Source organism: Ischnura elegans, assembly GCF_921293095.1.
Source record: "Ischnura elegans chromosome 13 unlocalized genomic scaffold, ioIscEleg1.1 SUPER_13_unloc_1, whole genome shotgun sequence".
NCBI classification, from domain to species: Eukaryota; Metazoa; Arthropoda; class Insecta; order Odonata; family Coenagrionidae; genus Ischnura; species Ischnura elegans.
In genome coordinates this window covers 17338788-17410876 of record NW_025791657.1, presented here as the reverse complement: position 1 = coordinate 17410876, position 72089 = coordinate 17338788, and the positions used below count along the sequence as shown (strand labels likewise).

General features: G+C 38.3%; 1 protein-coding gene and 1 long non-coding RNA gene across 2 annotated transcripts; one reads left to right on the top strand and one right to left on the bottom strand.

The window, feature by feature from the left end:
• Positions 1–13664: 13664 nt before the first annotated feature.
• Positions 13665–20988, bottom strand: LOC124172210. The gene is made up of 3 exons (XR_006868079.1): positions 20717–20988; positions 18598–18768; positions 13665–13774 (listed from the first exon to the last, which is right to left on the bottom strand). It is a non-coding gene; the product is annotated as an uncharacterized LOC124172210 (long non-coding RNA).
• A 26522-nt stretch (positions 20989–47510) lies between these two features.
• Positions 47511–58743, top strand: LOC124172202 (zinc finger protein OZF-like). The gene is made up of 3 exons (XM_046551623.1): positions 47511–47548; positions 53282–53345; positions 56687–58743. Exon 3 carries the CDS (start codon positions 56974–56976, stop codon positions 58360–58362), a length of 1389 nt encoding a protein of 462 aa, XP_046407579.1. The 5' UTR covers positions 47511–47548; positions 53282–53345; positions 56687–56973; the 3' UTR covers positions 58363–58743.
• The last annotated feature ends 13346 nt before the right edge of the window (positions 58744–72089 follow it).

Genomic DNA, 72089 nt, shown 5'->3' with positions numbered 1-72089 from the left:
TTTGTTCAACTTTGGGGCTATGTATTTTATATAAAAAATTAGCCTATGAAAAACATTTTGCGCCACAAAATGCACTAATGTGTTGGCAACAACTGTGCAAAGTTTCAACTTCCATACTCAAAAAAACCATTTTCGAGGTTTTGTCCAGCTTTTTTCGATTTCAGCCCACTGTGCGCCAGTGGTTTGATTGGGTGGGTTCCTTTTAGGGGAACCCACAGAGGTGGAATTATTTTTAGCAGCCGGTTTAGATGCCTTGTCGTGTTTAGCAGGTTCTATGGTGTTATTATCATTCTTGGGAATAGTCTCAGTTTGTGTCCCAATTGAGGCCTTAGGGGCCGTTGATTCGTCAGCCTTAGCAAACGATTTCGAGAAGGTTGGGGCAGTTATTGATCTATCCTTCTTCCTAGCGTCGATATATGTTATTTTCTCTGTTGTTTTAATTTCCATTATTTTTCGCTCTTCTAACATCTTAGGACATTTGCGGGAGTAAGCGGGGTGTGCGCCCTCGCAGTTCACACATTGCGGACCCTTGGGACAGCTGGAGTCAGCGTGCGCGTCCAGGCCGCAGCGTGGACACATGGCCTTGCCCTCACATCGAGTTGCGATGTGGCCGAAGCGTTGGCACTGGAAACAGCGCACCGGGGCTGGTATGAATGGTCGCACGGGCACTGATTCATACCCTATGAAAACTTTGTCGGGGAGCTGGTCACACGTAAATGTAAGCAATACGGAGGTGGTGTTTACTATTTCTCCATTTCGTTTCGTTGTCAGCCGACGAACGTCGCACACTCCCCGGGATGCCATCTCATGTTTGATTTCGTCAACTTCCACGTATAGTAGGTCGAAATGGCTTATAAATCCCCGACAAGTGTTCAGGGATCGGTGGACCTCCACTGTCACTGGGATGTCGTGCATCAGTTTCATACTAAGAATCTTATCACTTTGCGCCTGATTTGCCGTTTCGGTCAATAGGGACGCATCCCGTAACCTTTTGGCCGATTTTATATCACCTGGCACCGTATCAGAGAGGACTTTACGAATTAAGAATGGGGACACTTTTTTTAGTGTTTCCTCTTCCTTCTGACATTTCATTATAAGAAATTTATTGTTTCTCATTTCTCCCCCATTCGTTTCCGGACGGGATCTTATCCATACACACATACAAAATTCATCCCCTGGGCTCCCCACCCAACACGGAGCCACACATTCGGGACGCCACACCGAGATCCGGTGTGGTCACCAGAGCTACCCAAGCGATATAGGAACCTTCGATAGGGGGTTTCGTTTGGGTTAGAACCTCCAGCGTGGGGGCCCTCCGAACCCACACGCCTCCGGCCGCCCTACGGAGACCCCCATATCTCCAGCACTAACCCGTCCTGTCGTACGCTCGTAAGGAGCCGCCAAGCTCCCCAGCCGCCAGGAGCCGATTGACCGAGCTGGGCTCTTCCCGGCCACCCGTTTTGCAGGAAATCCAGGGCCGAAGTGGGGTATTGAACTCCGGCCCATACCGGGTTTTCGACGCCCAGCTAGGTGCCGGAGAACTCACCCACCAGGATCCCTTTCTCCCCCATGTACGGGTCTCCACGCACGGCAAACACGTGGGTGATTCTGGACGCCATATGTTACGACTACTCAGAACAGCAGAGTCTCACAAGCTGTCTGGACACTATCCGAGCGAGCGACGGGTTTTTTTTAACGAGGTTGTCTCCTCGGTGGGCTCGGGTCCGTGGGGGCGCGGCTCACTATAGAAAGGGATCACCCTCTTCCCCCCGTGCGGGGACCTTAGGACCGCTAAGAACTTTTTGCGCAAAGTTCTGCGAGTAAGTTCGAAGGAATTTCTGGGGGTACCAGAAGTTTTGGGGAGGGGGTACACTAAAAATTGCCACACAGGTATGTATTTATGTGTTCCAAGACCTGGATGGAGAGAGCCACCACGTTGGATGCGATCATGTAACGTCTAGGTTGGAAGGTGAAGACTTACCCACTTCCACTGTGGCTAGCAAATGGAGAAGTAGTACACACCAAGGTGTACCGAATAAACTGGTCGTGTGAGCCATTTAATAGTAGTTGGTTGCTAAAATCTTGTGCTAACATGCTTTTGGCTCTCACGTGTCCTGATCCAGAGGAGGAGAGGGCTGGGTGGGGGCCTCATCTGGGCCAGGTAAAAGAAATAAATGGAATCAAATGTGAAAGAGGTTTCATAGTAATTATTTATATGCATTTGCATTACTATTATCATGTTTTATTATTATTTGACTTTTTTGATTGGCACTCTGCATAACCTTCTAGTTTACTCTGAAAGAGGAGAATGAAGATGACCTATGAGTGAAGGGAACTCTCCTGTGCTCTACACGTCAGATCCAGCCGGAATTTCAAGTGATGCCTCAGACCCATTGGCCACTGATGACCTGGTGAGTGTAGGCACTTCTGCTTTCTTTTGCGCAGTTTTGCTACCACACAAATTCAGTCCTCCATGGATTATTCCAATATCATTAAATCATGAATCACACGATCATTTTTTGTCAATTGTGAGTGATCACTTCAGCAATCACTCCGTGTATCAAATCAAGTGATGACTCTATGGTGAGAATGGTGCGCAATTGTTTTTTGCGATCACTCCAGTGAAGAGAATTCCCATCACCTTTTTTATCACTCGTTTGGTGCTTTTTCCGTTGTTGTAACCGTCACTGAAACCTTATATCAGCCAATCGGAATGCATGCTCATATGGAGCCATGACAGTGCAATGTTTGACAATCATGGGAACGACATAGAGCTGTGACAATGGAGATGATGCGAAAAGTGACAGCAGGAGGGAATTTGTAAAGAATTAATATAACACAAAATATAAGAGGGGGGTATACAAGTGATACCACTCATATACCCCCTTCCCCTCTAGGAAGTGGTATAAAGATCAGTCAAAAAAATCTGAATACAAATCAGATTTCTCAAAATATTATTGTAACAGCGTTTGGGGGCTCATTATTTGACTTCGTTGTCCTCCTTACTTTTCAAGTAAGAGCTGAGACCTTTCCATTAAATACATTGGAAAACGTTGGGAAATACATTGTAAATACATTGGGAAAAATTGGGAAATACACAGCAAAAGTTATTCACTACATGTTTTGATACGCGTGGACACGTTTTAAAGTGTCTTGGCTGTCGCACTTGATAATGTTCATTTATTAAATAAATCAGTGGTCTATTCAGTACGTCACACTCTTTCCTGCCTGTCGGGTTATAAACTTCCAAGTTCTTTCTTTATTTTTCTAGCATGTGTTCGATTTAGCATTGGTCTATTGCAGGAAAACATAGAGTCCATTAGGAAATAAACTTTAATTCTGGGCTATGCACGATACAACACATGGCGTATTTCCGCCAACAACTGCCGGGCGTGCCCCGTCCTCACATGTCTTATCCTTGCGACAGGGCTACCACCCTGGATACAACAACTCCCCTCCACAAAGAATAACCCTTTACAAACATGAAAATTAAATACATGAAAACATAAGATACATTAGATAAGAAAATCTTTCAAAAATTTTGGTGGCTGTCTTTTCCGTGATGGGCGACTCAAGGGAGTAGAACAAGGCTTAGCCAATACAGGGCTTCTAGACAAGGGTTCATGAGTATTCTCATGGGTAGCAGCTCCTGGACTGTCTGACTCGGAAATATCATTTTGGGGAAGTGGGACTTCAGCAACCTCCTCGGTATTGACATTAGCAGGTGGGGTAAACTCATTTATCTTATCTTCACAGGACACAATTCTCGGACGAAGGAATTTAAGGGAGACATTTTTTTAGTTTCCCATCACACAAGATATCAAAGGACTTGGCACTCACTTGCTTTACTATTGTCGCAGGTTTCCATTGTTTTACGTTGTGTTTAACATCCCGTGTCCACACCGTATCACCCTCTTTCAATTCCGGTAGTTTAGTGTTATGTTTGGAGACCACCTTCTCATTACAGAAAGTCACCCGGTCTTCCACAATGCTCATTGGATTTAATAGGGACAACTTTGTTCTAAGCTTCCTCCCCAGGAATAACTCCGCAGGTTCTAACTTAGTTACAGAGTGTCGCCTTGTACGATAAGCCATTAGGAATTTGTAAATACTACGCTGCAAGGACAGTGCTTCACACAATTTGTCAAGAACAGATTTCTTAGAGCCTCTTTTACATGCTGCACAGTTTCTCTGCCTGACCATTTGCTCTTGGTAAGTATGGGGGGGGAACAGATTGAATAGTAAAAAGTTATGGTACTTTTCCACACGATTTAATTAATACGACCGGTTTCGTCGCAGAGGCGACATCATCAGGTACAGAAACCGTTATAATAACAGTTAATTTGGACATGATGTCTACAACATGATGTCTTAAATTTGTTGCACGATCAACACCTAGGAATGAGTAAAATGAAAGCACTTGCTCGTCATTATGTCTATTGGCCCACTCTTCACCAGGACATTGAAATTATGGTAGCTTCTTGTGAGCCATGCCAACAGGCCCAAAACTCACTTCCTCAAATACCATTTTCTACTTGGACATGGCCAAAAAAAGTGGGAGAGAGTTCATGCCGACTTTTGTTATGTAGAAAATAAGACATTGCTTATTGTTAGTTGACTCCACAAATGGGAGATTTCTGCCGCTTAAACGATGTGTAGGAGGTATGTGGACGCCTCCGACGCGGTGGAAGTGAACGCATTCGGTTTTCTCAGATGAAAATCGAAAACCGCTACTATGGGTCCATTGGTCTAATTTGTTCAACGTGAGCTGGATCAATCTCGATATGTTAGCCACTCTTGATGACCTGCAGAAAATCGCTATGTCATCTACGAATAGAGTGGCCATTATCGGCGTTTGGATTTACTCAGCTACGTCTTTGATCGCAATAGCGAAAAGCTCAAGACGGACCCCTTGGGGACTCCGTTGTCAAGAGGGCAAGGACGCGTTAGGAACTGCCCCGTCCTTACTTTAAAAATACGGTTTGTTGAAAAAATTTTAATAAATGTCGGTAGGTTGCCCCTAAAACCCCAATCATGCAGAGTGCGTAAGATTTTTCTGCGCCAAACCCGGTCATAGGCCTTCTCTAAGTCGAAGAATAAACCGTGTAAACCATGTTTCAAATCTCAATATTGTAACCATGGAGGCACCAATGCGCTATATGAAAAACAATACATTCCATGCAGTCTGTCAGTAATACTGCCTACTTCCATGCACTTTTAATTTTGTTGCTGAGTAAGTCTATGTATGAATATTCATGTTTAAATAGATTTATATAGTTTTAAACAGCCTCTTGCCTTTCTTAATGGAAATGTTTAAATTATATTTAGCATAACCACGACGGCTGCGTGTAAGATACCCACAAAAAATAAAGGTGATTGGTAACATTACAGTACATTCATTGCAGAGGCTGTACTTATGAACCAACATGACTTGAGAGCTTGACCGGCGTATCAGTCCAAATAGTGCCACAGTCCACTTGTCCACCGTGGCTTCCGCTCCCACGGCTAGCCCAGCTCCCAATTAAATCCCTACCACCTTTCCCCCTTCGACTACAGCTACATGTAATGATGGACCACAAAATCTGGTCTCAAATCCAAGTGACGAGGAGGGCTACACGACCGTCCGCGGCAAGCGTCGTAAGAGGAAACCTTTCGTCGTTGGTACGGCTGTACCTAACTCCGGTTGCTCGCTCAAGGCAGCAAAATCTTTTTCGTTCATACATTTGTGAAGTCTTGATCCCAAAACAACAAAGGAGCAAGTATCCCAATATATTTCTAAATTTGACGAAAACGTTGAAGTTTTCCCCCTGATTCCTAAAGGCAACTATGCCTCTTTCACAGTGAAGGTTCTATCAGATTTAACTAGCGTGGTTATTCATTCAACGATCTGGCCTACGAAGGTTAAAGTGAAAAAATATGTATTTCCATGGAATACATATTTTTTGGAAGCTCCTCGAAGCGAGATTCGACCAGAAAACGGTCGACCTCTTCCAACATGTCCTCTCTTACTTACTTACGTACTTCCTGTATCAGGGGAAGTTCTACGAGCAGAAAGGAGTACCCCTGGGTTCCCCGCTGTCACCGGTTATCACCCATCTATTCATGGAGGACTTTGAGGAACGAGCACTTGAGTCGGCCCCTCTCCACCCGAAGCACTTTTTTAGATATGTAGATGACACTTTCATAGTCTGGCCACATGGATCCGAGTCACTGACGGACTTCCTAGCGCACATGAACAGCGTCCATCCAACATCAAGTTCACCACGGAGACCGAAAAGGACAACCGGCTACCCTTCCTAGACATCCTGATTGAACGAAGGGCTGACGGCAGCCTAGGACACAGAGTGTATCGGAAACCCACGCATACGGACCTGTACCTCAATGGAAGGAGCCACCACCACCCAACGCAGAAAAATGGAGTGTTGAGAACTCTCATCCACCTAGCCAAAGCTGTCTCTGACGCGGAACACCTAAAGTCGGAAATTGATCACCTGAGGACTACCTTCCGGACAAACGGATTTACGGAGGGAGACATCAAAATGGCCCTTAAAAGGTCCTTAAGGAAAAAAGCAGAAGACGATAAACCTGACGTAAAACCAACAGCGAGAGCCTGCCTGCCATATGTCTCAACAATATCCAACAAAATTACTAGGATATTAAGAAGGCACAATGTGGAGACAATCCAAAACCACTGGGAAAACTCGAGGCCCTTCTCGAAACCACCAAGGATAAATTGGGATTGAAGACATCAGGAGTCTATCGCATACCGTGCAAGTGCGGCCAAGTATACATCGGGGACACCGGACGCACCATTGAAAAACGCTTGAAGGAGCACGAAAGATGCATCAGTCTTTACTATCCCAATAAGTCTGCGGTGGCCGAGCACAGCCTTGAAAACGGTCATCGAATAAATTTTCAAGATACAAAACTATTATGCCAGGCCAAAAATTACTGGGACCGTGTCGTGAAGGAGGCAGTAGAAATCAGGCTCGAGGGGAAAAACATGAACCGAGACTCCGGCTTCCACCTGAGCTATGCGTGGAAACCAGCTCTGAAAAAGCTGAAGGGGGAGAGGACGCGCATCGGCCCGACCGTCGACCAATCAGAGTCCACCTGCAACCAACGCGACGGTATATAGGAAGGACACAACTTGGCTAATCCATTCACCCTGAAGACGATGGCTGACTTAGCCTTCGAAACGTCGGTGCTGACAAACCCTTGGACCCGGCTGGAAACCCGAGATTTCTTCCTCCAACAATCCCTCTCTGTTTCCACTAAGTTCCACCATTCATCAGCACTCCACTCGCTCCAAGAACCACATTCATCTGCACAGTTACAACCTGACTGCTGCTCAACATGGACCGCATCACTCTGCTTCCCTTATATGCAATAAATTGCCCCAATCAATAAGTTAATTATATCTCCCCACACATTCAAATGTCAATTAAAGAAAATGTTGCTCAATAAAGCTTACTACTGTGTTGAGGAATACTCTTGTGACCAACTCTAATGCTATGATTAGAGTATCCTGAAATATAATATGTGTCTATATTGTGTAAAGTGTATATTTTTATGTTTTCATGGCCATGTTCTATGTCAAATTTCCTTGACCAACGGAACAATAAATATTATTAATATTAACTGTTAAAGGATGCCTCAAAGAAGTACATCGAGCTGGCCATCCCTGTGTTGCACCGTCACCCTTTTAGTCGCCTTCTGCGACAAGCAGGGATACTTGTTGGACTCTCTAGTCCCCCATTCCCAGCAAATGCTCTCCTAATGAAAATGACCAAGAACTTGCAACAATAAAAACTTAGTCTATTGTGCTCTCATCATGTTTGATTATTCGCAATCCATGCAATCCAACATCAATGTTCTTTCACAAAGTGGCATACTGAATACCAAATTGCTTTGTCACAGGTCAGTGCAGTGTAAAAGACTGATGTTTCTATAGGAGGGCATGAGAGCAGTGTAAACCCAATAGCTATTTAATTAAAAATTCAACCATTACATGGTATATTCCATTGCTGTGCCACTAAGTTGTAATGGTAGTTCAACCATTACTACAGCATCCACCACACAGCATAGATGACCCATCTTCAAAGCACTAGATCCAATCATTTAACTCAATTGTGTCACCCAATGCAACGCCTCAGTAATGCATATTCCCTCAAAAATCAACCACTATCAGCACTCCACTTGAACTAAGAATATTCACCTTCACCACTATAATATCTTACTACTGCCTACGATAAATTCTCAATCAGTGATGGCATTGATTGTAATGATATAGATATTAATCAGTGATTCTTGGTTTTATTTCCTCAAGAGGGATGATATTTAATTTCATAATGTAAAAAATGCTATTACCTTGAGTTTTCCCATTTGATGCCAAGATGTTCAGATTTTGCTCTAGCCCACACCTTCAGCCCATAAAGCAGACCAAACTCTTGCTACCAGGCACCTAGAAGGTACTACGAGCAATCTATTTTCATTTAACTTGCCGAAGGACTTCCGTAATTGAATAACAATGGTTTGAAATTGCAAACAGGTCTGAACTTCTGTGGTTGGATATCAGGATGGCGATATTGATGCGTAAGGCAATAAGTTCATGCAAAAGATATACAGGAACACTTAACTTTAGCAAATGATTTTGACTTATAGGTTGTACATTCATGCCATGACAAAATGATGCAACATTTAATTTTTGTTTTATTTCTTTCCTCATGAGCCAGCACAAAAAATGTGGGGTGCTTAGGACACGCTAGGACCTGGCTTACTCAAGTATATACTATCTATCTCTTCATATTGTAATTCAGTTCTACACTGCATGTGTTAGCTGTGTGTTGAATAGTTAACTGTTTTTTTTTGTACTTTCTGTTTTCTTGTCTATGATCCGTTTCAATTTTTTTTACTTTTAAAATTCAGAAGGAGACGTTGAGATCTATGCTTAATGATAAGTTCAGGAGCCATAGCCGACCCCTTTTTAAAAAGTAAGAATTGCTTACTGCACCATGTATTTACATTTTATGCACATGGGTTTTTACAATGGAAACTTCATATTTGTTTCTGAAAAACATGTGCTACCAAGAACATAATACTACTGACAGGTTACTGATCCATATCTTCCACAAAATTGTGAATTCTCTTCTAGGAGGGAACCAAAGTTGTGTATTAAATTGCGCAATTCCCTTTCGGTGCATCTAAAAACACTTCAACAATGTCTGCGTTTTCATGCCAGCTAAGGTCATTCCTATTGTTAAAGTTTTTTTGCAGTATGGAGGATAACTTCTTTTAGTTTTAATCTGACCTGTTAATTGCATTCTTGTAAAGCCTACAGGATATAATAAAATATTATTTCCAATTTTTATTACTAAGGAACCGTAACTTTCATAGTTATTGCGATTCCAACCCTTTTAGTCGCCTCTTACGACAAGCAGGGATACTGCGGAGGTATTCTCGAATCCCCTCTCCACAGGGAATGCTTTCCTAAAATCTACCATGAAATTCTTGTCACACTGAAGAGTAATTCTGATGTTTTTTCACGAATAATGTACAAGCAGCCTACGTCTGATTGTGAAACTCCAAGAAAAGAATAAAATCAAGCTGATAATTCACTATCAAAATTTATATTACAACTGAAAGCAATGTTGCACATGAAATGCGTACATTCTCTTCCAAAGTTAGGAGAAGAAGTGTGACTGCAATTTATAAGTAAAGGTATTCCAGTATAGGTAGATTGTACTAAAATTAACGTTTTAAGGAAACTGATTTGATGGCCCACTGTGGTGCAAGTGTGGCTAAGGTGATTGTCATTCTTGGATGCCTACAAATCCATAATTTCTATCTTTCCTCCGCTTCTTATCAGCGTAAGAATGGTAGACCGCTGACGCCCGGACCGCCCGCAGGCATTCCCCCTAGCGCTTGCCGGCCCGTGAGTGAGGGGCCCCTCGCCTCAAAAAGGGTGGCCGGCGCGCAACTTTGAATGCAGATATCTCGGGCCACAGGGCTTAAGGGCACGGGAAATTTTGCAAATTTCCATTAATTACGGAACACTACCATCCTACCAAATTTGAACGAAATCGGCGGAGGACACTTCGTGAATAGTCTCCGAAATTTTGAGTCGAAGGGCGTTTGCGCGAAAAACCTTACGACCGCTAAGGACTTTTTTCGCACAGTTCTGCGGATAAGTTCGGAAGATATTCTGGGGGAGGCGTTCCAGAAATTTTTGGGGGTACAATAACAAATGCCATACAGGTGTGTTTTCAAAGACCTGGATAGGGAAACCACCAAGTTTGGATGCGATCATGTAACGTCTAGGTTGGAAGGTGAAGATTTTACCCACTTCCGCTGTGGCTAGCAAATGGAGAAGCATTACACACCAAGGTGTGCCGAATAAACTGGTCGTGTCAGTCATTTTATAGTAGTTAGTCGCTAAAATCTTGTGCCAACATGCTTTTAGCTCTCACGTGTCCTGGTCCAGAGGAAGAGGGGGCCGGATTGTGGCATCACATGGGCCAGGTAAAAGAAATAAATCAAAGGTGAAAGAGGAAGTTTAATGTAATTATTTATATGCATTTGCATTACTATTATCATGTTTTATTATTATTTGACCTTTTTTGATTGGCACTCAGCATAGCCTTCTTGTTTACTCTGAAAGAGGAGAATGAAGACAATTATCTGTGAAGGTAATTATCCTTTGCTCTACACGTCAGATCCAGCTGGAATAACAAATCATGCCTCAGACCCATTGGCTACTGATAACCTGGTGAAAGTAGGTACCTCTGCTTTGTTTTGCGCAGTTTTGCTACGACACAAATTCAGTCCTCCGTGGATTATTCCAATGTGATTTAATCATGAATCACACGATAATTTTTCGTTAATTGTGAGTATTCACTTCAGCAATCACTCCGTGTATCAAATCAAGTGATGACTCTGTACATTCATTGCGGAGGCTGTATATAGGAACCAAATATTAAAGGATGCCTCAGAGAAAGACATCGAGCAGGCCATCTCTTTGTTGCACTGTCACTCTTTTAGTCGCCTTCTGCGACAAGGAGGGATACTGTTGGACCCTCTAGTCCCCCATTCCCAGGCACTGCTTTCCTAATGAGAACGAACAAGGATTGGCAACAATCGGAACTAAGTCTATTGCGCATTCATGTATGTATTGTGTATCATGTATGCTTATTCGCAATCCAATGTCAAAATTCTTTCACAAAGTGGCATACTGGATACCAAATTGCTTTGTCACAGGTAGGTGCAGTGTAAAAGACTGATGTTCCTATAGGAGGGCATGAGAGCAGTGTAAACCCAATAGCTATTTAATTAAAAATTCAACCATTACATGGTATATTCCATTGCTGTGCCACTAAGTTGTAATGGTAGTTCAACCATTACTACAGCATCCACCACACAGCATAGATGACCCATCTTCAAAGCACTAGATCCAATCATTTAACTCAATTGTGTCACCCAATGCAACGCCTCAGTAATGCATATTCCCTCAAAAATCAACCACTATCAGCACTCCACTTGAACTAAGAATATTCACCTTCACCACTATAATATCTTACTACTGCCCACGATATATTCTGAATCAGTGATGGCATTGATTGTTATGATATAGATATTTATCAGTGATTCTTGGTTTTATTTCCTCAAGAGGGATGATATTTGATTTCATAATGTAAAAAATGCTATCGCCTTGAGTTTTCCCATTTGATACCAAGATGTTCAGATTTTGCCCTTGCCCACACCATCAGCTCATTAAACACACCTAACTACTGCTTTCAGGCATCTAGAAGGTATGAAGAGCAATCTGTTTTCATTTAATTTGCCGAAGGACTTCCGTAATTGAATAACAATGGATTGAAATTGCAAACAGGTCTGAACTTCTGTGGTTGGATATCAGGATGGCGATATTGATGCGTAAGGTAATAAGTTCATGCAAAAGATATACAGGAACACTTAACTTTAGCAAATGATTTTGACTTATAGGTTGTACATTCATGCCATGACAAAATGATGCAACATTTAATTTTTATTTCCTTCCTCATGAGCCAGCACAAAAAATGTGGGGTGCTTAGGACAGGCGAGGACCTGGCTTACTCAAGTATGTACTTTCTATCTCTTCATATTGTAATTCAGTTCTACACTGCATGTGTTAGCTGTGTGTTGAATAGTTAACTGTTTTTTTGTACTTTCTGTTTTCTTGTCTATGATCCGTTTCAATTTTTTTTTACTTTTAAAATTCAGAAGGAGACGTTGAGATCTATGCTTAATGATAAGTTCAGCAGCCATGGCCGCCCAATTTTTAATAAGTTAAGAATTGTTTATTTTACCATGTATTCATATTTTATGTGCAAGGGTTTTTACAAGGGAAAATTTATCTTTGTTTCTGAAAAACATGTGCTACCAAGAACTAGACAGGTAACTGATCCATATCTTCAAAAAAATTGTGAAGTTTCTTCTAGGAGGGACCCAGAGTAGTGTATTAAATTGTGCAATGCCCTTCCGGTGCATCTAAAAACACTCCAACAATGTCTGTATTTAAATGCCAGCTATTGTCGAAGTGTTTTTGTGTGTGTAGGATGACTTCTTTTAGTTTTAATCTGACCTGTAAATTGCATTCTTGTAATGCCCTCAGGATGGAATAACTTATTTTTCCAATTTTTGTTACTAAGGAACCATAGCTTTCATAGTTATTGGGACACCAACCCTTTTAGTCGCCTCTTACGACAAGCAGGGATACTGCGGAGGTATTCTCGAATCCCCTCTCCGCAGGGAATGCTTTCCTAAACATCTACTATAAAATACTTGTTACAATGAATGTTTTTTTTTTAAGAATAATGTAGAAGCAGCCTAGGTCTTTGATTGTGAAACTTTGAAGAAAATATAATGTGAAGTTGCTAATTCTCAATCAGCATTTTTAGTACAACTGAAAGTAACGTTGCACATGAATTGCATATATTCTCTTCCAGAGTTAGGAGAAGTGTGACTGCAATGTAAAGGTAAATTTACTGTATTCCAGTACATGCAGATTGTACAAAAATTAAAGATTTAAGGAAACTCACTTGATGGCTCACTGTGGTCAAGTATAGAGAATATACACTTTCACAATCGAAGACCATGATATGATCACATCAACAACCTAATTTAAATGACATTCTACAAATTAATAAAATTCTAAACTGTATACCTTGAAATTTCTGGGGTAATACTTACTGAAAGTTACTTTGGTAAAAGTCATCAAGTAAAATCAAGTAGTTGATATACATGTAAATATTACAACACAGTTACAAGCAATTTAAGGTTAGTAAAATTCTTTTGCATGAGCAGAAACAAAGGAGAGATTTATATTTATTTACAATAATCAATCGAAATTTTGTCAGCAACATTTACCAATGGTTGTTTCACATTTTTTAGTGATTCAGGTAAAGTAGTTCAAATTCAGGCCACTTTTTTTCTTTCAACAGCTATTTCATTCGTTGCTTTCCTATTCCCGAGGTGAGATTTGTTAGGTAAGACACTTTAACAGTGAAATGCACAGGTAGACACCATGGGTTTCACCTCTTGATGCTTATTGTGTGCAAGGCAGATCCGGACTGCTTTCTTGCCAATAAATCCAGTCTCTCCTGTGCCTGGATTAAGATGAATTGAGGCATGGCTCTCTTCAGAGTATCCAAATGTTGTTTGGATAGACAGAGGGAAGAGATTTCCTGTTGTCCTAGTTCGCCTCTGCTCTGCCCTTTACATATCTTAAGAAATCCATCTGGAACAGTCAAGTAAAGAATATCTACATGAGAATAATTGGAAAAACAAACTGGATAAACTTAAAAACTGCTGCATAAAATTATATGTATTGGAAATGAAGATTAAGATAATAATACCAATTAAGCATATTAGGAAATAAAATATTTTTATAATGTGGGTATACCACAGTTTTAAGAAGTTAAGACCCTAGAGGCAATTCCACAGCTGGCATGGATGAGACTACATAACCACTAACCACTTCTAGCCATTGCCTAGAGATGTTACAGTATTTTGCAGCCTCTTATGAATGGGAGCGGTAGGAAGGGAAGTGGATGAACAAGAGACTGTTCAGGCTTACTGAGGGTAGAGATTATACCAGAGGTTACATAGGTTAAATTCCAATGCAGCAACACCACTTCAGTATATACCATATATGTATTCTCCAGTACATCTGTGGAGCATTGCAGAAAACGAGAACATACTACTTATGACCAAAGCCCTGGTACACCAATGCAGCCGCCAAAAAACTATAAACCAAAGTAAATCTTTAAAGCACCATGTTGTGCTGAAGGATATGCATCAAATTTGCAGATAAAAGTGGTGACTTGCAAAAAAAATACCACCTTAGAATATGAAGCCAATGCTGAGAGAATCATTGCATCTACAAGATGGTTGGGGGGAATAGGGCAGCTGCAGGATGGAGAATGAAATGTGCTGACATAGAGATTCAATTTTTATGTACATAGTACCTTACTACCATGCATACATTATTGATGAATTAAAACAGAGAAATATTAAGAGAGACTATCCCTACTTAAGTGAGAGACAATACTATGAATTACCAACCAGTCATGAAAAAACAAATGCATAAAATTCAACAAAAATTTAATTCATTAGATAAAAAATTTTGGTGGGTTATGCATACAACACGTAAACATATTAGTGTTAAAAATAAGGAGATGAATTTACCACTTGAAGCTTTTGATAATGAGTGCATTATATTTAAAAATCCAATTGAACTGGGCACATGCCAGCAGATCCCTTCAGTTTCACCAACTGGCAGGATCCCCAATCATGGATGCCCTAATGTCACCATAACTCAAGACCCCTTCTAAAAAGGCCCCACTCCCCTAAAAAATACTTTTCCCGTTAACATTCACGATAACACAGAAACCTGAAATCTAAAATTGAAGGAGAATCTTCCACCCCTCCATGGGACAACAGAGTTCCACATTCCTGTGTAAAAAATTGCTTAGATACGCTACACTAGTGTAATCCAACAAACCTCCTTCAAGAGCCCATGCACTGATACATGACGCAATATGCTTCTTATTAGAGCACTCACTGGCAGCATGTCATGTAATGATATATTTGCTAAGCTAAAATTAAAAAAATATGTTTCTTGCTGTTATGGTTTTTAATTTTTTTATTACATGCATTAGGTACTAATGATTTATAGTCCTGAACAGAACATTCCCCACCAGCCATACAGAACTGCCACGAATTTCAACTCAATTAACCCTTATCCCGGCAAGGAGGGTCCAACGGACCCTACAGCCTATATTTCAGGTTATAACATGAGAACAAAATATCCCAGTGCTGTGAACTTCTGTGACTTTGTTCATACGGATAAATGGAATAAGAAAAATATATTTTTAAATTTAAAAAAATATTTCTTTTTTGTTTATGGTGAATTTAAACTTTTCCTAACGTAACCGGGCAAGCTGGGTCTGATGGACCCTTCACATACGCGATCAGTTGCACATCATTAGATGGTTAATATAAAAGGTATTATGTTGCCATTTTTCAAGTATTATTTGGGAATGTTCACATATACATCTAAATAACCCTTAACTCTGTGGCGTAAGGCAGGAGGTGAGTGTTCACCAGTTATGCAACACGCTGCACTTGGATGCTTACGAGCATATATATCCAGTTTGTGTAAGCTTCAATCACGAAGTTTATTTTTGCTATCAAGGCAGGAAAATGTAATAAGTGTAATTAAATAACTAGATTATGTACGCAGAATGTTATTCTAGGTAGCATGGGTGGTAAGATAGGGGCAGATATAGGGGAAGGTGAAAAGGGAATATAGAGTAGGCTGGAGAGTCACTGGTGCATTACGGTTGGAAAATCCTGGTAAAGAAGAATGAGCTGGGAGAGGAATGAACAATACGCAACAAACATCATTATCTCTATCCATACATGAAGGATGGAGACAGTTTTTTTCATTCTTTCGCTTATTGCTATTGTACCGTGGCGGTCGCGGAAGGGCATATGCTAAGAGAAATTTTCCTTCCGTTGGATTGAGTCACCGGAAAACCCCTAGAGAATGATCACTAAGAGGATCCAGTTGTTTCCAAAAAAAAACACTGCTCCTCGGAATTTATTTGTAGCGTCCATTCAAGGGATAAAGGAAAGGATATATCCTGTCATAAAGAAAGCATGCAGGTGATTTAGCTTCGAATTTGAACGCTCCTGTTCATTATAAGTCTCCTAAAAATCCTCCACCTGTATTTCAAACCCTACCGCATTGATGACAGTCCATCCTTGCCTGTTTCCTCCTTCTCCTGCACTCCCCGCCTATCTTTCCACCATCTTTCACCTCTACATCCTCCATCCTTGTTTCCCATATAAACTACGGCATGTATGAAAAAAGAGTAGAGTGCTAGCAAAGTGCTACTGGGTAACGTAGATGAAGGCATATAAGATGTTGCACATAACTGATTCCAAAAATATGGGCTTTTATACGGAACTACCGCCTAAATATGCAATTCTTTTTGTGTAAAAGTAACACAGTCATCGGAGTGACGGCAAGTATTTACAAGTTTCCTTCACGAAGACATCACATGCCCATGTAAGTTCTAATAGATGAGTACTGAGGAAGTAATTCGTATTTTTAGAGAAATTCTATGAAAAAACATATTTTTTTATAATTATTAGATCATGGCTAGACAAAAGTTTTGTCTCAAGATGGCACACAAAAACTACTGAACATTGAATAAACAAGTGACGATGATTTGGATGACCAGCCAATCGAAGAGGAGAGTTCCAATGAAGAGCAATGCCTGCTTTGGATTGAAGAGTTGCACAGCACCTCACTGAACCATACCAAAATAAGAACAGAAATGAAACGAGTGACAAAAATTTCTCTGTTATAAAGTTTGCATAGAGCCTTCTGAGTTACGTTGGAACTATGGGAAAGTATTAGCGATTTATTCCAGGAAATGTTCTAGCCAATAAAAGTGGTAAAGTCGTTTCTTCATTGTTTGGTTTCACCAAAAATGGTATGTTTTTGTCATTGCCCAAGATGAAAAGTTGGCTGGTAGTTCTTCAATGATTCATGCATCATAATGAAATTATTGAAGACGTCAATGATAAACCTGAAATTATCAGTCACTACAACTGCACCAATGGTGAAGTCGATTTCCTTGACCAGTTGATAAATACGCACATGAGTAAAAGACGAACAAATAGTTGGCATTTTGAGTTTTTCATGAGTGACTTGCATGTGAGCAGAGTAGCAGTGTACGTGGTGTGGATGAATACCGATCTAAATTGAAATGTTCGTAAACATTATTGAAGAAGACTATTAATTCAAACTTCCTCCAATAATCTTGTTAAGGTCCACGTTGAAGGACGATCCAACTTGGGTTTGTCTGGGAACACAGGCTAAGGACTTTTTGATGAAGGAATTTCTGAGCCAAGACATTCATCAAATTATACTATGACAAAAAATTAGATAATATATATGCCCATAATAGAAACAATATGAAGAAAAACAAATGTGTAACAACTGTGAGCAATCGGTATGCAATGAACATAGTGAGGTAAAACGTTTATATCAAAAGTGAAAAAAGCTTTGAGGGGTAGCCTATCCTGGACTCGTATATAAAATTTTGTTTTCTTCCCTCAAACAATAAGTTTTGATGCTCTACAGTGTCTCGTTTCATAATTAAACAATATTTAATCATCCCTTATGTTAATTAATTCTAAAATAAAATTATTTCCACCAGATATAAATTTTATGAAGGATGAATAATAATTTTTTTAGATTTCAAATTTTTGTTACTAATTAACATGTAAAATTTTCATTTATGAACATTCAAAAATATTTTGAAATCATTGATTTTGTATTAATTTGCACTATTTGACAATAAACAATGATATTTATGCTAGCAGGTTGGTCCACTTGAGCAAAAAGAAAAAATTAACGAGGAGGGTCCATTGGGCCCTGCTTGCCCGGTTACGTTAGATATTTGAGGTGCCCGGATAAGGGTTAAACTGCTGCTGCGTGCAAATTAAATTATAATTTAGAGACTTCTACAATGCTTTCAATGCCATTTACTCATTAAAGCCTATATGTTTTCACTGTCTCTGATAAAGAAACAACTATGGTGACATTGACCAAAAACGAAACACCATGGAGATGGAAAATGTTCTTAAGAATCGTAATGGACAGTAATATCCATCACATCCTGAGTTAAAATAACCACATAAGGAAATGTAAATGCTTAGTTGGTATAACGATGTGTTATGGAATGACAATAAAATCATTAAAATGTAAGCTTTCACATTTGGTATGAAAATAATAGTTATGGTGTACAGGTCACTTACAATTAGTGACGCAATTTTTTGAAGCACCCTTACATGGCTGAATAAAGGAATATATTGTGTTCCTGAATCAATGTATCAAAATGAAATTAGTCTAAATGATTTTGATTCCAAATACAACAAACACATTGATGCCAAAATGTTTCCTCTAGACTCGAAGGAAATCAGCAGTTCATTTAATGGTAAAAAAGTTTCAAAAATATTGTGAAAACTGCCTTTGTTGTGTACCTGAGAACTGGAAATTACTCATCAGCTGATGAAATCTAACGTCCCTCCCCAAGTCATTGGATCCTAATGATAATATCATTAGAGAATAAAAGCATCCAACATCCAGCAAAACTCTCTGCAATTCCGTCATGCTCTGGCCGGATACGCAAAGTCCAATGGGAGCTGGATAACCTATGAGCAAAGGAAGCATTAAGTACAGAAAATAAAATGCATTAAAGATTTGTTGAAAAGAAAAAAAACTTCCCCTGCCTCTCACAAGGTGGTACCCCAGAGAAGACACCAACCACACAAAATGGCTGTCTCCCAGCAGTATGTTCCCATAAATCTCGGGTCTATCCATGGAGAATCAAAATCAATCACACGTGGAACACTAGCGATTGACTATGAAAAGGCAAGTGTGGCCACGATAGGCAGGGTGAAGATCAGCCAAACGACTCCTTCCACGCCTCATAAAAAACACACAGCAACAATGCACTCGGTTGAAAATCAGGAGGACCTCTGTCTCTCATCTCCCAATTGGCATATTTAGCTACTCTCAAGTTCAAACAGGCGACCGGGAAAAAAATGTTGGTGACCTCTGCATTATTTCCAATACCGCAAACATATTGATAACAAAATGCTCAATTTGAATTCACCTATGGTGACAATGTAAAATGAGCACAGTGAACATGTGTAAAATGTTTAAAATAATCAAGGAATCCTATAATATGCCCATAAGCCACATTGAGTAACAAATTGAAGAAATATTTAAATCACAGGAAGGAAACATGGAATAGCAAGATGGCAATTCATTGAACACATTGCTAATTTGTAAAATAACAATAAAATCCATGAAAAACAGAACTATTATAGTAAGTACATAAATAAGGTTAAGTAACACTGTTTGCAGCAAAGCACCTTTACATAATTGAAAGTAAACAACAAATTTGCGTGACTAATTAAATATAATAAAAAGATATTGCTTTCAGTGCATTTAACCTTTTCTCAACTAAAGACGACAATATATGTGTGGACATTTCTTGACCCGGGAGACGAATGCTGCATATTTTTGTCGGGGGTTTTCTTATGCAATAAATGAATGCCGAATACATACGATTCCTAGCTTTCCCCTTTTTACATGGGGGTTCCTGGAGAGGGCATAAGCCCTCAGATGTGAAGCCATGCCCAACGGCTCTTTGAGCATTTAGCCATCAAGTCGTCCCCAGCTTCGTCAATTTACCATAAGGCTGCATGTTACGAAAATATTGAGTTTTTCTGAAACCAGTGGCTTCACCTTGCATTATTTAGACAAATGAATCCTTTACACATATTAAATGCAAAAACAATGACTTTCGACCTGTGATTTAAAGGACATTTTAGGGTTGCCACTCTGCCTACATACTGCAGTTCACCGTTTTTTCCAGGTTTCCACGGTCTCAATGTCACCAAATTGACAGTCTGTTAATAAACCAACAATAAAGCAATCACCAGCCGTACAACAACTAAAAATTAACATATGCGACAGATACTGTGAATGTAAACGCGGCGATGAAAGTGATATCTGTTATGAAATCGCCTATTGTTTGCAAAATTCAGGAAGGCCCAACCCAACTGCGCTCTTGCCCGGACACTGAATACCAAAGCCTCTTTTAATATGCTAATACCATTAGGACCTTCTTCCGTTTGGACACTGGAAGTTCTTTTTTAATTCCTGGCCAAGAGATTGTTTTTGGACCACGCTGTTATTACCACACAGTAACCAAATTTCCCTTACCCATTTCAAATTCAAAAGGGAATTGAACATGTAACTTATTTTAACATAAGTATAAATTATTGTGAGTTGTAAATAATATTTCTATTGAAAACAGTGCCTAGAAATACAATAATTTGATGGTGGACTCATAGGCTAGTGGGTCTAGTACAGCGCCTGGGGTAATAGCCCGGCACCCCATTGAGTTGAGTCCCAAATCAGAGGGAAGCAGACACAAGAGAAGTGTACTCCTCTCAAAATTACACCTCAATAGAGAGAGATTAAAATATTCTAATGCTATGCGTAGAATGGAAAACATTTATCTTTGGCAGAAAGAGTTAAGTATGCCATCTTCAACATGGAGTTTGCCTTAATCAATAACTCACTGACCAGAGGATCTTGCTCAACTCCAGCATCAAGCAGCTGTTTTTCCGTGGCCTTTACCCTCCAATCATAACTATAGCTGGAAGGTGGAGCGTTACTCAAGACACTGGGGATTCTGAAAACACAGTAGTCCTCAAAGCCACTGTTTTACCTCAGCTTGTCCAGACAGACAGAACAGACGCATCTCAGGAAGCCATCTGACTGCACAACTTACAAATCAAGAGGAGGGAAATTTTTCATACTAATAATAGGTCCAATGAAATCATTTCTTCAAATTCTCCTCAGTCGAAATTGCGATCGTTGAACAATGATGCCGAGTCATGAAAGTCAATCGATAGTCAAAGTATGGCTTGATTAGGGCTGACGTACAAGAAAAATTCCTTTAAGTTTAGGGCCCCACAGCGACAATATCTCTAGTTCTGTTTAACAATTACACCTCAACAATTACCATGATTCTAAATGCATTATAGAAATAAACAAGAAAACTACTTACTTCAATTTGAAATAAGTCACATATCACTCAAGAAGATTTTCAAGGATGCCCAAGACAGTGGAGCAATAAACATATCCCTCTTGTTAGTTTTTGACCTCCGATGAATACGTAGGGGTCAAATGTCACAGAATCTTTCACGGGAATATCAGGACAACTACCATGACAGACAAAAGATTTTAAAAGTTGTTCCAAGGTATGGTGCTGTCCACATATCATAAGGTTACCCTACATAAATTACAAAGTTACACATTGACCTTATTGGGGGTCTCAAAAGCTGTTTGATGTATTTTCAAGTATTTTCAAGCACCCTTACCTCAGCAACAATGTTACCCATTTGGGAAACTCTTCAGCTGCATGTCTCTTTGGCATTAGTTTGTCGTTAGTCATAGTGGAAAGAACCACCATGAAGAGCCTTACTCCCGCAATCAGGGCGGATATAATCGAGACTTACATGTAAAACGGAAAGTCAGCTATGAAAACGAATCGTAAAATTTTCTTTGAGCATTGGCGTTTGCCTTAGAAGAATAGAGGACCACAGGTTATATGAAAAATTTAGGAAGAGAAATTGTTTCACCATGGAACATCTTAAGATGAGGAATTGTAAAGGACAACCAACAATGTTATCAAAGCACAGAAACACAGTTGTGGCTTCAGTCTTTGCATCTCCATCAAGATCCATCCACCATCGCACACTTTTATTGGACATTTCCAGTCCTGTGTTACAACACACTTTAAAAATTCTAAACTTGAAGCCTTATAAAATGAGAATGGTGCAGGAGCTTCGTGAAGGAGATCATGGCTATCGAAACCATTTCAGCAACTGGATGAATGACAAGCTTAATGAAAACCCTATGTTCACATTTCAGGTTAGTATCTTATTCATTCTGTTGTTTTGTTATTTTTCTTTGTTCTTAATGTCTTTTGATAATATTATATCAACTTGTATGATGTGTCTAAATTAAAAATGAAATTCATCCACCGCCTTTATGTTTCAGCTTATGCCTTCGGACGAAGCAATATTTTTTTAAAATGGTGCTGTCTTTTCAACATACACACAATATTGAGTGACAAATAATCCCAAGGCGAATCATGAGCGGTCATTTAACTGAAATGGTGTTCATGGCCATTACAGCTGGCCATGTTTTTGGGACAAACTTTTTTGAAAAGAACGTGAGGACAGACACCTATCAGGCTATGCTGGAGGAAAGCCTTCTCTGGGATATGGAGCGTGAAAACTTTGGAAATGCTGAGGAAGTGTGGTTGCAGCAGGATGGAGCTCCTGCACACAGGTCTAAGGCAATCCTAAATGTGCTAAAAGAGAAGTTTGAAAATTGGCTGGTGTCCATGTGGACAGAAGTTGAGTGGCCACCAAAAAACCCCAACCTCAATCCGTGCGATTTCTTTTTATGGGGATTTTTAAAGCAGATAGTGTATAAAAAAACATTTAATAATGTTGAAGAACAGAAAAGAGAGAGAATAAGATGTGCAGAGTTTATTACCCTGCTTTGGCTTGAGGACATTTTTACTGGATTATTTGTCAAGTGAATTCAATTATGCCTAGCACGGGAGGGAGGGCACATTGAATAATGGGTACTTTATATTTATTTTTATTATTATTTATACATATGACTATGACTTACTCATTAATACAAACCAATATTTTACTTTCATTTTAATGCACAGTTAAGTTTGAAATTGGCTCAACTCAACCCAACATCCCTTTCTTAACCACTAATTTAGTAACATTGGAATGGGAATGGCACCACCCATTAGAACACATTTTAAATCTTTAATTTAGTATGGTGTTTAGCGCTCCATTGTTTTGGGGCAACCTTGAAAACCTTCCGGCTAGCGAGTTAATTTCCTGGATACTTTTGTGCAAACCTCCGTGAATGTTGACCGCCTTATGGCCTCAGGAGGGTAACAACTTAACAAAATGGGTACAATGTGTACCACGCAACTCACTTGATCACCCTTTGGTTGGCGACATTAGTTTCCTTGATATATCAAATCATGCCTTTATGACCTTTGACACCCATTATGACCTATGGAGGTCAACAAATCAACTATACAGATAAATGAACTGCAAAACTGTCGTAAGCACCCTTAAAAACCCATGGTTCGACATGCTGGTTGTCACGATGGCCCGACGTTTACCTCTAAGACCTTTGACCCCCATTGTGACCTCCTAAGGGCAACAAATCAACAATATTGATAAATGAACTGCAAAAATGACTTAAGCACCCTTTAAAACCTGTGGTTCAACACGTTGGTTGTCACGATGGCCCGATGTTTCCTCTATGACCTTTGACCTGAGTATTAGCCTTGGAGGTCAAATACTAGAAAATACAAGCATTAGGACAATACCAATGACTTGGGCACCTTTTAAAACCCATGGATAGACACCTTTAATGGTATGCTATTCTTTTTGCCACCCTTATGTCCTTGAGTGTAACCTTACTGGGTCATTATTTGAATTTTCGTGATCAAAAGTGTTATTTTCCGTTTCCTCATGTTCGAAAACCTAGGAATTGACATTTTGATCAATGAAATTAAGACTCTTTTCAATCTCGATTTTTTTGAAATTGAAACCCCATGAAGCGAACTCAAAATTTTGGTTTTGGCCCACAATGTGAGGTCAAAGGATCAAAATTCTTAAATTTTCCTTGCATTCAACAAAACTTAGGACCTTTCCCCATAAGTATGCCAATATATGCCAATTTTCATGAATATTGCTGGAGTGGAAGTTACTATAATTAGAGGTCAAAAATGACACACAACCGTTGGGACAGTCTGTTCAATAATATAAATCTAAGAAGCAAGATGTATAGATCAAAATTCCTGCAAAAAAATTTGAGGGAGTTGATAGTCATTTATAAGGAGAAGATCAGAAATAAAATAATCTCAAATGAGCTGAAAAGAAAGACCACTTATTTCACTGATTTATCAACACGTGAAAGCGCTACGAAGCAAAGTAAAGAAAGAAGTAGTAGATGTATTGTATGTCTGCAGAATAAAGACATTAAAAAACAATTGTTCTGTTTCTCGTGCAATAATTGGATGTGCGTGAGCAATATGAGTTATGTTTCCAAGGACTGTAAGAAAAATTCTATGGATCACTGACCAGGAAAATAAAGTGTAATAATATCAATATGTGTTTATCTTCATTAGGAACCTAGACTACGAAACTTTGATAAGTTAAGGAAATATGAGTCAATGCGCGGCAAAAAAGGACTACCATGCTAATGCCATGATAATATTATTCACAGTGCATATTGAAGATTCAGAGGAAGTAAATTTTGTCCAAGACAAATGAGGATTAGGTTATAAATTTTGGGGGGTACACCACCCCCAAGCATAATCTCAGGATAATCGAAGTATTATCATGTACATATTGGAAGTGTGAACAAAAATTTCCCAGATGGAACATCGGGTCACAGTGGTCATTGTTTCAGACATGCCAACACTATAATCCAGCATCGTTTTTCTGGGAAAATGTGAGTCACGTCTACCGTGAGGATGACACTCTACCTTCAAATTAAAACTGCAAGTAAATCTTGATTTAAATCATAATAAGTACTTTCAGATGATTAAATGCTAAACTCAAGCAAACTTTTCCCTTCTAATAGATTCCTTCACTATAAAATGTAATTCCATTTGTTCATCTTTATTGTACTGCATTTGGGCACTGATAATAACCATAACTAAATTGTTCACTCTTTTATGCAATGACCCATTGTAGATTCAATGCTGCTATACTTAAAAATACATTAATCCAAGTAATTTTTTTCAAATAAAATATTGTCTAACCCATTTTTTCCAATGTTCTATGTGGTGTCAGGAGCACCCCACTTGAGTAACCTAGAACGGGAATCTCGTATGACCCTGGGTTATTAACGTTATAATGAGCTAAAACTAAAGCCAGACAAAACTGTCCGTGATAACTCAAAGAATATAGTATTCAAGACATTTGTTTCATTCAATTCAAACATCAAATTTACGGGTTATATTTGCAAAAATTAATCCATTCATGTATTTCGTTGAACGCTGCACATTTTTCACTGCTCCGTCAATCATTGTCAAGGCCCTTTCATAACATTTAATATTATTAATTACCAACTTTAATGCTCCATTAAGTTTTGATCTCTAATTGATTGCTTTTTCGTAAATTTGGCACCTAATACTTTGTTGGAGTCACTAAGCATTATACATTGCCCTTTGTGGCAAGTGATTCATCAAATACAAGATTTAGTTACTTTTTCAATCTTTTGCTATAGTCTGTTGAGCCCAAAAATACAAACAATTTGCTAAATTTTTCATTCTCGATGATATGAACTTGAAACTATTAAGGCCGGGCTACACGGAACATCAACACGAACAAGTTAACATCTGCTTGCGTGAATGATTTCACAGGGCTTATAATGAAAAAAGAATTAATCACGCTGAAGAAATTTCCACAGAAAATTTTGCAAAATTTTCCAGACAACATACTGTGTCCAAAATATGACAAATATATCTGAAATCATTGAATTTGATGAGCTTTTTCAAGCACAGTGGGCATAAAGTGGCAGGTAGGCCATCTCCAAAAGCAACCTACGAAAGGAATAAAAACATATGCAAGAGATTTCAGACTTATCATGGAAAGCATGCCCATAGAATGGAATAAAACAATAACTAAGAAATCAATAAAATGTAACCCCTCACTTACTCTGAAGTAGACAAAATCATACACTTGCTTTTAAGTCGAAAAAAATCATATAAGTCATCCTCTACAGTTATCTGGCCTGCCACATTTGAAGTGAATATGTTGTAATAATAATCATTTTCTTCGCGCTAAGTCTGCACAGGGGTATCCTCGGAATGGGGAATTCTACTGAAAATGAATGATTATGCGATAAAAAAATAACCTTCCTCCTGTAAATTAAAGTGAAAGCAGTTCTTCTCTAAGCTGCGTATATTTTGTAGAATTTCACTTTGAAAATTATACATTAATCTTGCGCTCAAAACGACCCATTGCCATGTTGGCTGAGCGTGACATCAGAGGCCAGTAAACAATAGGTTTAAGTGGTGCCAGTAGACTATTTGTCCAAGTTTTAGAAAAACCTATGTATCTCTCTTTACAATTAATTTTTTATACGTTAATTCCATCATCAGTCATGTGATATATTTATCCTGAATAATTGACAGGTTTAAAGAATGTATGCAAACTGGAAGATGCAGCACAATCTTGACAAATAGCGCTTATTACTTTCTCATCCTCCTCATCCACGGCAATTTCCACAGTATAAGCTTATTGTTGTCACTTAATGTTCTGGTGTCACCTTAGCCCCAACAGTGCAAAGGCTCAAAGCTATTAACACTGGAACCTAACGAACTGCTGAAACACGGTATGTCTCTCTTATAGACCTTAGGAATGCTAAGTAAATCGGCGTAAAATATGATGTTGTATTTATCCAAAACGTTAACATCACCAATATTGCACCAAGACCACATTTAAAGCAATGAGTAAATGACAGTAGTTTAATGAGAGAAAAACCAATCTTTACATTACTAGCAAACGAGATTATTGATCTAATTTATGTTAAATTTCAACTTCGCGGCTTCTCAAGTCTGCACCAAGAAATCTTCATTTCTGGAGAAGAAATTAGTGGCCATGAATTAATCTACCTTCAGAATGTTCCGAAGATGCGTCTTTACGAAGTCACAGTCAACCATTGCACAATATAAGCACCATAAAAACTTTAAAACAATTCACATATGTTTTCACGGTGACAGTATACTTTTATCGAATCTGCTATTATCGTCCAATCTTCACCAAATTTTGGATATATAACTTATTTCACGTTGTGAACAAACCTAGAGGTGGGCGGAAGCGCTACGATGACAATACAAATAAAAATAACACCATACATAACTTGATTTCAGAGTTGTAACTTTCACGGTCAGGCAGCCATCTTGGATGACAAAAGAGAATCGAAAGCAATTTACATACGAATCTAATACGAAAGACATGGCGGCATATTGACTTTCTCAACTAGAAAAAAATATCCCTCGAGCTGGTCCAATTCATAACAAAGTGGGATGTAGAAGAGGGTAAATCACTTTCTGGGCACATGTACGGGCTGGTCAACTGGAAAAAAATATCCTTCGAGCTGGTCCAATACATAACAAAGTGGGATGTAGAAGTAGGTAAATCACTTTCTGGGCACATTTACGGGCTGGTCAACTGGAAAAAAATATCCTTCGAGCTGGTCCAATACATAACAAAGTGGGATGTAGAAGTGGGTAAATCACTTTCTGGGCACATGTACGGGCTGGTCAACTGGAAAAAAATATCCTTCGAGCTGGTCCAATACATAACAAAGTGGGATGTAGAAGTGGGGAAATCACTTTCCGGGCACATGTATGGGCTGGTCAACTAGGAAAAAATATATTCATGTTTTTTTTTTAATTTTCAAATATTTTTTAATGTGGCTAGATATAAATTAAATGAACATGTAACAAAATATAACATTAGAAAATAAAAGGTTTATAAAAAATAGAACTACAAAGGGTATCTTTCCCTCAGGTGAAGTAAAAAATTTTGATACATTGAGGCAGGGGATCCTTGGAAACGCTGTCTGTACATAAACTCGTCAATATGTTCCGCTAATAAATTACTCCGCAATACCTCTGTGTGCCGGCAGAACTGCTTCAGTCTTGACCAGTAGCCTTCAATTTCGTTGGTACACACACCATCCGCACTCATGAATTCCTTTTTATGATTCACGGTATGGTGTGTGTACCCCAGATCCTTCAACCCCTCATATGCTGACCAGCCATCAGTCCATATAGTGCTGCCTTTTCTTACATACTCCTCTATCAGGGGAAGTAATGTCCCCTTATCTCTACGCACAACATATATTACGACACCAACTTTCTGTTGGGTGTCGTAGATACCAAGTACCCATTTCTCTCTCACTATCCGGCCCTTATGGTGCTTACGTCGAGTGACGACACTTTCATCGACTTGCACCACTACTCCATCACCTCCGAGTTGTACTCTGGGCATACTTATAATTTTCCACGAGGCTATGTCCCTGTAAACATAAGTAAATTAAGAAAAGAGGTGCCCAAAAGTGGATATGTTAGAATCTAATAGTCTAATCTAATCTAGAAAATAATTTATTACCGAAAGTATCGGTAGTACTGAACCACGCTTTCACGGTTTATGCCGGTAACTTTTGAGGTGTCCTTGCTTGAAACGTGGCACACCCAAAACCACAAAATGACGAAAATGGACTCCCAAGGAAGACTGCTGTTCTCAAAGAAAGTGCCCGTACACAAACTAGAATATCTTCTACAGGAATTGCAGAATGCTGCATAATTCCCTTTGTACCTAGCATTTTTTGATAGCACCTGCATTTTTCTGCAGCGATTTCGGGGGCACTTCCGCAATTTATGTAAAAATCCTTCTTCTTGCAATTCCTTAACAACAGTCTTCTCATTCTGTGAGAAGAAGTTGTAAATATCCTTAACTGAGGAAAAACTGACGAGGGCCATCTCTTCTTGTCTTATATTGTGAACGACTCAAAAAGTTTAACTGCTCGCTTGTTGATGGCTGGTCGTCGTAGCAACCAATTTTCTTATATTGTCAACGACTCAACGAGTTTAAAAGCCCGCTTGTTGATGGCTGGTCGTCGTAGCAACCAATGGGTGTAGGTTATAATCATGTTTGCGATCCTCTTTTGTCGTCCAAGATGGCTGCCTGACCGTGAATGTAACAACTCCGAAATCAAGTGATGTATGGTGTTATTTTTATTTGTATTGTCATCGTAGCGCTTCCGCCCACCTCTAGGTGTGTTCACAACGTGAAATAAGTGATATATCCAAAATTTGGTGAAGATTGGACGATAATAGCAGATTCGATAAAAGTATACCGTAGCCGTTTTCACACACCCTTCACGTTATGAATCAGTATCGTCGTAGATGTTTGTTATCGTCGTTACTGTTTTGTTATTGCTATGTTTGCCTATTAAGGCCTTAAAACTATTAAGGCCGGGCTACACGGTAAGTTAACACGAACAAGTTAATATCTGGTAACGTGAATGATTTCACCTTATGTGTAAGTTACACTAGAATTCCAATGAAAAAAAAGATGCACTCACCCTTAACCCTAGAACGACGGACTGGGTCCAATGGACCCAGTTGGTAGTTTTAAAAGTTTATAATTATGTCAAAAATGCAGGAAACTCATTTTGACGCCGTGACTTTTCCTAAATGTATGTCCTCTAAAACATAGCAAGAAATAATGAGAATGGGCTCATTGCATTTTATAGTATACTACAAAGTTACATAGTGGACGGACTGGGTCCATTGGACCCAGTCGACTATTTTCAATGCTTTGGGTAATTCATTTCAACTTATCAGCAATTTTCTAATTTACTTTGTATTTTCGGGAGATTCAATGTTTATGGAGTTATATACAAAGTCGTAGGCGATACCAATTACCAATTAGTGGGCAATTTTTATGGATTGGCTTGAAGCCTTTCATATGCTCTTGCAATGCCACATTTAGAGTGGTACGGTCAGAAACATGTATCCACATCGTTTCGTAATGGGTAGTATTTGCAACTTTCTCTGGTTTGACGAATACATAGTGTGAATTATCTACATTCAGTCCCAAAATCTGTTAGTTTTATATGCGAGACTGTTCATCTAGCATCTGCGGTGCTTTCGTGGTGGTCAGTCAGAAGTTACGCTCGCTAGTTGGAGTGGTCTTGCTGCCTGCCGACATTTGCTGTTATTCCAACTATCTAACTGAAGGCATTGAAGAATTTGAATACCATCATTGCATTTTGATGCCGTACATGGCAAGTACAAACCCTTATGGATTATATAAAAGATTATACTCTTTCATTCTAATGTAATCTTTCAGTATTTACCTCATTTACCAAATCGTTTACTCCTCAGATGGATTAGTTAGATGAAGTGGTGTATTGATTTTCATCTACTATGATATATAGCAATTTTATTATTCCTATCTTTACCAGATACTTAGTGGCACCAAATTTTGTGTAGTGAGGTATTGATGTGACTGAATTCATAGAGGGACTATTTATATACTCACTTTGTAGTTGAGGAGCTAAGAAGTCGGCGTCGCCCTTTGGATAATACAGTCAAAATAACTATCAAGATATTTTTGAGGTAGGTAATAATAAAAAAGCATTGTTTATAATTACTGTAAAAATTAGCTGTTCTAGTAAAATTATTGAGCTCTTCAAATTGCTAGATGATATCAGAAACATAATATGAGACAGTGCTTTGCTAATGTTTACCTAAATTCATAACTAAGGAGTAGCACGAACAATGTTATCTTCCATTTACGTCTGAGTAAAGTTTGGAATGAAAAATCGATCAATTTCATTGTCACTTTATCCACAGGCTTGCTAATAGTGACACAAATTTGGAGTGCGTTCATCTAAAGATTGCAGAAGGACGTGTTCAGCATCTAAACATACAGCGCTGATAGGAGGAGGGTAGTAGTGACTCCGGTGGAGCCTAAAATGTTGAATGCGGATGGAAAAGAACTGAACCGTGGGCTATTTTTCTTCATCTTGCTGAGAATATGATAGAAATACGAAAATGGGGAATTCCTATCGGAAGAAAATTTTTATTTCCCGCAATCTGAATGAGGAGTGGTAAACAAAACCTCATGCAACTAAAAAGGGTAGAATGCGAAGGCGTAATATTTTGCGTCATATCCTGTGCGCCGTGCGGAATTTTTATTCTGCCTTCTGCTCTTTTGCTAATTTTGCGTCCTAACGTCTTTGATGTTGTTAGAAAATGTACCACCATTGAAAGGCATAAGCTTTGTAGAATGAAGAAAATGACTCTGAAATAAATAAGGTTCTGGGATTGCTTCATCGTTTTTTTTTTCGTGGATCCATCGTTTTTACAAGTCAAAAATGAAAATGTTTCACAACTTTGGAGTAAACTAGACGGGCAACCAATATTCAACAGTATTATAGAGTCAAAATAATACTGCGGGTTATTCGATTTGATAATGCGACTGAAATGAGGAAAAATAGAGGCGAAGATAAGTTGCAGACTATTAGAGAGGTATTTGATGGGCAGAATGAATATTTGAAATATGCATTCGTGCCAGGATCCTGCATGGCAGTTGACGAATAGTTATTGATGTTCCGTGGGTGCTGTACCTTTACACATTTTGTTTCATCAAAACCATGAAAGAATGGAATTAAAATTTTGAATAAAATTAAAATTTCGGCTGCAAGTGGTAGTAGTGATTCATACAAGTGGAATATCCAAGTCTGCACAGGTAGATACTCTGATAAAAGGTGAGAGGTCAATCAAGGGAAAAGATTAGTTACAGGTATGGTTGAGGGACTAATCAGCCAGAAACATAATATGTGAAAGTAGACGCCTAATACTTTCCAAAGGTTTAGCGATTGTAGAGATCATGAGGTAAAATAAACGAGGGATTCCACTGGAACTCACGTCTGTAAATGCCACACAGCCTATAGGGTTTCCTAACAAAGTGGTATCTCATGGAATCCAAGAGAATATCAATATCGGAAGAATTTAAATCGCTAAAAAGAAGATGTGACACACTCCTTGACAACCTTAGCATAATTACCAAGGAAAATAAGTGTCGTAAGTTCAACAACAAAAAGGATAGAAAGACGCGAACATCCTCTTCACGATGTGCGAAAAATATATGTCAAGAGCATTCAGAAATTTTATGCAATCAAGGCTTGTTGTAGCATAGCAGTTTTTAAAACATTTGTAAATGCAAAATACTTTTGTTTCATTTAATTTGTTACATACCTTATTTATCATTGACAAAAAATCAATTTTGTAATTTGTAATAATGTAATTGTGCTAATGAATATTCATAAAAATGGGGTAGGTGAAGTGATATTTCTGGTAGAGGGAATAACCCACACAGCACACGGACACCTTTCGGACATCCGGTGATTGTCCGCCAAGTGGCCTATGGACATCCTACGGACAGCCGAATTCATACAAAATGATGTCCGCTGCAAGTCCGCATGTCAGTAAAAAAGGTGGCCTATGGACGACCTGAAATTGTCCGCTCTGGACACCTTCAGGACACGTTTAGGTTAGGATTGCATTTTGTTCGATACTAATAAATAATAGGTCCAGACAAGAATTTAAATAAATAAGGCATCAATTTCATGCACAATATTTATTTGGCTTCTTAAAACAGTACAATGCCAGAAACTACATACGATTTATTTAACTTTCTTCTTCCCCTGTAACCTCTCCTTGGCGTGCCTTAGCCAGCTTTGGATGGCAACCTCCACATCCTTTTCAGGGGCTGTCTTGCTCTCCTGCACTGCTCCTGTAATAATGAAGTATATAAACATTTCATTGTAGCAAGAAATTGTATCTTGTACGTAACAAGCAGATTACATAAGACAGGACGCTACAGTCTTATTAGTCACATGTTTAACATTCTTAAGGTTTCAAAATTAGGAAACCTGTCCATTACAGGCTGAATACATTTTACAAACTTTTCTTCGACTTTTTCTTGTTCTTAAATAAGAAAAGATTTTGAGTAAAATTATTAATGTGTTAGTAATGTATATATTATGATTAAGAACATTTTTCATAGAACAATTGTTGAACTAGATTTTAATCCCAAATATGAGAAGACTGTTGCCTGTTAGACCCTGGTGCACCATCTAGAAAAAAATTCTTTGATCCATCCTTGCCAGACAGCTTAGTAGAGGTCTCGAAAAAGATATTGGAAAAAGCATTCAAATGGAGGATAATATTTCTGAACAATTGGTCTCCCCTTGAAGATTATGACTACACTAGAGTGAATTGTGGAGGTGAAGAAAAGTGTTACATAAGCTGGAGCTAAGGAAGACTAATGCAGAAGAGCTGAATATGATATAGGAGTAAAGGAAACTAGAAAATTTAAAGGAGGAAGTTTAAGTGAACTAGATCTCTTGGGATTAGTGTGAAAACAGCCACACTGATTTGGCACACAAACCACTTAGCTGCATTGGCCGAGATGCAACTTAAAAAAATAGAAAACTAGCAAAAACTTGCTGTAGTGAAGGCCATTCCATGATTTAGATCTCCAAATTCTTCCAATCTTAATAATTAAAATAGATCTTCTAATGTAGTCTGGTATCAAGGCAAAAGTGACAACCTAGCTCACTGGCAATATTCACATTTCGACAGAGACATAACAGGGGAATAGCAGCTAAGGCCTGCTGTGAGCTACTGAAATTTCTATAGCTCCTACAAAAACACCTACTTCAAAACATCTTAGTTAGCTAGAGCTACTAGAAAATAGTAGCTTCTGTAGTACTGTGCAACTACCATCCCTGTTGAATAAGTTATCCCATTCTTAAGTTCTACAGGTGCTATACATCGAACTTTTATAGAGCATGAGATCCTTTTCAACCACGTTTTTGGTAATTATACCTCCCATATGCAGAACAAAAATTGTTTTCAAATGTTTGAATTACTTGGTAGTGGAATCTGCATCTGAAAATAATACATAACAATACTATTTTCTCTACCTTTAGCATGGAAGGGTGAACCTTGTATTACAAGATGTTTAATAATTATTTAAATTTACTTTATATGAGCTCCCTTTACAGGAGCAACTTGCCAAAAAAGTATCCAGACCAAAATTATTCCTCCTTGCTCAAACCTATATAATAATCAAACGAATACTTACACCTCTCTCACATGCCTCGCTTTAGCATGTTCCAGCCAACTCTTCACTGTAACTTCCACACTAGAATTGGTGGCTGTATCGTCCTGGTTAAATGCAACATCTGTAAAGAATGAAGACAAATAAGTATACAGACAATTATAAGAAGAGAGACATACAAACTTATAAATAGAGATAGGAAATAAATAAAAATACAGATGAACTATTTTTATTCAACTCCACTACATGAAAGCTATAGTCAGTAAATGCCTCCAGGTAAATATATCAGGTTCACGATACTCTACACCAAAATGTGTACCGATGGCTGTACGAAAAGATGCACAAGTTCTATTTTCTGGGTATAAGATTTCATGCAGCAGTTTGAGCAAATAAATGAACCATGAAACATAGCCTTAAGGTTTGTTTACACAATATATCACTTACAATTAGACCTTGTTTAGATTCATCCCGAGTTTCTTACAGTCGTCCTATAGTTTCCACTAAATTAAATGCATGGATGACTAATAGCACAGTTACTTAGTTTGTAGTTAAATTAGTTTATATTTTATTAGGTTAGCAAAGTGTAAAAAGGCTAAACATTGGTGGTTATCCTATCATAACATTATTGTTCTTTTTCGATGCGTGCGTAACTATACATATCGAAAGAAATCACACGGTGTAGTCCGATTTCAAAGAATTAATAATTTACGTGAAACCTATTAATCATACATGCGTGTTGCAAAATCCCCCGGTTACACGTAAGTACAATTCCTAGTTATATTTATTGCCAAGAACCCTACTTGATTTGATTTAGGAACGGAACCAAACGGACCGTCGGGACTTCCAACAAATTCAGCCGTAGCCTACGCTATCAAAACAACAGGTTCTATTTTATGCGCTAGCACTTACATTATTTCCTATAAGTTCTCGCGTACAGAGACTATAGTACAAGAACTTCCACTTTAAATTATATCATGTAAACAAGGAACAAAAGCGAAAATTTCACCATGAACAACGGAAAAAGACGCTACCTTTAGTTGCCAAGTAACGGTTTTACCAAGACGGTAATGTTGTTCCAAGCAGAGCCATATTTTTCCTCGAGATGTTACAGGCTGAGTTATAAGAAATATAAGGAGCATGCGGAAACACTATACTGCCGCCAGTGAACGCCAAGAAAAAATTATTTAGAAGTCACATCAAACTTACTTGCAGCAGCATCTTTGTAACCGCCAAACCACCATGCTGTCTCCGGTGTTCCGTTCCGGTTCCTCTGTTGGAAAGGAGGAACGGAGGAATGTGGAGAACCATGGTAGAACACCTGAATCGCGGAGTAGCGGTAGATTCAAAATTCGTTCGCCACCAAAAAAACTAGAATTTCGATATAAAGTAAAGGTACGGCAGTACTTACCTTCTATCTTCTACTACTTCTTCTACTTGCCTATCCTTAAATTGGACAATTACAATTTCTAATCTGGGAATGAGGCCATCGATGCCGTGATAATTTTAGGAGAATTCTTACCATTAAAAATTAAAATGAATTTAAAGCGTTATGTTTCATTAAAATACTTTCCAATCAATCGCCTCTGAGATTTTTTAATCCCTAGAGAGTAAATATTAATTAATCAATAAGTTGAAAGAGTTCATTTAACCTGTAGGAATGGAATGTCCCCGAGACGGCTACGCGACGTCCGCAGGACATTGGTACATAATATAAAATTTCAGTAAAAATCGATAAATTCCATTATTCCTGTTGTTAATTTTTGTAAAAGTTGCTAAATTTGTTTAAATTTAAGTAATTTTTATAATCATGAAAAGTACGGGTTTATTGTTCATCCAACGCTTCTCAACCGTACAACATGCGGAAATTTTTTATTTTTTGAAAGTTTCTAAAATTGTTGCTAAATTTATTTAAACTTTAAAAATTGTTATAACTAATGTAGAGAGTCATAAGTTCGTTCAATTGTTGTTGTTTAACCCGTGAGGCATGTAGAAATTTTTAACGCTCGTAAATGTTACTTAAATTGTTGCTAACTTTGTTTAAACTTAATTAATTGTTATAAACAATATAAAACTTAAAAATAGCGTACATTTGTTGTTCTTAAACTATAGAAGCGGTAAAAATGTCAATTTTTTTTTTGTTAAATAGTTTATAATTTCCTCCGAGTCCACACTCCAACAAGAGGATTACATTTGGTTACCTAAAATAATCCTCAAAATATCTCTTCCTCCACGAAAAATTTCCTCTTCCTCGATCGGGAGGAAGTATTCTGGCTTCAGAAACGAGAGAGAGTTTTTTTTCTTTCTCCCTTCTCCTATACTCCCTACTCGGAGGAGGATCACGAGACTTTCTCTCGGAGTTCCTCCTTGAGGAGGTGAGTGTTTTAAGAGGAAACCAAAACTCCCAAACCCTGCGTAATGGGACACTAGCTGGACGTCCGCTGGACATCCGAGATAGGACAGTGTGCGGACGGATGGCCAGGACAGCCGGCGGATGTCCTCTGGCTGTCCTGAAAATCCGCGGACACTGAGAGGACGCGACGGACGCGCAGCGGACGTCCTCTGGCAACGATGTGCTGTGTGGGAATATGCTTCCCTGCAGTACTAGCTTCCAACAAAATAATTGAATAATAATAAATACGTGAAGAAATATGTTGAGGAAGTAAATAAGATGGAAACCATCACCTAACTCAGTCTAAATTCATCATAAACTGGTAATATTGTGGAAATAATATTTAAGGGTCCATTGGACCCAGTCAGGCTACTACGCGATAGTTTTTTTTCAGTCTTCCTAGGGTTAAGTAATTTATACACGACACATTTCTCAGTTCTTCGTCCGATTCATGACAAATAGTTCTGAAATCATTGACTTCGATAAGCTTTTTCGAGCACAATGGGCATATAGTGGCAGGCAGGCCATCTCCAACAGCAACCTACGAAAGGAATTAAAACATATGCGCAAGAGATTGCAGACTTGCTGTGGAAAACATGCCCATACCACGGAATAAAACAATAACTAGGGAGATCAATAAAACCCTCACTTAATTGTAAATCAACAAAATCGCCTAAGGCATCCTTTCCAGTTATCTGGCTTCCTGCAATTGAAAAGAATGTTGTAACAATAATCATTTTTCTTCATGCAAAGTCTCTAAAACGGAGTCCCCTCGGAATTCCTTTCTGAAGACTCAGATAAATTCCCAGTGGTAATACTCATATTTTTACAGCAATAACTCATTCTATCTGTAAAACCAGTTCACTCCTCAAAAATCATCCAAACAGCACTCAGTGATTAACAAATTTCTAATACATTACGTTCATTTCTATGACTTATGATAACGCAAAAACTTGAGAATAATCCAGGAGAAGGGCATAAAAAGCTCACATTGACAAGGACCTCAAAAATAAATCGCATTTCAACAGAAAAGACACCAAATATTTTACACGAACTCAATGCTCATTGTCGCCCTGCTTTTAAGGACTTCATTTGCATTTTACACCGCTAGAGAATTTCGTATGCAACAGGCCTAAAATCGAAAAATGAATTATATCCCACAATAAGTGATATTTTATGCTACTCAATTACAATATTTGAAAAAATATTTTAAAACTATTTTAATTCTACATTTAAGAATTTTGAACTCTTCCTCATATTTAAAGGCTGTAGATGTACTGTGACCTGTGGACGCCGAAGTTGGGCTTAAACTTCGTTTCTGGCCAAGTCATTGATTAACTTTTAAACTTAACATTTTTACACTACAATCAATCGAAAATGTGATGGATTTTAAATGAAATCGTCCTTTATTTTTTGAAAAAGAAATGAATTACTCTTCAAACACGGATGTTTGGCCTGCTCTATAGGTGTGCTATTGGCGGATAAAATGGCAACTAGAAAACATCGGTTCTATACTGAGGTCGATTGTATAGTCATATAATAACTAGTTAACATTGTGGATTAATCTTGTCGTGGATGTTTGTCCGAAGAATTTACAGTCGTGTGATAAATTGTTGAAATTTTTCTCAATCCATGCTATTGATTCGTGATATATCTTTCCATTAATTCATTATGTGTTGGCTTTTGTGTTCCTTTCGTTGAGCATTCTAATGTATTTCATTTTCACTCATCATCTTAGTGAATGTAGTTTCCTTGTTAGATTTTGTGATCCTAGTCAATGCTGAGTAGATGATTTCTTTGACGATAAAAAAATTGAAAGAGTGAATGAGATTTTGAATCGACAACATGAGTCGTACCATCGGGATTTTCACGGATTCTTCAGATAGGAATCCAGAAATAGACCTTTGCAGACTTTGTAGGGAGAAGCATGATTGTTTTTCCAGCATATTCACTTCGAATGTGGCGTACAATATAACTGTGAAGGATGCCCTACATGATTTAGTTGGCTTACAAGTAAGTGGCAAATTAAATGTTATCGATTTTATTTAAAATAGTGCTTACTTCATTTCATGTTTTGATTCCAAACTCTATTGATGTGTAACTTGTTTATTAAAATCTCAGATTACTGTGGGAGATGGCCTGCCCACTACCATGTGTTCACTGTGTTTGAAGAAACTTACGGAATTCAGTGTTTTCAAAAAGATTTGTTTAGAATCAAACGCCATTCTGAGAAAAAGTATGCCGAGAAGTTGCTTCAGGGTGAGTACTTATGGTAATTTCTTATTTGGAGACTGGTGTAGTATAAGTATTGCGGAGTTAAAGGTGAAACTCTTTGGTTTATGTAGACAAAAGTAGGAATCAAGAATGATATATTTTGCGAAACGTTTTACGGAATAGTGTAACAAGTCCAATTTCCCGGAAATGGTTTTTCCCTATCCGTCAATCGTTGGCAAGGTCTTATTAATGTGGTGGTGTTACAATGGCGACGATTGAAGACATTTTGTCTTCTAGTGAGATTAAGTGTGTGCTAAACTACGATATCCAGGAAAGAATGGCATTCAAACTCACTATTTATCAACTCAAAAAGGCATTCTACCCACTGCGCTATACCGCGCTACCTTTTTAAGTATTTGATTAGGTAATCGGAGCATGTTAAAGTGAGCAAAAAATCCCTGACGATTTGCTGCTAAAGATTGGAGTGTCAGAGACCCAGAAATTAGTTTGTCAATGCGTTGTCATATAAAGTCACAGTTGCACGTAAATATATTACCTTTCTTTAGCTCGGGGCCTCTTCCTTACCTATAACTATGACCTCGTGAGGCTATGGTTATGTATAACTAAAAATATCTTTGCGAAGTTTCGGAAATTGATTGTTTATTTTCAAGTCATCTTGTGTGAATAGATGGTGGTTACAATGAAGGCAAGATTGGCTAAGTATTAGAAATTAATTTAAGTGCGGAAAAATTAACCCAGAAAACATTTTCATCAAAAATGTAAAATTAGAAAGTAAATTAGGAATTTGGATGTAGTGTATCTTTTCTGTATTTGTTAAGTTTATTTTTATTTAGTTTACTATTTTCCAATATTGGAATATAATTTTTATATTTGCATCAACTTTGATTATTTAAATCACCGAATATATGGCTATAACCATTTCTGTTAGTGTCCTTTTTAAAATTATTTGCATATGTACTTATAAAAACATAATTGCTGAGTGATTGGTTTCGCATGTTTGAAGAATAATAATAACAGGGTAATTTAAAAAACCGTTTCATGAAATAGTTTTGGAAGAGAAGATGATTTTGAGGTCTGTTTTCTTTCTGCATAAATATTACACGATGTATTCTCTTCCAGAATTTATATTTGAGTATTAACAAGAGGTAAGAGAACATAACAAATACATTGAAAACATGCTCCACTTGTTTTTTCCATGATTCTACTGTTGAGAAAAGAATAAATAGTTATTTTGGCCTTTTAACAGCTACTACTACAAAAATGATAGTTGCAGAAGCAAATTGAGTGCAAGAATAAGAAACTTGATTAACTGCAAAAAACTTAATCTTCAGTCTCTCATTTGATTTCTCATGATTTGAAAAAATGGAAAAATGATACATCTGAATAATCTCCATTCTCTGTCGTGTATTTTGCTGTGAAGGGGCAGCTTCCATGGTCCCCAAGATATTTATAAAGGACCCTGTGAGAACTTGGAATGTCAGGGATCTTCCTGTTAATTTTTTTTTCAGTTTGCGCAGTAGCTTTTCTGTATTTGATAAACATTCATGCGGAGACCAAGCTATTTTTATATAATAGCAGAGGCAATACGTGTAACATTCTTCTCCGTAATGCTTTGAGTATCCCATGTTTCTGTTTTAAAGAGATAAAGGTTTATCCGTTACTTTTTCCTCAGAGTTTTGAAGCAGGATGGGCAGATGATGAGGAGCCGGAGCCTTGTGTGGAGACTAAGGACTGCATTCAAGATGTCATTGAAAACACTTCAGAATTCGCATGCTCAGCCCAAATGACTGAAGTGTACATTCCTGTGCCAGACTGCTTATTGCCCAGGGACGATAAGTTGGTAAGTTATAATCTCACTCAAAGTGAAAACTGAGTCTAATCACCTTCAGTTTTACAAATTTCTCGGTTGTATGAGGAATGGGGGTGTGTCTGTCATAACTTTAAGTATTTTGTGGGAAGTCAGTGGCATAATGCAATCTTCAGATGTTCTTTCTAGTAGTGACACATGAGGCAGGAAGTGGAACCATGCAAATGTTTTTTCATGCAAGTGAATAGCAGTTGTACAGCATAGATAATCTGTTGACAGAAATGTCTCATCCCGTGGAGTGTAATTTTAGATACCCTTGTCAAATCTCTGTTCAAGCCGTTAGTGGTGGCTATTACAAGGCTGTGTCTCATGATTGCCCTCAATTTGTTCAAGCCATCATGCTCCATTATTTCAACTGAGGAACCATCATAAACTATTGTGGATTCTTTTTGTAAGCCTAGGTGAAGAAATGATGAAGACAATTCAATGTACAGTAGAACCTCGATGTATCGTTCCCACCGTTGTTCCCTTACTGTAGTGGCCAATACTCTCATTCTAACCATGTGATGTTGGTGATGTAGCTTTCCCCTACTAGTTGAGCGTTTATATGCTGGAGTTTGATCTGTGAGTGGCGAGAATCTCATGAGTATTTTGGCCAGCTGGAGTGGTCTCAATTAAAATCGGAGTTTTCATTATCGAATGAGGAAATTGTTGTTCTTCCTTTATTTAGTGACGCCCATTATTCTCTTCTAGTTTCACGTGAAAGATGAGAATGAAGACCCTCTGAGTGAAGGGAACTCTCCTGTTCTCGACACATCACATCAAGCTGGAATCTCAAGTGATGCCTCAGATGCATTGGCCACTGATGACCTGGTGAGTGTACTTTTGCCAAGTGTAATTTAACTTTTCTATGACACAGTGTCATTCCTTCATGCATCATTAATTTATGCTTCTCATCTGAAACGTACTGCATTTTGCCTTGCCTGTTCAGTCATGAACAACTACGGAAGAGCTTTCATGTTTGAATCATTTAAATTAAATGTAAATAACAGATTTTTTGGATTTTGCCAAACTGACAGCTCAACTTTGCTCACTGAGCAAGTAAGCTCTCTGTCATCTCGGCACTAAGCAGTCATTTGTTATGTGATCATACAAACACAGTTTCATTTCAGTTTACTATGGAGCGGAAGGGGGGATGTTAGGAATTGAGAGTTAAACTGAGTACTATATAATTAGGTGCACTGAAACAGATTGATCGCGACATCATGATGTAGCTGCTAGCTAGATTCCACTACATAACTCGCATTCCTTATGAGAGATTGATGTTCACAGGAATCTGATTGTTGAAGATTTGGATTTTGTGATGAAAATGAAGAGGAATTTACTGTGGGGACGAGGGATATGTTAGACCTTTATCATTTTCGAATTGAGAGTTGGGCATCGGTGATGCAAGTCGATTGCCTAAAGATTAGTGATGTTAACACTTTCAACGCTGACCATGTAAAACTCAAAATCATCCCCCTGTGCGGCTTCCGTTTTTTTTCCTTCCTGTCAACTGCACAGCGGGATAGACATGTGATGCAGGTTGCACAGGGTGTGCTTTTTCCCAACGCCACCGTTTTCTTTCAATTTTTTGTGCGTGATGTGTCCAAAAAAATACAAGGAAAACGAATTTGTAATGTTCTACTGGTATTGCCATTGATATTTTGCCACTGCCATAGGAAATTTTTGGTTTAGATGGTCATACTCTCATGCCTTGTATAGCGCAATTTCGATATAGCGCAGATTTGTTACTCAGGGAAACATCATAATGCAGTGTAGTTAATCAAAAAACTTTATCGCTCTCATGATAACACGTGAACTTGCGCTCAGTACATACAAAAGTGCTATCATTTTACACATTTTAATGGTATTGCTTGCCTCAAATCATCTTTGTTTATATATTTATCGAAATCCATTGCTGTGTAATGTCCAAAAGCATTACTTGACATTGGGTCTAGATAGTCGGCTTACCGAAGTAATTTATCTCCTCTCCTTAACAGAATGACAATAGTTAATTTAGATCAATAGTTATGCATGGAGCTAGTGGAAATGAGTTTTTTTAAGCAATACGGTATGAGATGTAATTTTTGCCATCATAGGTTATCAGGCGATTGACTTCCAGGTAGAGGGTCTATGCTAAAGCCTTTGAGGTCATCGGTATTCATGCGGGAGAAATGGAGTTGTAGCCGAGTTGCATATGAATATTATCAACACATAAAGGGCCTGCTTTAGTCTCAAACACAATGGCATCATTCCCTCCCAGCAGTCGTAGGCCCTCTGTGTCACAGGAATACAGTGCTGCAGTAGGTGATTTTGATAGAGCCATACAGAGGGAAAACCAAGAGAACAATGGCCAAAAATAGGAATGCGTGTAGAAAAATCAAGAAGTTATCAAGAAAAACCATTAACCTAGAAGAGAAATTGAAACAGGTCAATTGCTTTGAAAATGGAGACCATCAAAGCAATATTGCATGGAAGTTTAAACTCTCGATTATCTCTTTACTGTTCTGCAGCTGTAAATTTTGAAGCCATCATTTATAAATATGTTCCATACTTAGAATCTGATGCTTTGTTTCCTTACCTCTGTATTTGTATTCTCAGCTTTGAGTAGGACATTCTGTTTTGTAGAATGCTCCCTGTGCCTTTACTATTCCAATGTCTATTTCTTTCTTGCTTCATCCATCACTGGTAGGTGGACTTCCTGTGGCTTATCAATGAACTGGTCACTCTGCTTTGTGTAGTTTAGCATATCGGTCTGTCTGTTAGGTTATGAAACATGAAAATCGCATATTATTGAAGCCATGTTAAGTACTTGATTTATACTTGAAAGTAGTGATGTTATCACTAATTTTTTATATTTTATCACGGGTATATTCCTTTTCCACCTTAAACAACTTCACGTGTTTGAAAGCACTGTCTTATACTTTTTGAGCAAATAAGTTGTAAATGGTTCAGTTATTTCCGTGAAAACTAATGATGTTCTACTTAAATTGCATTGCAAATATTTATTTAGTCCCTGGATGTAAAAATACCTCAAGAAAACCACTTATGAGTAGGGATAGGAATTTTTGGTGGTTTCAGAGGGAGAAAAGCAGTACTTTGAAATTGGAAATCAGGTTCTTTCAAATAGACATTTTGGTGTTTTCTCAAAAACTGCAAGTTTAAATACATACTTAAATTAGTTTTTATTTCAAAACCTAGAAAAGGGTCAGTACCATAGTTTAACCAAATATATCTCGGTTATGTGACACTTCCCTTGTAGCTGTGTTATGACTGCAGACAATCACCTCAGTGGCGAAACCGGGAAAGTTGATCTAAGTTGCAAAGTAAGCTGTAATACCTGTCTGTAGTGAAATGGGGAATGTGATATGTATAAAAATTGCATGCTGTTTTGTGTGGTTAGTTAGCATTAATTCTTTCTAATATGTCAATTTCAATCTAGATTACTTCTTTTACAAATTACACTGGATCTAGAACAACATAGGTAACACTGCAGAGTCAAATCAAGCCACCAGGATAACTGAGAGTCAATGCCACTCAACATTTTGCATACTTACACTACATGATCTACTAGATTTTGTTTGTTTCAACATTCAAAGTATACTTCAATGAAAAGTTCTAGATTCTCTTCAGCTAAATGATGACGCTTATCACCCAACACTCTTGTGTATGTAGAAAAGAACCGTTCACAGTCGACATTTACTCAAGAAATCCAAATCGATTTCAACACAGCTTCACTAAATGTTAGAAATGTTTGTGACATCCCTAGAAATACTGCTCTAATATCTACCTTTAGCTTTCCACATACAGGATTCTTCACAAAAGATTTCAGTTCTTTGTAGCATCGCATTACATCAATATCATCCAGTTTGGAACACAAACTTATTCTGTTAATTTTCTGCTCAAGTTCTTCAGTGATAATCACTTGTACTATATCAGCGGGGTCAAATAGATTGATATACTTACAAAACTGTGAAGTGCGATCATTAGCCCATAACTCCAGTAGCTTGGTTACAGCATGGCAAGCTGCACTGGACAGGACTGCACTCATTTCGCCCCTACTGACTCTCCTTCCACAATCCTCTAGCAGTTTAATAACATTGCTCCCGTAACTCCCTCATGCAAAGAGTTCAACTGCTTGATGAATTCCCCTTAGCTGCCCATCTAGAATATGTACAGGTGGCTGTGAGTGTCCTTCCAGAAATGTGATCATTTCAACAAAGTGTTTGCCATATTCTATGATGAACATATCCTGTATTTCGATTGCTTCCTAGTCTTCTTCTGAAATACTATGGAGAAAATCAACCCAGCATTGTCGCGTGTCATGTCCTCACTGTGCATAAACCCTACGATGTCCTTTTGCATGTGTTGCGAGATATGCCACTGATTCATACCAGGAGCTCCACCTGGTTAACAATGGCTGAGGAAATAGTGGCACTTGCTGATTAGGGGTAGGTTGTATCCAAACATGATTTCTATAAAGGTGCTTCCTTTTTCATGTGTTAAGGAATGCCATCTTCACTTTGGATACTGCTTGATGCAAAATATGCAGATGTTTCCCAAGAGTATACAGTACTAAATTGAGTTCATGGGCCCAGGACTGAATTATCAGAACATTGTCTGACAACAAATCCTCCATTGCATGAAAAATTTTGTCATGTAGCGAGCAGAGTTGGACACTAATGCTGTTACATTATCAAGTGGTATTTCGTACCACTTCAGTTTGTCTAAAATTGCTATTGAACATGTTTTTGAATTAGCTGTTTCCAAAGTACACACGTCACCAACTACAATGTCCACTGCACTATCAAGAAGTGCAGCAATTTCTAGCAGGATCACAAAAACATTTTCTTCTCTTTTTTCCATTGTTTTATCACAAAAAACTATCACCTACTTGTCCTTCAGTTGAGTCTTCGTGTTGTATTTTAGATCAGGAATATATTTGTCCCTTAGTTGGCAAATGTAGGTAATTTCTCCAGCACCAGTAGCGAGGTAAAATTATTCACAGCGGTAAATAAAATGTTAGTTTTCCTATGGCTATGGAAAGGATTAGAATGCTTTGACTTAATTTACAATAAGCTGCTGTAATCGTATACTTGCCCCCAACGAATTTATTCAAAAATAATTTACAGTAGCGGGTGTAACTTTGTGGAAATCCATAATCGCAGGAATAGAAGGATCAACAACTTTCCTTTTTCCACATGGTAATTCTTTGAGACCGACCATGGTTTCGTTACAGCGACCTTGATAATTTTACGCTGCAACGAAACCATGGTCGGTCTCAATATATCACCATGTGGATATAAGAAAGTTGTTGATCCTTCTATTCCTGTCATTCAAAAATGACTTCATGTGCTCATTTTCCAATTTGTAGAGAAGAATGTCAGCTTTGAGAAAGTTTCATACTACCCACTTTCCAAAATGATGATCAATTTGGTTTTTCATGGCAGCAGTAGATGCAGATAGAGATTGATGTTTTTAACTTTAAAGAATATCCGTACTTACCAAATTTTGCAGCAGTTAGATGCTTCGAAGATTTCCAATGTTTTTCAATCGAGTCTTTCCTTTCCCAAGCTACCTAACAATTGCAGAATTTGAACAGTACCATACTTTAATCGATACAATAAAATCCATCCTTTTGATACTGAAAAGCCCTGTCCCTTTTCTTAATTTTTCATTCTGCATTACATTAACTTGTCAAAATAACTAGAATGTCTGAGACACCGGCATCAATATTTAACAATTGCCGCTGAAAAATCAGTTATTTGACAGACATAGCTAAAAGGTAGAGATCCAAACAGCAGATATTCAGGCACGTGCAGTCCATGGGTGCATTCATCAGGCTAGCGCCGGGCTAGCGGACAGTTCTACTCAGAATTTACCACTGAAATCTGATTTTAATGCTCACGGAGTTACAACAGTTCTAGGGGCATGCTTCAGATTCCTCAACCAATATAATATTCCATTTGTGATGTTGATAAGAAAAAGTTGCATACATTGCTCTTCTGTTGTTCAACTCGGAGAGAAAATAGATGGTTATTCCCTCAGAGTAAGGATGAGAGATGCCATATGTTGCAGCAAATCGAAAGCACGCGATGCCATCCTCCCGCGATTGTATCGCAACATTAGTTATGCCATGAGGAACTGCACTTGTCCACATACCTAAGGAATACTCTCACTTGTGTTAATTTTAATCGAATTGAAACCATTCCGTGTAATGTAATGCTTTTTCCTGTGCTTGAAATTAGTTTCAAAATTTTCTCCAAAAAAATAAAAATTCGTATTTTGGGACACAATTTGCAACATTTCGTGAGTTCAAAAGTCATATCCCCAGTCACTTTGGTGTACTTTGTAACGTCTTACGTCTACCAGGACACTTTGTGTCTAAATCCACAAAATTCACGATGGCGAAATTTTCCCATTCCTACCTATCAGTTGTCCATGCAGAGTAAATGAACCTTCATATTTTCTCATTGAAGCTGTGCAAGCTGTGTCCTATAAGGAGTTTAGATACAGATTTCTCTTTTTTGTTTACTCAAAATGGCCTTCTGTTATATCTTGTCTGAGTAAGTTTAATTTATTTGTCAAAATGTTTGATGTCTCTAAACTGAATTATAAACCAAAATATACACTAAATTTATCCTCCATTTTTGACCCTATATCCATGAATGTATGTTATTACCTATGAGCTCTGGATTCTCATGCAAAGTTCTTTCGTAAAATAAGTTACAGTGACAAATAAGATTTTATCTGGAGTTCTGCATCTCCAGAAATGATTGCACTGAGGATCATCATGTGGCTTTTGGAGGGATTTTGCGATGAAAATAGGAAGTAATAGGAATAAAGTAAAGTGATAATTTTAACAAAATAAGTAAAAATGTTATAAATTCCTAACATTAATTACCTTGAGGCAGCTTGCAGGGTAGTATGAAGAATATATCCATTTGAAACTAACTTTATTTTTATTTGTGTGATGAATTCTCAAAAGTTTTTTTATTTTTCTGTATCTCAATCATTAATGATGATGATTGGGGATTATGTTGCAGCCCAATACCTTGACTGCTTCCCAAGACGAAAAGGTGGAAGCTCAGGGCAGGGGAGCCATGGTGGCAGACCTGGACTGGACGCTGGTCGGGGCAAAGGAGGAACCATCTCCTGAGGAGAATGCCCAGGTATGTATAGAATTATTGCTATGGAATTTGATTAATTGTTGGAGGAGATAGTGGGCAGAAATGTTAATCAAGAAAAATGCGATGAAATTTTGATTTTTACACGGCTTTAAAGGTAACCCATTTGATTGAAAGTTACTAATTACTCGAATAAGTTTTCTCATCATAAAAAATCTGTTTTTCCTTTTTATGTTGTTCATTTGTGTAGTAGATTTCTTGCCTTATACATTAATATATAAAATCCTGGGACCAATAAACTTAACCTTATTAGCCCTCCAGTGGGGACGTGGGGCTCCTCGGTGGCCCATAGTGTTTCATGTGTTTGCTGTTATTCACATGATGACATAAAATACCTGTGATTTTCAGAAGCTACCCACTATTTTGGTGTCAAATGCCTTTCATAGATGCTTGTTAGTAACTGGTTAGCATTCAATAGCACACAAAAGAAAGTGGGAATGTAGTGGCCACGAGCAAACAGTGTTTGGCACGTTTATGCTACTTTTATTGGTACCTCAGTAAGTGGCCTACTTGTTTGCCTTCATCGCAAGGGATGAGATGCAAATGATCTTAAGCTGTATCTTGACAAGTGACCAACTTCCACTTTTTTCCCTGTGGTGAATAACAGAGAGCCATATTCCTGCAATGCAGGAGCCTGGATTTCCAGTGGTACTCTATATTGGAAGTATAAAGATCCTTTTTCAAATTCCATTCATCTTACAAGGGGAGACCATGACCGCCTTTTTCAATGCCGTATTTTTTATGGCCATGAGAATGGTGAACACATCCCTGCACTAGCAGTGGTTCCATTGAATAGGCATTAGTTTGGAGTGTCTGTGTGCATAAAGCAGTGTCATCTCCAACGTGGAGAAGTGAAGGCTCCACTTGATACTCTCCTCAAAAACATACCAAAAGATTAGTAGGGGGCTATAAAACTGGCTTTTTTTTAAGAAATGACATTTGTTGGTGGGCCTCTTGTTATTATAATTTAAGGGCTACGGAAGATTTTGGGAAGCGGCGAGCACAAGACACATTTGGTGTAATTGTTGCTTTTAACACTCTAGCGGGCATGACTGTTATTTCTACACAACCGGGTGAATGGCATACTTTGCCTATTTTATGTGGATATATGATAACACTCGATTTTTGTTAAAATTTATCTTTATTTGTAGAAATTAGTTAAATCTTTTACATTATGGGTGATACAGATATAAAGGTACACAGGTGGTACACGGCCGGTCACGCGGCGTAATTTTTACGCCACGTGTGATGGGTTCCTCTTGCTGTTCTTAAAAAATTAGCTGCTATGCTTTGAACTTTGAAAACTCGCAATATAGACGATGAAAGTACATTTTAGGAATACATGAGACCATTCTAGCCCAGAATGTACACACTATGTTGAAATCCTTGGTTAATGAGGGTTGACGTATTTTATGACAGCACGCCCGGTCCAGGGTCATCAACTTTCATTTCACTCTATTTATAAATTGAAGTTATATTTTGGAATGTTCTTTTTTAGCACATAGGTACTGTATAAGTAAACTCCCATTGGAGTAAAGTGTATTACAAGTGTTCGAAAAATATGGCATTTTAAAATCGTTTTGTGTTCTTATTAATTATGTCTGTACACATGTTGTTGATCGCTGCGAGCTTGTAATAGCATGTGCTCTCCCAAGAGTGGTTTTCATATTTTATGTGGACATTGATCAGTATAATCAATGAAAAAATTAACATTTTGGCACACACCAACCCTTGCTAGTGTAGTCCTTGTATCACCGTGTTTGAAATGACACTGCTTAAATACCTTAATGCCATTATGATGATAAAAAATATTCTCATGTCTATGGTTGTTGCAATAGAGTTGTTCACCAATTTTTTTACCGTCTTAAATGAAAGTTCACCCCCTAGGGGTTACTGGCAGCAGTAACCCCTAGGGGTGTACTTCTCAGCGCTTTTACATTAAAAAATGTAACCCTTGAAAGGCTTAGCAGAAAGTGTAGAATACGAGGATCAGCGAACTTCTTGCGGAACCTGTTAACCCTTTCTACAAACCGGTGATCCTGCATCAGCGAAGAAATAACGAGGGTGAAAATGGAGGAAATTTGGAAGAAGGCGCATATATATTGCTTTCTATGGCTTTGTAAATCGACCACAATGAAAAATCCTAGAAAACTTTTTGATGCTGTGCCCCTAAATTCTCATATTCGAAGGAACTGGTTTACTGCAGCAAGGCAAGATGACCAAAAATCAGCAGAAAACATAGTACTATTGCTGTGGATATCATTTTAATGTTAGTGTTAAACGTATACCGAATTCCATTGTTACATATAAGACATATAATGTCAGTTAACGTGATAAACAGTTTTACTTGTGGTCTTCCAAAATAAGTCAAACAGATTTCAATCAAAAACATTTTTTATTGAAGTTATTTGAAGGAAAATAATTTATAAAAGATTAAGAATAATGCTTATACTGCTTTCAATGATCGCCGAAGTTAATTGATCCCAACTTAGTCTTAGATTTAGTACACCAGAGATTGCCATACAGTCGCTAAACCGTGTTTGTTTCTCAAGCACATACGCAGCTGGCAGTTTTGGAGTTGGTGGAAACAATAATATTATTGACTTTATAATGAAGATACTGCAAGAGGTACTTAGGAATACCTAATGATCCAATGTATGTAATTGATTTGCTCTTTGGAATATTTAAGTTTGCCAACACAGACATTTTCATCACTATCATGAAAATTAAAATCAAATTACAGCTTGGATAGATTGGGAGACCAATTCCAAATCAGTAAGACAAACCTTGGATCTACTATCCACGCAACCTTCTCTTATTTCAAATTACTTTAAAAATTTAATAATTTTTCCGAAGCATAATAAATTTGATCTACCTTTTTCTTTTCAATCCAATTACAGCTAAGTACAGAATATAATCGAATGTTTTGAAATTAAAATACTAAAGACCTCTGATCCAATAAAACAAGCTTTGACATGGATTTAGTATAAAAAATGTTATACCATCAAATATTTAGTACCTTTTGATAAAAATGAATTTGTAAATTTTGTTTCCATCTGGGAATGGTGGAAGAATTAATGACAAAATTTTTTTCCTGTAGTTTTTTCTTATTTTGTGCTGAGGAGAAACTCTTCTTTTCATAGTGTTTATATATTATTCTCTTTTAAGTTGGATATAACAAACTGCTGAATCGCCATATTCTTCTCTAGCAGTGCTGAAATAGTTTTCAACCCCTAGACCCATAGCACACCCATTTTGGACGGCCGTCCACATTCCAATAGTGAGCAATGGAAGGGCATGGAAGCTTGCACACTGGCCAACCGCACACTGGCACCGGTAAAAAGTTGGTTAGCTACTGACCATTGCCACTACTGGTCTCCAGCACCGGCTCAACAACCAAGCAACTTATCTTTTGACCTGTAAATATCCGGGGTGTGTGCAAGCAGCACCAGTAAAATATCGGCCGGTATATTACTGGCTATCCAAAATCGGTGCGTGTGCAAGTGGCCTTTCAGTAATCTTCATAAGAATAAATATTGACAACAATTCGCAATTCTATGTTTTGATGCGGACGAATCTGAGAGGAACATAACTGCTTATTTTACGATATGAGTTCCTTGTAGTCACCATAGTTTTTTAAAGGCTAGAAATTATCAAAAGCCTTTCAAACTTAAAAAAACGAGCATTGTGTGACACAGATTGTTGATATAATATGAAATTTATCCCTCGAGAACCATTTCACCGTTTACTAGGGTATGATTCAAATAGAGATGGAAACCAGCCAAGGCCAAGTAAATGGTAACAAACTTAAGTATTTGATACAAAATATACTCATGAGTACAATTAACATATTTTACAGTGTTATCATAGTTAATATGCATTAACTCTTACCTCGCACGCTTGACTCCTTGAATTTCCAGAGTGCTAAAAATGTCATTATTAGATTTATTTTCTGTGTATTTAGGCTTTTTCTTGCCTTGACCACTATTTATTCAAAAAAAATTGAAAATGAAAAATGAGCATTAGGCATTACTTAGCTCATATTAGACACAGTATTAGAATTAGCCCTCATAAAACCACAATCCGAAGGCATTTCTCACTATGGCATCCGCAAATTCAAGCACGGCTTGGATAACAGCGTTCACTGAAAGCATGCAGTCAGCAAAGTAGCTGTGTGTGACGTCAGCCATTCGAGCCTGACTTCCTGCCGAGACTGATCGTTTGAAAAGCACACAAATTTCAACGGAGCACAAAAGAAAATGTAATGCACCTATTGCAGAAATTTTTTCACCAATGTGAATTATTAGCCAAAACTCACTGTTAGCATCTACTTAAATTGGTAATTTCGTTTGAGGTTAACACCCTTACTAAAATTATTGAAAAAGTTGACGCCGTATGATCATAATGAAGACAAAAAAATATGTAGCCGTGACGAAGCCCTGGTCCCCTGTGTGGTAGCCTGAAATGCTACCATTACCCCACCTGACCCGTCTGCTAAGAGGTGAGATATTATGTATCTATAGGCGGCTTGTGAAAAGTACCGCATGAAAATGAATCAATTGCAGCCAAGCTAAGGCCCATACAACGGAACCAATACTAGTTCAGGGATGTGTTTACCATTCCAAAGGCCATAAAAAATACGGCATTGAAAAATGCGTAGCAAAGTTTGTGGGCTCCCCTTGTTTGTCAGGCTTACGCACGAGTATTTACAGGCAGTTTCGATTCTAATTTACTTATAACTGAAACAAGTACATATTCTTAATTCAAAATAAGTCATTTTTTCCTCTTTATTTTTATTGTAATTGTTGTAGTTTTCTTGCCTTAGATTTTTCTATGTTAAATCTTGGTACCAATAAAGCAAATATCAATATGATATTTATTTTACTATAAAATATCCGGCGACCAAAAAATCATGCCTCATGAAGATGTTTATTTTACAATATGAAATCCCAGGACTGATAATTCATAGCTCATTAAGAAAATCAGTTCTCACATTTCAATCAAACTCTGTAGTGTTGTAGTTCATTGGGAGCTCTCCACAAATCCCATATTGGGTTTTATAACCAATGGTTTTAAAAGTGGAATGCAGTTCAACATTTATATACCTAATATATTCCCCTAGAAATGGTCTTCTTTCAAGTAGCAGCAGTAGTGTGGTGGTTATTGTGTTTGGCTACTATCTGGAGGTACTAGGTTCAACATTCGCATGCAGAACTTTTTTCATAATATATTTCTACTTATCATTGTACAAAATCTTACAAATGCCTGCTGTTCGACATTATTTCCATCATTATCACGGAAGAATTTAGTTTTCTATGTGGAAATCTTTTTCTGCAATGCAGTGTCAGATTTTATCCCATTTTTTCACACAGATGCCTAGCTTGCATTACGTTCATTCGGTTCATTCGTTGCGAAAGAAACCTTAATTATTTTATGGTATCACATGAACTAAATTACATCCATTGCAGAGTTATCTAATGAAGATAATATAACAATGCAGGCAGAACATAAATCAAAGACCGTTAACATGTTGAAAAAAATGGAATAATATTTAATTCCCTGAAGTGTTGAAAATATTTTTACTTTGTAAGGAAAAATTTGTGAGGAATTCCAAGTTTTGTTGTAATGTGGTTTATAAAAAAGTTTATATCAATCCTTTCAAAAAAAAGACCTGAATCTCTTTTCGTGCATGATTAATATCTTGATGATTACTTCCAGCCTACCTTAAGTGAGGATGGGGACCCATTTGAGAGTTCAACTACTGCCCATGAGTCTGCATTTGGTGAGTACTCTTACTGGTTGCAAATAACTCTATACTTGGAAATGTGGAGGATGTATATGTTAATGCTTTTATTTAGCCAACATTTACTGTGACTAAAGTAATTATTGAGAATTGGACAGTAGCCCTTGAGACTACAATGGAAGCAGTGGGTGAGTGCTTTCAAAGGCTACAAATAGCTGTATACAGATAAGGCTTAGGCTACTTTCAGGTGGCACGGTGCCGTGCTTTCATATAACCTAATGTATGTACGGATGCCTTCAAACGAGTCAAATGACACCGTGTTCTCCGCTGCACCCATTTCTATCGAGCCAGGCACTGCACCATCAACAGCGTCAACTGGTCGTGAAATTCAGACCGCTTTCAGATGAGAAAACTCTGGATTTACTTGTGCGATGCGGAGAATGAAGGAATGTGAAAAGTCGTCTCTTCTGAAATCGGCCTTATTGTGACTGATTCAGAAGGATGAAGAGCCTGAATTAGTCATCCATACATATTTTCTGATATCTTTATTTTAAAGGGTAATTGAAGAGGGGAGAAGTGTTATATTTACTTACCCTTTTGTATTCATCTGTATCGTGTTTAATGGTCTTCCCTAACAAAATATTTTTGTTTCACTGAAACTGTTGGGTATGTAACTGACATTGAGAGCTTTTTACTTTTAGGAATTTTTATTTATGGCTAAGAATTTTTTTCTTCATCTTCTCTATTTGGCATTTTTGATAGTAAAAGAGTCATATCAGATGAAGAAAAAGAATGCTGCCTTGCTTCAACCAAGCTTGGAGACTAGTTTATTGAAAGAAAAAAATTACTCGTAGTATCTACACACCTTTTTTCCAGAAATGCCGGTGAAAAAGGGGGATGTGCGAATCCTCAAAATTATAAATCCAAAAAGCCAGAATGGAGCATTTTGTTTGAGAATTGAGTATGAAAAGTAAATTTCAGGGTTGATGGAAAATGTTAACATGGAACTTGGTCAAATGAGGGCAAAAAATTAGCTTTGCTTTTTGACCATTTAAAATTCGTGGGAAAATTAGCGAAAATCTTTTAATGAGTGCATTCCTGTTCACCCTTATGTCCTTGGTATTAGCAATGGTGCTTTGTTAGGTTTTACTGACAACTAGGCAAGAAGCTTCCTTGGAGGAGAAAATATGGTTGACATAATATTAAATTTAGAGGTATGCTCCAGATATGAAATCAGTATGGCGAAGAAACAGCCAAATTCTTGATATCAATCAAATGATTCTACATTCAATCTGCATAATACCCTGAAAGGCGTGAGGTAGGGGGTGTTAGGACTTCCGTTGTTCTTACATAAAAAGGAGATGCTCTATGGGAATTAGGACTAGCGTTTATTAAAATCCTTCACGACTCGGGGGAAAAATGAATTCTCATATCTACCCGTTCCGCAAAACAACTCTTAATTTATCGCTTCTATCGGACCTGGAAATATAGTAGGGCTCTAGTATTTTGTCCTCCGTGTCGCTTTTAAAGAAATCCATTCCCAACTGTTCAAGAAATTTAAGCCTAGCATACAGCCTTCGAGTCTCCAGTGGCTCCCAGTCCAATTCAAATAACATCTGGGTAATGCTTTCTGTACAAAGGTAGCGGTTTTTGGCGAACCACACAGCCTTCCTTAGTATTTTTTCAGCTCGCTGATTAAGTCTTTCTTTGCTGGATTCCATACGCTCTTTGCATTATCGAGGTGCGGTCGGACGAGTGCAAATACCACCTATATTTACTATCTCATCTGAAAATCTTCCCACAATACGCTTGACAAATCCTAATTTCTTCAGGGCTATGCCACAAATATTTCTTATGTGTGTTCCCCACAATAGGTTCAAAGTTATCGTAACTCCCAGGTAGGGCTTTTCGTATGTTGCCACCATGTTAACACCATCCGCTGCATAAACTTGGTTATAGTTGTACGAATTCCACAAGAAATTTACCGTCGTGCATTTGCTCAGATTAAGTTCGAGTGCCATCTCTTGGCTCCACAAATTAACGTTGTTTCAGTCCAATGATAGAATTTCATAGTCAGAGGGATCACTAATTTCGCGATAGATGACAGGGTCGTCAGCAAATAAACCTATTTTACTGCTAATGCGGGAGCAGAGTTCATCAATGTATATAATGAACAGCAGGGAAGAAAAATCTATTGTTCCCTTAGCCAAAATAATTGCTGAATGAAGAAGACCTACGTTGGTGCAAAAAAAAAGAAATAGGTGAATTTGGAGAGAAATTTTCCCTTGCAAAAGCAAAGTAGGGGATTTATCTCTCTTTAGTTCACAGAAGAATTGTACGATAATGTCATACGGACCCAAAATAATAAATTAGTCCTTATTCTTTCTAAAATGCATAACAACTATGCCATTGATGCTGAAAGGGATAGCCAAAATAAATCTGAAATGGTTACATCCTACAACAACGAAAATTGACGTCGATCTAACGGACCAATTCTGTGCGAAAACTATACTGCAGGACGTAATACAAGATGGCAGCCTGTGGTGTTTTTTTTTACTAATTATTGAAAATTTCTGCTTTGATTGCCCTTGGCATTTTAAAGGTTCATTAAATATCTTCTAAAGTTATAAGAACTGGTTTTCCGCAGAAGAAAGCTTGGGAAATGATTTAACTGCATATACTGAAAAAGAGTGGAAATGCTACTATCTCCACACAAATAAGAGCTCAGGCTTGCGTGCCATACTTGGAATATCTGCCCCCGGTGCCGCTCCAAACCATTGCTTATCTCATGAAAGTTGGGTATATTTCACTCAAGGGAGTTTCTTTTGGCTGTTTATTCATTGCTTTTATCTTTAAATTTTTAATTACCTCTATGAAAACTAATCCAGGAAAATTTCAAACTAATTTTTCGTACTACTCATCTGTAGTACCACAAAATTTAATGTGATTGCCATTGTTAGGAACCTTTTTAATTTAGGAAATATTCACCAATCATTAAATATTCGATTGAAAAGAAAAATATTTTTCCCTTTTTTAAGGACCAATTCTGAAAGGGGTCTAATTTTATTCTTTTTCTGCAATTGGAAGTTATACGTGTGGTGCGTATGTTTGTGCTTAATTATTTGTATACGTTTCATTTTAACCCATGATTTAGTCTTTTTTGTTCTACTACACCCCTGTTGCCCTCGTCATTTTTATGCTATGTGTTCTTTTCCCCTCCATTCATTTACATTGAGTCTCTATTCAAGTCCAACTTGGGCAGCTATTGTACCACCTGTTTGTGCATTTTTCCGTCCATTCAATGGATTTTGTATGGAAGATGTTGTAGTCTTAAATTTCATATTTGACTGTGTTAGTTGCTATTTGAAATTTTCTTCTAGGGGTCCTGGCTGCCGAGCAAACAACATCCACTTCATATCTGCTTGCAGAAGGAAATCTAAGGAATCATTCAATTAATGAATGCATTGGTCCCACACCTTTGGTGACACAAATTGATTCCAACGCTGGATCTTCCCATGAAGAGAGAGAGAAAAATCTGATAGATGAAAACTTGGAAAAATGTGGTGCTTCTGACTCTGATAAGATATCAAGTTGCTCAATTCCTGATGACAGACAATGTAATACCAAAGACATTGAATCACTTAAAAGCAGCAGATGTGGACCCGCAATGGCTGTTGTTGGGGAGAGAAGTGGTTGTGATGCACCAAATACCTCGCATAACCTAACATTTATCAGAATAAGTAGAAATGACAGAAGTGGCTGTGAGACCATCATGGGAGGCAACAACGAGGTACTTAATTGCTTGATCGAAAATCCATGGAATAGTTACAGTTCAAACGAAGATTCATATAATTGTTTTAACTGCAGAGATGTGTTCAACAACAAAAAGGAGCTAATGAAACACATGAAAATTCATTTTGTTGCTCGTAATTTTGATGCTGCAGCAGAATCATCAATCGTAGATGTGTCTCTGGAAGCACTTCCATCAAGCGGACACATTAGTTCTTGCGAGCCTACCATCTCAAAGGCTTTAAGTGGGCTGGATAGGAAAAGACTAGAGCCTATGCAAAAAGAAAATGTGCTCATGAAGGAAATTAGTGGAGGAAAAGGGGATGAGAAAAACATAAGACGATTGACGAGAAGTTTCACAGTAGGAGAGAAATCAACTTCACAGGGTTTATCTTCAGAGTCATCTAGCGTTAGAAATGTACGCAATCACGTGGGTCCGAGAGAGGAAGAGAGACCATATTCATGCAGCGAGTGCACTGAGTCCTTCACTCAGAAAAGGGACCTCACCCTACACAAACTTACACACGCAGGAGGAAAAACGTATTCTTGTGGCACTTGCAGCAAGTCTTTCACTCATAGAGGTCATTTCAAGAGTCACGCACTGACACACGCAGTAGAAACGCCTTTTATGTGTAAGGTGTGCGGTAAGTCCTTCTCTAGGAAAAACAATCTCTACGCTCATGTACGTACTCACAGAGGAGAAAGTCCCTATTTATGCAACGAGTGTGAAAAGTCATTCTGGAATAAGAGGGACTTAGTTAGACATGTACGCACGCACACGGGAGAGAAACCCCACTCGTGCAGAATCTGCCAGAAATCTTTCACTCGGAAGGGTAATCTCAAAAGTCACATGCGAACACACACGGGAGAGAGGCCTTTTTCATGCAATGAGTGTGAAAAGTCTTTCCCGATTAAGAACCACTTAGTTAGACATATTCGTACGCACACGGGGGATAAACCGTATCCTTGTAGCATTTGCCGCATGTGTTTCAATCAGAAGAGTATTCTCGACAGTCACTTGCGAACACATACCGGAGAGAAGCCTTTTATATGTAAGGTGTGCAGTAAGTCCTTCTCTAGGAAAGGCAGTCTCTACGCTCACGTACGTACTCACACAGGAGAAAGGCCTTTTTCATGCAACGAGTGTGAAAAGTCTTTCTCGATTAAGAGCAACTTAGTTAGACATGTACGCACGCACACGGGAGAGAAACTGTTTTCTTGCAACGAGTGTGAAGAGTCTTTCTCGAATACGAGCAACTTAGTTTGACATGTACTATGGGGGAAAAAAGTATCCCAACAAAGTTTGTGCCGCTACCATCGCTTCGCAGGAGGATGGCTTCCCTTTCTAACAGTATATAATCCTTGGAAAGAGACGAGGGAAATTCAAATACGGTCTTTTTTCAGCCACCAAGGTCGTGACGGTGAATTTGCCTGCCTCGAACCGAGGCTCGAACGTATTTCGTACTCCTCTCTACAATGATGGCGCATTTGATATCCCTAGGAATAGTGCCTTACTTTTACCCGCTATCTCGCTCTAACCCTCATTTCCTTTCCTTCTCCTCTCCTACTCCGGCACTCGTGATAAAATTCACTGAAAGCCCATCTCCACTTCCTCATTTTCTCGTCTCTGAAAATTTACAGGATAAATATTCGCAAGACGTAATCTGCAAGGCAGCAATGGCGAGGAGCGATTTTGAGCATCAGGAATTACTACTCTAAATACACTGGTCAACAAAAAACTCTTTTCTATCCTAGAGATGTTGTCGGATGATCCTTGAGGTGCTTTTCGTTCTGTTTCCAAATCTCGGCTCAGATATTTTCTATCACGTCTACTTTCTTTAGGACAACCGAACTAAATAAGGGTTCAAGAATATTTAATCAAATAAATCGTGATTTTAAAAATGTGAAAAATAGGTACTTTCGTAGGATTTTCTTATATATTTAGCAAATGGTAAGTTCGTATTCAGTGTCAATCAGTAATCTGATAACATGTTGCTGAAATTTCCTTGGTTCTATTTTTCCAAATGTAAAATATCTTGATCGAAACCCTCTCTTTGCTCATCTCTAAAAGCGCTTAGGTTTGGTGGAAAAGGGCAGGGTTTGAGTCAAGAAAATAGATTTTAAAATTCATATTGCAGCCCATATTTTGGTACAATTTAATTATATAAACATAGCCACCAGATCATGATAATTTTCTGCCATGATATTTCTTAAAAAATGTCCCGATACATTTTTAAATGCGTTCCACGCGCTTTTCTCTATTGATCTGTCTTGCTACTGATATTCTGTATCCTTCAATTCCTAATCTGTGGCCCAATACATATTTCTTATTTGATCTCACTTTATTGAACGACTTTTTATTTCAAGTAAGTAAAACCAGCACCATATTTGTCCATGGCTTCAACAAAATTTAAAAAAGTCCCTATTTAATAGGAGGAGGAAAAAGAATAAATTTTTGGATCAACCAAAGGCTGAAAAAGGACATTTTTGGATCCAGGGACGAGTTCTTTACGTTCCTGACACATTGTTTTCAAGCAACAATTTTTTCTGTCCCTGATATCCCATTCGCTGATGAAGCAAAGCATTTCGTATAGCCAAGCTGTAATCCTAGTAAAATTGCAATTACTTTAAGTGGCCACAAATTTTCCATGTATATTTTTGGTAGTGATTTTTTTCTAAAAGTAACTGCGTATTCTCGTAAGATTCTTTCATTTCAGTTTCATGAGTTAACAGTATTGATGGGAGCTCATTGCCATTTTGTAAGAGATTATCCTTTAAAATAACCTAGGAGGAATAAATGAGCAAACGCTTATCATCTGTGTTTAATTCGAAATTAAGAGTATCCATAACAGAGAGAACATCATTGTAAAAAGCAAATCTGTTTTGGCGAAGAAACCATATCAAATTCAAGTAAACGAAAGATCTTAGCACTTTTCCACAAGAATTTTTAATACGTACAACGCGTTTCGGCTCACTGAGCCATCATCTGGTACAAGACGCTTGAACACATGTGATGATCCCTTTTAAACCCTTGAGAGAGGAGAGTATTGGAGAAGGAGAGGATTTGACATCTTTGAGGATGGGGGGGGGTGGGAACGGGTGTACACAGTATAGACAATGGGGAAAGATACAACTACGGGATGTGGAGAACCCACGTTGGAGGGAGGGTTCTGGTCATAACTGTAAAATGACGACACGTGGGGAAGACCATAGCAAAACAGGAGGAGGGGGTGTTGAGAAGAGTGAAACAAAAAAGGGGGGGCAGTTTAGGGTAAATAGAGGCCGCGTGTCTTTTGAAAGTGAGAGGAGTAGGTAGCGACGCAGGAAAAAAGGCGGGGGTGAGGAGTCCCTTTGGGTTAGCTGAGGAGTGAAAGTTAGCGGGGGTACAAGGGAGGAAATTGCCAGCAATAGAAAATGGTCAAATGCGTAGAGAGGATGGGCGGACGGGAAACACCCCGTGGATGTTGGGGTTACTTAAGGCGTGGGTGAGGAAAGAATTTCACCATTTGTTTTGGTGAAGGGTATCTTTAGGAGAGGGGAGTGGGTGAAAAACACTTGCGAGTCATGCAACATGTGTTACATCGGCCAGACAGGCAGAAGTTTCATTACCAGAATGAAAGAACATAGAAGGTGCTGGAAAAATGGAGATGAAACGTCACTACTCGCTAAACACCTTCTTCAGACTTCACATTATTGTAATTTTAAACCTGAAATTCTACGTTTAGAAAGTATGGGTACAAGACTGGATGTTTTTGAGCAATTCGAAATTGTACAAAGTGATTTGAATACGCTTATGAATGAGCAAGCATGTGTTCAAGCGTCTTGTACCAGATGATGGCTCAGTGAGCCGAAACGCGTTGTACGTATTAAAAATTCTTGTGGAAAAGTGCTAAGATCTTTCATTTACTTAAATATGTCTAACTTCCACCAATTGAATCCTGAATCTGTTGAACCATATCAAATTCGTCATGGCGAGAGCGGGACATCAAAAGTTTCATATTTGGATCCAACAATTTTCAACCCTTAAATTGTGATCCTAATATTTTACTCTGCTTTCAGGATAAAATTTAAATCGTGCAGTAGATCATTTAAATTCTCTTGCGTCATAAAATGAGGTCCAGCAGATTTACTCGGTCCAAAATTTGGGTCGTTCGAGTTTCCGAATCCTTCAATATCATGTTCTTTATTACTTTCTGAATATTTTCTAGGATTAACATACTCCATTGATTTCGGCACTGGTAAATTTTCGGAGTGAGAGAACGGTAGTATCGCCGATTCAAAGTTGTCTGGATTTTTTACAGTGTGTTTTGACTTCGTCGTAATTCCTTTCATTTTGTTCATCAAAAATAACAGTCTGAACAATGACCTGCCAAATTACGGGGACGGCAAATTCCTTATGACATTTTCCCTTCTACCAACTATTAAGAAGCTCTACATTGGTGCCACACAACACATGGGGATCGCATTCTTTATCTTGGCCACCCAAAAGGCAGTCTAAATAAAGTTTATAGCCCTGTCTGAAAAATGGGGTAATTTTCCACCTTTGAGCCTTAAAAGTTATTTCACTGTTTATGTAATAAAAGTCATTAGGATGGTTCACGCACTATCTATGCCTACATTCTGATTAAAGCTAAGCCACTTCTCAGCGATTACGTTGTAATAAGCTGTAATTTCTTGCGAGCAACAAATAACAAATGTCTATCTTCTATTATCTTCAGAGAAATCAAACATCTTCTCGCTCCTACAGCTGGTCACATGCTGATGAGAAGTTGCAGCTGAAGCAGCCAGAATAGGAACGCATGACATCATAGGACAACATATTTTGGCAGGAAATTTTTATTTACACTTTCTCATACACACTCACTTTCTCAGGATACATAAATGAATTAAATTACTTTTTTCGTAAAAGCAAAAACATACATTAAGCTGTCCTAAAGAAACTAAATGTGATAAAAAGAATCTAAGCACAGAATCGGAATCAGCGCGAAAAATACGCCTTAGACAATTATCACTTTAAAAGGTTTTAGTGCGTCAATTGCGATTGAAAATATCCACAATGATATGCACATGATTGATACAAATTTAATAGGCGCACAATTTTCCAAGTAAAATTCCATAAATCGCAAAACAAAATTAACATATTATTTTTTCCTCGCCAGTGGCAAAAAAAACTTTATTTTCTGCAAGTTGATACCTCACTTTCTTTTTAATGTATTGGGAAACCAGTTTCGTAAAATTAAAACTGCATGCTATTTTGGTGTCAAATTACTTTTGACAATAGATAAGAGTCGCATAAAATATCTAAATTAATGTGGACGAAAAATATACTCCAATGAATTCACACTTCACTTGGGACAATGTCTCTCCTTTTCTTAAATTCGAAATCTCAGCAGCAGTTTGATCTATTATATGTCAGCATCAACATCTCCGGTTGTAAACTTAGGAGCTAGCCGATCACTTCTCAGGTGGAGGTCTTCTCCGACGCGTTCTGGCAATGTGCACGGCAGTCCTTCCGGAAAAGCTAAAACTTCTTCAAAACCAACTGCATTCAAATGCGTGGCCCATCGAATATTCTCGTTGACTGCCTTGTTTACGTTAAGGGAAAGCTTGCTATGGCCCATAGTGATTTTTGTCGTTTCGATGAGATATGCGAAGGAAAATTCAGAGGAGCGTTTCCAATGCGCGCACATGATTCCGTCGAATGCGCCTCAAATTCTACGGAGTTCATCGCCAGTCATGCTCTGAGTTGCGGGAGACTCGGTAGTGGGTCGCATTTTTGGACGACGAAGATAAGAAATGGTTTGCCTTGTTTGAATTTCCCTCACTGACCAAAGAATAACAACCCACTGGAAAGGAAACCCACTACCCCTCGATGCGATAGTGGCGGCACAAACTTTGCCGGGATACTTTTTTCCCCCATAGTACATCTCCTTCACCACTATCTTCCAACTCATGTGGGGAACATATGAATAAATCACTATCAACATTTACAAAATCTTCAAATGTTGAATTTGTGTCAACTATTTTGTTGATTTTATCGTACTATGTGGGTTCATTCTCAAATATCTCACTGTCTTCTTGTTTGTTACCACCCGTAATCCCAGCCTTGATGAAGAATTTCTCAAAAATTGAGGATATTAACTCCTTCCACGAAAGGCACAGCCTGTGCATGGTCTGAAGGATGTTCCGTGAGCACTTTTAATGTCATTTTCACTATTCACTCTCCATAAAAAATAAATCACTAGCTGTTTTCGATAATGCCTTTTGACCAAAGAAATAATTCTCTGGGCTAAGGGTTGTAATTTACTAGTAGTGTTTGGAGGGAAGCACAAAAGTTTCATATATCTTAACATAATTCCTTCATCCTCTTATTTCACTGCCCGCATTTTTTTTATTTGTGCAGCTTAAATATACAGTTTCTTCTGTTTTTCCTCAGTTGTATAAAATAGATGTCAGGGTGAATGATGGTATTCCAAAGGTCACTGCTACATCTTTCTTCTGCCTGCCCTCGTCGATGGCTCAGAAAATTCCCCGGAATGTGGTCGTGTCAAGCAGCCGCCTTGTTTTATTTGTCGAATCCATCATTAGCTTATAATTAAGTAATTTTCGTATGTTTTCATATTTTATGGCAAATAATTGTAAATACGCCATATAATATATTTTAGAAAATTGATTTATCATTCTTATAACATATGACTTGCTAAAGATTATAAAAAAATAAAAATGTGACTTTTGCGAAAAAAAAAATTGAGCGCAATTTTGAAATTTTCATTGAATTCCCTCTCTCCATAATACAATGCTCGTAGCGTTCCGTAGAAAAACTCCGTTGAGGGCACAATGAAACGCGAGGTCTGCGAAACGACGTGATTTCCTAGTGAGAATGCTGGGCGGACTACTTCAGAATGCGGCGGCGACGGTAAAAAATTTCATGACAACGTGTGCCAAAAACCAATCTCTCGGCGAGGAATGAGAAAAGGACTTCCGGTACCCGGACAGAAGAAGGTCGGAAGGGGATTCGGCGTCCGGGCAAGAGCGCGGATGGGCTGGTCCTTTAGTTGGCCCTGAAATATTCAAATGATAGATCACGTCATAACAGATATCACTTTTCGTCGCGGCGTTAACATTCACGGCCGTTTGTCGCGTACTTTAATATTCTGTTGATATACGGCCAGTGATTTCCTTTTTGTTTGCTTATTAACGGAACGTGAATTTGACGAAATTCATTAAAAAACATTATTCAGGTAGAGTGGGAACCCTGTATGGGCTTGCATCATTTTATAGGTATGATTCAATTATGTAGGGTTTACCTAGGAGTCTAAGAAATACCCCACCTGACCTACCTCACATGTTAAGCAGCCAAGTGTTATTGACACGATTTTAGGAGTGTGCACGTAAATTGGGAAATAGTGTCCGCCTCGATGTCTTTACTGAACTCCTACTTCTCTTCCTTTGCTAACGTAAGATTTAAGGTGAACTCACTATTTTCAAAGTTGCACCATCATTTACGATTTCACACAAGATGCACCCTTCTCAGAAGCACTGATTTTTTTGCTGCTTTCCTTAAAATAAGTAGTTTTATTGGCATAATTTTGGCTGTAGTTCATATTAATGAATTCCAAACAGCCACATTCAGTAATCTGTTGAATCCAACATTGGTCTATAATTAATAAAACAGTTTTTGTATGTTTCCATGTTTGCAAAAGTAAAAATATACAATGTGTAGTAACTGAAAGACATTTAATTTGTGCTACAGTATAATATGATATGAGACCGCTTCTAATATCCATCTAGACTTCTTTTTTATCAATGAAACTGGACATGATTTGTACGTGAGTAGGGCCATTATGGTGGATAATTTAAATCACGAATTCATAATTTAAATCAATGTCACAAAAACCAGATAAGTGATATGTCCAACCGTGGTATCCATTTGAGCCAATTTTGTTTTAATTCATGTAAAGTCACTGGCGATGAGAAATTTCCAATTAAGATTAATAAGTTATCAGGATGACGAGAAGTGGACAGTTGGGGTATACAAGAAAGATTAGCAGGGGTGGTGTGAGGTAATTGGGGCCCTTGACTGGGCCTCTCACCGGGGGGGGGGCTTTCACAGCTTATGAAATTTATGTACGAGGGATGTTTTTAACATACGATGGGTCGTAAACAGAAGGCAAAGTTATTGATTAAAAATTGTTCCAAAATATTTAGCACACTTTTGGTGTCCTTTGGACGACCTGGACGACTTAGGAATCGGTCGTGTTGGTGGACTAGCTTTGTTGGTGGACCTTCTTCATAGGATGTTGCCGTGAATGACTTCCAATGAATTTTGCCTTTACCTTGAAGCTCTTCGCCTGCTTGAAAATACTTGCCTACAAGCTACATCTTCATTTCATTTTATAGATGGAATTAACGCTTCACTAGATCAACATTGCAGAGTGGTTGATCGATAATATCCTGTTGAAATTGCTCAAGGAGCAGTTGGGCAGCGTCAGCACTGAGATAATGGGCGTAGTCATGGATCAGAACACTTCCAAAAGTCAGCATGCATCTTCTTTTCTTTTGAATTGATGTTTATGCAATGGTTCAAATTTTTTCACACCCAATCCATATTGCATTAAAAATTTTATTTTATCACGTAAAGGTCAAGACATGTCAATACCATACCCATTCGGCAAGTTCTATGGCTGTATCTCCGCAGTGCATCTTTGGCAGGAGAATGAATTGAGGCTATGCAAGTTATACAATTGCTACTACCTTTGACAGGGTTCAATCGTGAAAACCTTAAAACCGTGAATTAGCCGTGAATTTGGTCTACAGTGAAAAAACCTGGAAATAGCCGTGAATTTCGTCATAAAGTCGTAGAATTCTCTCAAACTTGATTGTAGAACTGCGATAGAGAGATTGAAAGAAAAATCCATATTTCGACCATTTTTTAAGGCAGAGTCATGAGTCTTTTTGCGTTTGTTACATTTTTAGGTAATGTGTGGTTGATAATTGTTACTTGAATAACATTTCTGCCTAAAATGATTGCTCATGACCTGAGGGTGTGGTGTAGAAGACAGGCAGTTGCCCTATCTTTGCGGTACCTGCCTGTCACTTGTCAGCTGTTTCTGTTGAACGATTGGATATTGACAAAGCACCACCCTTGTATAATGTTCTTTTATCTAAAAAGTGAATCAGCTCGGTGAAATTCGCCCTGGGATCTTAAATAACCTTTTCAAATGACCATATCCAAAAGAGTTCGGTTCTCTTTTTTCATCTGACACCTTTATTTCATAATTTCTTTGTAGTCGCTTTACACCATGTTGTTAATGAAGTGGTTAATCAAAACACAGAATTTTTGTTATTCTAAAAAAAACTTAGGTTCAGGTTTTCATTCTCATTTTATTAGACCTTTCATATTCGCTTTACAATTGACGCGAGTGTTGTGGGGGCCCTTGGTGATTGCCTACCTGGCCAGACTGCTTTCAAAGATAATTAAAAGACCAATATCTAAGAAGACCCCTCAAGCGTGCACAGCATATGCATCCTCGCTATTCCGTCCCTATTGGCAAATGGAAGGAAATCCAGGTGGCAGCACTAAGTTAGGTGTCATGGCCGAATAGGGAGGATCGCCCACTTTAGTACGTTTGTTTGTGTGGAACGATAACCTGCGAATACCCGAGTTTTATGTTCTTATTGAAAGCGTCATTGTTCTTATTGAAAATTGCATCTGGAAGGGAATCCAGGTGACAGCACTAAATTAGGTGTCATGGCCGAATATTGAGGATCGGATGCATTAGTACGCTTGTTCGTGTGAAACGTTAGCCAGCCAGCACTATACCGTTTAGCCGAATATCAATGGCATTATGATGAAAAACTTAGAAGGAAAAGTTCATGAGCAACAAAATGTGCGGTGTTAATGATTGCACCGACCAGTGTGAGACAAAAGCTATCTCTCTACATAGATTCCGCAACACCCCTAATTTGGGAAAGAAGTGGGAGCACGTCATGAGAATGGGCAAGAGTGAGCTAGCATGCTAGTTTTATTTAAGAAAAAAACAAGAATGGGTCATAGAGAAACATATGAAGGCATGACACCTTCATTGTATCATTTAATGCCTACTTCAAAATTGTTCGCGTAAGTATGGAGGTGTCAGAGGATGAGATGCAGACGGAAAGAAGGTTGAACAAACTTGCAATAACTATCAATGAATTTTCAGATATCCAATAAGCCAGGAAAGGTAAGGTTGGGGAAATGATTCGAATCGCGACAACTGAGAATTATATGAATATTCCCGGCCGACTACCCACCAATTGCCGGGACTAAGTCTGCTTGAGACAAGTAATTTCTCCCAAAGTCGCACAAACTTTTCCCAGGCGATCCCCCCCACGATCGCCGGACATCTTCCGCCCGGGGGCCCGTCAAAACCGGGTCGGCCCTTAAAACATCTCTCTCTTTCAATAACTAGGCCCTGCTCTTCCAAATACGATTCGGTGCGAAACCCCGACGTTTCTAAGGCCTGCGTGCTTCGTTGGGTTAAAGGATTTCTCGAGTCGCTTAGCCCAAATGGCCAAAATTCCGGGGTCGAGGCACGGAGACCCTCGCGCGACCCGTCTCGCCACTTCCCCATCGATCTTCGCTAGCCGGGGAGAGTCGAGTGACTCCACATAGCAGTCAAAACGCCAATGCAAGGGGAATTCCACTCACGACCACACCGAAGTCGAATTCCCTTAAGAATAATATATTATTGAGGACGGATGGCTTATGTGAGTAGATGCCTATCATATTGTTTGATGATTTTAATTATGATATATCTCTTGTAATGATGGTGGATAAAATCGTCAAACAATACACACGAAAACGGAAAAAGAAGCACCAATTTTCTTCTGAAAAGCTTGTATCTCGTGTGACATGCCATTAATAACGCTTGTTTGTATGCTAAAGCCCATTGCAAGAACCAAATACTCCAACAGTGCTTCATCCATGACAGGTTACAGCATTCCACCTCATAGCCCTCAACGAGGGACCTCTTGATGTCTCTATTGAACTCCAAAACGTCAGATGTGGAGAAAATTACTTCATCCATCATTCACAACTGAGATTTACCATATACATCAGTATTCGCTTCACAAAATTGCTGAAAACACATCCGTTTCGCACACCGCTAGGCTGTTGCATTAGTTAACAGACCGGCCGATCCTCCATGTCTCATTTCTGAAATTGGCCACCAGATGTCAGCTACTTTGATTCCTGTTGCCAATATTGCTTGTCTGGTTCTCTTAATCTCATGATTGTTTTACACTTCTCGGGATAAATCAGAGCACGTTTTATTTCAAGAGTATAACTTTAATGACTCAGCATAAAACAAGAGACAGGCGAGCAGAGGAATGTAGGCGTACACAAGACAACATATGAGAACTTGAGTACAACATTGCTGTCCATCGGAGTCCAAAACAAACGCAAGAGTTCAAATCCAGGAGAGTAGAGGCCAATGAGTGCGCGAGGGTCGATACCGGGAGATTAGATAAAATTGCTGCAATGGTCAGAATTAAAAAATATCACTATAAAACACGCCCAACACAACACTTAATCTACGAGGTACAACATAGCTATCCATCGGAATCCAAAACAAACGCAGATTTCAAATCCAGGAGAGTAGAGGCCAATGAGTGAGCGAGGGTCGACACCGGCAGATTAGTCAAAATTGCTGCAATGGTCAGAATAAAAAATATCACTATAAAACACGCCCAACACAACACTCAATCTACGAGGCTCCAACACGTCGAGATAGGGAAAGATGGCTACCAGACAACAAGTCCATACCTACTGCTGTAGTCATTGGTAGTACCGTATGTTCGTGAAAATCTTGAATACAATGATTAATAATAATAATAGTTCTTGAAATTTTATGATAATTAATGCGAGGATTTGCAGATATTTTTAAGTATTAAACCACATCATGAAAAATATGGCATACATAGACGCAACTAGCAAAGGATGACAGAAGGATATTTGGTATCTAACGCATCCTGTCACACATTGCATCCTCATTTCATCCACTTCACATATAGATGCAGTATGGGCTGTGCCGGCTGGGTTCATCCAGGCATGATACCCACCGACTCGGATTTTGATGAAACTTGCCAATTTTCAACCTTCCATGCAGGAATGAAAGTGTAAAATATTTTTTGGCTGTCTCCAATAGTTTTTTTTTTCATGACCATTTGAAGTTTGGGTGAAACTGCAGTTTTTCAATAATAGCGGTCTCCAGAGGCACTTGCACCTCCACAGGGAAATAATTTGTCTCAGCCATAGTTTTCATCCGATTCTTATGAAAATTTGCAGGTTTACCATAGAGGTCATGAGCATTCCAAAAACTAATTGAAAAATGTACCAAGGAATATTGGAAAATCTCTAAACTCATGTTTCATAAGGTTTTTAAAAATTTTGCATCAAAAGCATGGTTCTATAAAACATCAAATTTTGACCTGAGTCATTATCTTAATCAAGTTAAATTAATTTTTCTGATATCCCTTAAGGTATGACCCACCACCTGTTAAAATGAAATTCATGGCTTTTTGCATGCTTTGTTGTTAAAAAAATATGCAAAAAACTCCCTCTTCACGACTTTGGTAGTCAGTGTTGAGTCCTTCAAGTGTGATGAAATGCTTGTGTTAACTATTTTCTATATACAAGCAAATATATACAACGTGAATCTAGTACATAATACGTTCAAAAATTAAAATATTTTTTATGTGCAGGTTGTTTTTCTCCCGATAAGAAAAATATATTTTTCAAATAGAATATTTTAAGGAATTCATAGCACTTACCCATCATTGCCGGGGAAAACTTGATTTTTGCTAAATAAAACATATCAAAATACAGGATGCATGTCAATACAAGTTAACCTCATCATGCCTGGATGAACTGACATGGAATGACCCTTTGTGAATGTTCCTGTGGCCTCAACAGTATTCTTTGTTTCTTTAGCTGTATAGCGATATGAAAGTGGAGCATAATAAGTAATTTGTCAAATACTTTTAATTCAATGATGTAAAATTTTCTCTCTATATTTATACCTCAAAAAGTGTACTACAACATTGTTTCTGTGCTCACTATTAGTACCTACATAACTTGACTCAGCACAATTTACCATGGAGCATAGCAAGATTATACTAATTTGGAATTTTGATATTTCGTTACAGCTTATGTGAAGACGAAACTGAAAGGGGAGGTGGTGCCCAGGCTGTCAAAGACATTTAACAATTTGGCAAAAAATCTGAGGGTGAGCAGTGGTTACCAGGCGGGAAAATACAGATACACCTCACAGAAAAGGTAAAGCTTGTATCAATTATTTGATATGTATTACTGAAAGTATAAATTTACTAAAATAAATTTTCATTCAGTGAACTCTTCTTTTAAGAAGTGTTTATCAGTCTGTATCCCCTTGAATGGAACATGACATATTTTCTGTGTCAATTGAATTTCCAATGCACTGCTGACTAACTATATCTCGTGTCTGTCATTTCAGGAAGCCTGTATTGGAAGGGTGTGATGAGAGCCACAGTGGAGGCACAAGGCGGGCGAACCGTTGACGGCAGTTTGGCAAAGTGGTAGGGGAGGGTGCCACTTTACGGAAAACCTCCGAAATGTTACACAATTATTTTATGTAAAATGAAACACCATATTGAATTTCATTGTAAGATTTTACTTTTTTATAATAAATGATTTTATATCTGAATTGGCTTTCATGTCATTTGTATCCAATATCAAAACAGGGTTTAGATCATTCCCTTTTCCTGCTAGTTTTTTGGGTCTTCTTAAGAGTTAATCCATGGCCTTGGATGAAATTTAGTCAAACTTCCAGTCAGCTTCTTTGGGTTCATTGAAGTGTCAAAGAGGATTCTGTTGGACATAAATATCAGTCTGGCCAAATCTGCATCGCTGCTTCAGTGGATCTGATGAAGCCAGCTGGAATGTTGGTGATTTTTCGTAGAGCCATGGATAAAACGGAAGAAGACCCAAAGAAATCACTTAGACTGTACTGTGGTGACTGCACTCTGACTGTCCTGAGGCGACTGCACTCTGACTGTGCTGAGGCGACTGCACTCTGACTGTGCTGTGGCCACTGCACTCTAACTGTGCTGTGGTAACTGTACTTTACTGTACTATGGAAACTGTGCTGTATTGTTTCAATTAAGTACAGTCTTAAGTGCATTCCCAGTCCAGATATTAAGTGCAGTTAGAGTATAGCTTTAGCTTATTTAGAGTACAGATTTTTTGCCTGAGATGCTAGGACTATGTCTTGTGACGATTTTATCTAAAATAATATACTGCATGAAGAATTTGACTGATATTGTCGTAAAGCATGGGATGCCCCTGGCCAAAAATAATGAAGTCATATTTTCCTCGTTGAGTATTTTCATTTGTCTGAGAGGTAGTGTTAAATAATTTATTTACAACCACATTTTAAAACTTCCTAATGTCGCACATGCTTGAACTGCCAAGACTTTTATATAGTTTTAGATTGTAGGAACTCCCGCGATGCTTTAAACTGGTGACCCCTAGTTTCTGAACTTCTGACACCATCAACTTATATCTGTATTTTAGCACGGAAAAATGTGAAGATGATGGGCAACGGAAGGCAGGAGCTTTGGCCAATCTTGGTACCTGCTAGCAGCCTGGATCGTATCGGCACTCGCACCAATTTTCCCTCACACAGCATCTGGCAGACATTTTGCTCATCACAATTAGTGGTTCATTCTTAACGATTCATTAATTCACAATACAGTAAGTCTGTACTTGTCCACTTTTTATTAAGTGAGGGAAAAGGTTGCTTGTTTCCACTACGTGAGGCTGGGAATGTTGCAATGTTCCACTGAGGAATGCATTTTAACAAAACTGCAAAACAATGAAAGTGTGTTCATTCACCAAGTTATCATTAGCCAAGGGGTCTACGGCATCAATTTGAGATCCACCTGGAGCTTTTCCACGCAAAACGTCATTATTTT

Coding starts and splice junctions, on each gene's coding strand:
- LOC124172202 (XM_046551623.1), top strand. CDS start 56,974: ATGGCTGTTGTTGGGGAGAGAAGTGGTTGTGATGCACCAAATACCTCG.